At 34.9% G+C, this 50997-nt stretch overlaps 4 protein-coding genes across 5 annotated transcripts; 2 read left to right on the plus strand and 2 right to left on the minus strand.

Moving 5' to 3' along the window:
- The first annotated feature begins 2633 nt into the window (after positions 1-2633).
- On the plus strand, positions 2634-4988 carry LOC142613424 (uncharacterized protein At2g23090-like). The gene is made up of 3 exons (XM_075785786.1): positions 2634-2883; positions 3129-3169; positions 4572-4988. The coding sequence occupies exons 1-3, from the start codon at positions 2811-2813 to the stop codon at positions 4689-4691; spliced, it is 234 nt and encodes a 77-aa protein (XP_075641901.1). The 5' UTR covers positions 2634-2810; the 3' UTR covers positions 4692-4988.
- Positions 4989-6127: 1139 nt separating this feature from the next.
- On the minus strand, positions 6128-16601 carry LOC142613262 (casein kinase II subunit alpha-2-like). Its single transcript, XM_075785516.1, has 10 exons — positions 16239-16601; positions 15161-15290; positions 14037-14231; positions 13167-13324; positions 10163-10253; positions 9966-10031; positions 8927-9009; positions 8392-8455; positions 8205-8273; positions 6128-6415 (listed from the first exon to the last, which is right to left on the minus strand). Exons 1-10 carry the CDS (start codon positions 16322-16324, stop codon positions 6356-6358), a joined length of 1002 nt encoding a protein of 333 aa, XP_075641631.1. The 5' UTR covers positions 16325-16601; the 3' UTR covers positions 6128-6355.
- Positions 16602-18368: 1767 nt separating this feature from the next.
- Positions 18369-29857, minus strand: LOC142613329 (transcription initiation factor TFIID subunit 4b). Its single transcript, XM_075785635.1, has 14 exons — positions 29612-29857; positions 29372-29483; positions 24016-24617; positions 23836-23931; positions 21952-22893; positions 20722-20849; positions 20503-20590; positions 20249-20384; positions 20060-20115; positions 19919-19975; positions 19702-19842; positions 19454-19519; positions 19118-19373; positions 18369-18865 (listed from the first exon to the last, which is right to left on the minus strand). Exons 1-14 carry the CDS (start codon positions 29648-29650, stop codon positions 18690-18692), a joined length of 2895 nt encoding a protein of 964 aa, XP_075641750.1. The 5' UTR covers positions 29651-29857; the 3' UTR covers positions 18369-18689.
- Positions 29858-35467: 5610 nt separating this feature from the next.
- On the plus strand, positions 35468-40750 carry LOC142612711 (uncharacterized). 2 transcript variants are annotated; one of them, XM_075784850.1, is made up of 4 exons: positions 35476-36088; positions 39025-39253; positions 39951-40075; positions 40255-40750. In XM_075784850.1, exons 1-4 carry the CDS (start codon positions 35762-35764, stop codon positions 40336-40338), a joined length of 765 nt encoding a protein of 254 aa, XP_075640965.1. In that variant the 5' UTR covers positions 35476-35761; the 3' UTR covers positions 40339-40750. The 2 variants fall into 2 exon arrangements, with proteins under 2 accessions (XP_075640966.1, XP_075640965.1); XM_075784851.1 differs by lacking the exon at positions 39951-40075 and having other exon boundaries at positions 35468-36088.
- Positions 40751-50997: the final 10247 nt, after the last annotated feature.

Raw genomic sequence — 50997 nt, forward strand, 5'->3', positions numbered from 1 at the left:
AGTGCTGTAGTTTCTAAACTACCACCCAACAACAACGACTCATCATAAAAATGGGAAGCTTATTTGTCTTTTTTCTTGAGCCCCTAATTTCTTAATGAGTTGTATAGACCCATCAATTACGAAGACTAAATGGTCACCACAAAATTATAGTGAGCTCCAGCTATTTCTGTTCCTGCTCATGCACTCAGCACTATGAATAGTATACAGGATTTGATTATAATAATGCATATGGCACGGCCATGTGCATTTGCAGATAACCAAGGCATGGTTATGACTTAGTATGAACACAAACCCAACAAAACAAAATGGGTAGAAATTAGAATGCCATTGTCGAGATGTTTCATTATACTGTAATATTACATTAATGTAATTTTAATACAAAAATATAACATTACATTATTTAGGGCGATAAAAAGATTAAAATAATATGATATATTTTGAAATTTTAAATTATAACAATGTTAAAAATAAATAAAAAAACCAAAATTTTAACGTCATATCATCGTAACATGCATGAACAAATCATAGCAAACTAAACAGCCCCTCAAGGGAAAAGATTACAATATTGTTTAAGTTGTTGCCAACAATAAAATATGGATAATAATTGCAAGTATGTACCTAACAATTATTAAATGCTCGTCCATTTTTTCTCATTCTTATTAAATTAATTTAGTAATTAAAGAAATAAGTTGTCTTTAGCTAGGTATGGATAGGATAAGGATTGCTCCACTATATTGTCAAATCCTTTACCGAAAAAACATTTCATTCTTGAGCCAATCGAGACTTAAGTTCAAGAGCAAATTTTTTTTTTTTTTTATAACGATTTTATTACCACAAATGTTTTTAGAGCGCCGGTTAACTTTTTCCCTTCTTTTTAATCTAAAAATTTATCTAATTGATATCATAAATAAATACTACTAGGAGACGAGAGTAAAATTCATAATTCTTTAACTATAGTGGATTAAAAAAATTATGTTCATGTTGGGATGTTGATGTTTGAATTTTGATGTCAAGCATTTGAAGTTCTATTATTAACAGATGTCTTTGACTCTTTGTTGTTAGTGCAATGCTGTGGTATTGCTGTTTTGATTGATGGTCTTTTTGCAACTGCGTGCCATTGTGTGTGTGTGTGTGTTTTTGCCATTGTGTTGTATTGTGTAATGTGTATGTATATTTTAATTCTTAATTGTTATAGTATTTCTGTCGGCTTGCTGAACTTTAATGTTTCGTTCTTATTAAGGAGTATAATATTTTCCACTCATTAAAAAAAATTATGACTTTACCCAAAAAAGAAAAGAAAATAAATAATATGACTAAATCTAATTAGCATTCTTTAGAGTTTTAATAGATTTTGCACATGATGAATAATTTAAACAAATATTAAAATGATAATAGTATTCAATTAATGTTGATAATAATAATTCAATTCACTCATTTTTAAATAAGTGAATACACTTCTACTAAGAACATTTTAGTTTTTCTACTTTCAAAAAATAGAGATACCACCCATCTATTTGGCGGAGATGGTAACTCTCTCTCCCCAAGCCTTAGAGGTTGGAGTTTGAGTGGGGGGAGGAGGGGTTTCAAATATTAACTCAAGGGGAGCACTTTTAGGTATAGTTTTTTAAGTTCTTCAATTAAATTCAAACACACAATTGTATTAAATTTAATTACAAAGATAACATTAGCTGTGACACAATCATATTTTTAAATTTAATTGACAAACTTAAAGTATATAAGTACCTAATTTTTACCCTAAAATTTATAAAAAATAAAATATTATTGGTTAAATTATAGTAATTCAAAATTTCAAACCCTTTAATTTTGACCCTTAAATTTAGTCTTTTAAGTTTTTTTTTTTTTTTCATTTCAATCTTTAACTTTAATCTATTTTTAGTTTAGTCCTTCCATTTATAATTTGCCCAAGCTCATAATAATCAGTTTTAGTATCTTTTTTTACTTTTCAAAACAATGTCATTTGATGGACTTAACTGTGTGAATTGGACGAAAAGGTCATATTGAAATTTAAGGGTTTGTTTGATTGATGTGAAATGAGGAGAGAAAATATAGAAGAGAGAAAAATGAGAAGATAAGTGTTTGGTTAGGAGTGGGGAGAAAATAGGGTGAGAAAGTTTTCTCCTAAACCCATCATATAAGAGGAAAAAGTTATCTGAATCGAAATTATATCAAAGTTTAGAAGGCTAATTTTCAGCCACCCATTATAATGTCCTTTAGACAAAATGATATTGTCCTTTTGAAGCAAAAAAGTGAAGCTTAATTCTCAGCCACCCCATTATAATGTCACTAGCCTCTGAGCACATACGTACTATTCTATTTTTTTATATAAAAATTAATAATTTACATCTATTATAATTTAAAATTTTTTTTAGTTTGTCAAAAAAATTATAAATAAACAGTAATTGTAATTTCTTTTTTAATGTGAAAAAAAAAATCTTAAATTAAAATTTTTTTTAATTCAAAATAAAATTTGTTATTTAAGATTTATAACTTTATTTTTTTTAAATTCTCATTTATACAGTGGGTAAAGCAAAAACGCCAGTGATTTTACACGTGTCTCGTTCCAAGACCATTATCTTTTTTTCATTTTGCTCTCTTTTTCTGGCTCCCACTGTGGCTATGGGGTTCATAATTCATATATAAAGGTCATCACCCTTGGGAAATTTCCTCGTTATTTCTAACACAGCCGGTGTTTCTTCTTTCTTTCCCATTTGGGTACCATTATTTAGCTTCTGCTTTGTGAAACTCTTTTCTCATATCACAAAGAAGAAGAAGAAGAAGAAGTAGCAACTATGGGTGGAGGCAATGGTCAGAAGTCCAAGATGGCTCGTGAGAGAAACTCGGAGAAGCAAAAGGGCAACAAAGGTTTTTTTTTTTTTTTTTTCGAGGACAACAACAAAAGCATAACTGGTTCTTTTTGTTTTAGTACCATGTTTGTATGAGTCCATAGTTGTAGTAAGATCAGTTTAACTGAAGAAGGTTTTAGAATAAAATTTTCAGGTCCCAAGTAACTGAAAGCCTGACACTTTTGTATTCTGTTATAATTTCTTAGCAATCATAAGTTGTCTTACTTGGTTTTTTATTTGATAATTGGTCTGATCTCTGCGCAGGAAGTCAGCTTGAGTCGAACAAGAAGGCTATGTCTATCCAGGTAAATTCTATGGGCTTGATTTTATAGCCTTAAACAATATTTATTTTGATTTAATACTAAAATTGGGCTTCTGATTATGATTTTTGTAACCCTGTTCCGATTGTTTCTTGGTTTTTCTAATACGGGATTTACTCATATGAACTTTAAGCTTTGTTTTTTAAAAATAAGGAATGAAAAATTTAGATGAGGGGGAGTGCTTGAGATCGTTTAGTCATGTGTAAAATGCACTAGTGAGGGAGGATGAGTTGATTCAAGTCAAGGAAATTAAAATTTGTAGAGGAAAAGAATAATGTGGGCGATCTGTTGAAAATCCATAATCGATACTAAAATTTTGGGACTATAACTTGGATGCTTGGTTTTTGTTGTTGTATTTGTGAAAAACTAAATATTCCCAAAGAATTGGTCCTCTTAATGTCAAAGCAAATGGGTGGGGATCTAAATCCATGTGGGAAAAGGATTGTGGTCTAAGAGTTTGTGAAAGTACTTGCAGCTGGATCAAGATTCTCTTCATTTTCTTTCTAATTCATGAATCTATCTGTTTACTGTTTACATGGTACCAAGTTATTTGAAAACTTATCACATCAAATAATTTATTTTAAATGATGTAGCACTAAGTATACTGTATACCTTAAGATTTGTGGGGGAAAAAAATATTGACTGTGTTGAAGCATATAACCTCTCTAGGAGAAAGAAATGATTCATGGCACAATAGAAGGTATTCTTCTATAAGCATTAGAATTCAGTTGTCTATGGATGACTGAGAAATAGTTGGATGAATTATGATCTAAGGTTCAGCCAGAGCTTTCTAATAATTTGGATTCCAACTGTGAGGTGCAAGTAGAATAGGGGCATAAAGTGCCTAGGACATGTCTCTGCCCCTTGGTCTTGCTTGCCATAATACAATTGATTTGTACAAAACGTTTTATTCTTTGGAATAAATTCCCAATAACTTTAGGTTGTCTCAGAATGTCAGTTCAACTTTTTCTCCATAACAAGATTTCAGCTTGAACCATTTATCAGTTCAAGTTTTGTAATGGTGTTCTTGGTATCCTCTGGAATAAATTCCCAATAACTTTAGGTTGTCTCAAAATGTCAGTTCAACTTTTGCTCCATAACAAAACTTAGCTTTGTGCCAAGGATCCTTTTAACATTTAATTACTTGTATTGTGATGGTTATAAGTTCTGAATTTAATATATTCTGTTCAAACAAATCAGCGGATACACCCACCCCTTTAACAACATGAAGATTATGATACAACAGTATTGAATTCATTGATGTTGCATTGATGACCAAGAAGCTTTTAAAGGTGATTACAATTAGAGAGTGCACATTTTGCAGCTTTTCCATCTGGAATATTTTTTTTTTTTGGGGTTTCTGATTCATGGTTGGTGTTGATTGCAGTGCAAAGTTTGCATGCAGACATTCATTTGCACCACATCAGAGGTGAAGTGCAGGGAACATGCTGAGGCAAAACACCCCAAATCTGATGTTTATGCATGTTTCCCTCATCTTAAGAAATGAAGTTATATCGAGGAGTGCTTGTGGAAATGAGTGCCACAAAGCTACACATCTCTAATGTCTTTTTGTTGTTAAGTTTACAGCTTATGCAAAACAATCACTCCAGACGTTGGGGGAAGCTCTGAAAGGATTGCTTTTCATAACCTTTAAATCAAGTAACAATTAGATATGAGAGATGAAGCTTTGTACTCATATTTAGTTCTGTATTAATTAGCTTGAAAGTATTTTGTGGAACTTACCCAAAAAAGGAACAGTGTGTGGAGTATTTTGTACTAATTATTGATGATGCCTTTGCCGTAATTTCTTATTAGAATCTTTTATGATTTTCTGTGATTCTGTCAGTGGTCCTTGAATTGAAACTTGTCTAATCAATACTACTGCCATCTCCTAACAAAGCCATTGGTATAATCAATAATGCACGCCTTGAACTAGCATGTGCACGGGCTCTTAATTACTGAGTTTGTTCCCTGGATTACTTCATTGAATTTTTTATTTTCTTTCCTTTATTTATTTAAGAGGTTAATACTTAATACACTAGATTATAAACCCAAAACCTCATCCTTCACACATTCTTATATGAGAAAGAAGAGACTTCAAATTTCTAAGTAAGATTTCTTTTCTCAAGTTTTTATTTTATTTTATTTTAACATTCATTGGCAAGATTACTGCATTGTATTATGCCCACTGTTTGCATGTGTACTCATTTAGGCACGATGGCCCATTAATGGTTGCTTATTGTGGATGAGAAAATCAAGAAGTCACTGATTTCAATCTGTTTTGGGACAATTTTCTCTCTCTTTCGGGATATTAGGCCCAACAAATAAAAATGAAACAAAATTGCTCTGCAACGTTACAGCGATGAGTATGCGTTAGACAAGAAACAAAATTGCTCCGCAAGTTTATTTGGCTGAAAAAAGGTTATACAAGACGTCCGTGGACTGATCAATAGGGAACAGTGTTCGACCCAAGAAAATGTCTTGTCTATAATTGCAAACCACTTTAAATTCTTTCACTAAATCCAAAGCAGAGTTGGTTTTCTAAAACCTACAAAAATATAGGGCTCTCAACCGTTCAACAACTATGGTATCCCAACTCTTTTTTCCAGTCAGATACACTAAAACATAGTTAAGGAACTAAATTGTTGGTTGGGGCAGTATAACAGCCAAGTGGATTTCGGAGAGAAAAATGCAGAGGACGAAGGCAATGAACCCTCAACTTGGGTCAACTATAACGCCAAGCACAAACTGTTGAGCCTAGCAATGGATGGTATCAACTGAGGAATCATCCATGGCAATCCAGGATATTCCAGAAAAGTTTTTTTTTTTTTGGGTAAGTATTCCAGATAAGTTGATATCTAGGATGTCATGGTAGAAACTCAGCTGGAAATAAGGGAAAGAAAAACAAACAGTGACAGTACCAATTTTACTAAAAACAGCAAATATCCAAAGTCGTGGAAACTTCATATAAAAATTATGAGCTAAGAATACAATATACAGTCAAAAGTTCAAGTTGAAGAATACCAGCAAACAAGATAATCTGTGCCTGACCAATCACCTAATCTAGTGAGGTATCTGTCATGTAGTAAACCATACACGAGCTAAAACACATACAAATGGCCAGAATGGAATACGAGTCTGCTTAAAAAGGGACTCAATATGAGGCTATGATTACTGTGTCCGCATCCTGCTGTTTTCTGCACTTCTCACCTGGAGGAAATATGGATGAGCCTGAAATACAAATAAATTAATTTAGAATACTGGTAATAATGCTAGACAGCACCCGGAATAAAACTGAAATCAAGAAAAGTGAAGGTTGAACTTAAGAAGAGTATTTTGTTTCAATTGGGGATTTCTGTTGGGACACAAAAAAAAACATTCAACAAAACAAGCCTGTCTATTTTAATACACTGGCCTACACTATCTAAACTCCCCCCCCCCCCCCAAAAAAAAAAAAAAACCCTCCTATCTGCAACCTATTTCCAAGAGAATAGTATTTATAAAACAAATGGAAACCATTTTCCTTTGGACCAGATTTTAGGACAACTGGAACCAAAGGACCCACCAACCTTCCTCCAAGGGTTTAGATTCTGTAAATTTTAATTTAACAAAATAATATAAAGCATATACTTGAACTTCAGGAGGATCGTAAGAGGTAGATGGGGGCAGAGGAAAGAGAAGGTAAAGCTTAAAAATCCTTGATCTCAAGCATAAGGGGTAATCCAGAGAGTCCACAATTGTAATAGTAGAAGTCTAGAAGACATGTTCCAATTGAGGGCACAAAGGAATACAATAGACAGTGAACCAGGCAACGATGGGGAAGTATGGCCTGGTAACAGAATACATCTAGGCTGGGTACTTGAAACTGATCAAACAAATTTGCTAGATTCAGAGCCCAGACATAAAAGACTAGACAGCATATTCAAGTCATTAAAAAGCAATGATAGACAGCAATAAGATTTCATATCCTAAATGCTGGAGAACTCATGAAAATAAATAAAATCACAAACTTGTACTGGTTAGAAATCATTGAGAAGCAATGACCAACAACAATAAGCAATGACCACCAACCTTCCTCCAAGGGTTTAGATTCTGTAAATTTTAATTTAACAAAATAATATAAAGCATATACTTGAACTTCAGGAGGATCGTAAGAGGTAGATGGGGGCAGAGGAAAGAGAAGGTAAAGCTTAAAAATCCTTGATCTCAAGCATAAGGGGTAATCCAGAGAGTCCACAATTGTAATAGTAGAAGTCTAGAAGACATGTTCCAATTGAGGGCACAAAGGAATACAATAGACAGTGAACCAGGCAACGATGGGGAAGTATGGCCTTGTAACAGAATACATCTAGGCTGGGTACTTGAAACTGATCAAACAAATTTGCTAGATTCAGAGCCCAGACATAAAAGACTAGACAGCATATTCAAGTCATTAAAAAGCAATGATAGACAACAATAAGATTTCATATCCTAAATGCTGGAGAACTCATGAAAATAAATAAAATCACAAACTTGTACTGGTTAGAAATCATTGAGAAGCAATGACCAACAACAATAAGCTTTCTTATCCTATATGCAGAATTGATTCCTTTTCTTACTAGGATAGTATAAATTGGAACTATATTATTTATTTATATTTTTGATAACGTAGGGAACCTTTATAAAGAAGAGCCCTTTGGACTCACTTTTAGTCAATAAAACCTACAGACAACTAATTTCACCCTCCAGAACCAATTGCTGTGTAATCCAGGACCATTCACTGCCCAGGAGCAAGTTTGGAACTCTATTAATAGAACATCGGGTTCAGTATAACTCTACAATTTGCTTGAGAGATAAAACTTATTGTTTGAGGTTCTTCCTTCAATTTTTTTGTGCTGATTCCAAGCAAACCCAAGTGCTGATTCCTATGTTTTGTTTTCTCTTACTTGGTGCTGATTCCAAATATGCCTAGGTTTATTTTATTTTCTGTTCTTCACTGACACGTGAGAGAGAGAGAGAGCGCAAAAATAGAAAAGTATACCATTGCTTCTTTCGCTGTAAGCCTATCTTGGTGATCATACCGAAGGAGCTTATCTAAGAAATCAATGGCCTGCAATGCATGTCACACAAATAAACAAAAAAGAAACAAGACTGATGTTAAAAAGATAACTCATAACAAACTAAGCCAAGGTCAATCTAATGGTTTTCCGAATTTTAATGTAAATGACCTCTGGGGAAACTAGATGCTGATTATCTGTATTAATAAACCTGGACCATGGCTTCCTGCTGTGCCTGCAGTAGAATAAAATAAATAGAGCATACCATATATGAGTATCATGCCAAAGAAATATAATTTTATTCATTCAAGAAGAAAGAAAATTATTTATTTACATTTACTGTGCATGTACACTTTACATTGTAGACAATATTGTACACTGTTCATGTTCATGTTCATGCAAATGTGTACAATAGTGTACACTTTACATGAACAATACAATGTAAACCTATAATTGTCCCAAGAAGAATTGTTTAGAAAAGGGATAAGAAGCTGGAAAATTGCATCCTTATGATATGGAGAAAGGCTGAAGCCTTTGGTTTTTTCAACAATAAGATTTAAACCCCCAAACCCATCCCAAGCCTATAGATTGCTTTTCCACCATTGTACAATTGCAAATGGTCACTCCTAAATCACAATCTTTGTTTAAGTTTTATAATGATTTGCATGTTTGAGAGTCAAAGAATTCGCAAGTGGATTAGGCATACCTCCCAACAAGAGCATCAAGCTGCGCATCAAGCACTAGCTGATATTTGCCAAGATACGCATTCAACTCATCTGTCCCAAGAACCTGAAGAAGAAGATTATAAATCATTTAAGCATTTACAATTGATTTCTCATTAATTTATTGTTCTTTGCAGTTCATGAAACCTTAACATCAGTGCTTATAAAAAATTATTATTCTTCTTTTCAAATTGTTCCTGCTTCTATTCAACCAGCTTAAAATCTTCATATTTGGACAAATATCATATTCTAAACCACTGAGCTCTAACTCATCTAGCACCTCCTCCCCTTATAAATTCTAGTTGGAGGGTGAGCTCGTGGGTTCAGACCCATTGGGTAACTTACCAATAATAAAGAAGTAAAACCATGTTCTACCCACTAACCTGTTGGTATAATATTGCAGCTCAGCATTACATATTTTGCATGTCAAAAATGATTCAATGCAAGTCCAACCATGTAACATTGATACTTGATATTGACAACAGTCAGGGTTTTCAAATTAGAAGAATTGCATACAAAGAGCATACCAGATTCCAAGTTTCTATTTCTTGCATGAACTAACAAGCAATTATTGTGGAAATTCATTTGATTGCTATCAAGAAAACCCTTGTGGTTTGTTTGGATAAATGAATTTAAAGAGAATAATTTGGATTTCAATATCATATTTAAATGACTTGAACGGGTTTTGAATAACAATTTTCTTCTTCTATTGACGAAATTTGTGAAGGGATTTGAACTTTATTAACATGTGGATTTCAAATAACAAGTGTCATTTCATTAGCAGCAACTTTAAGAATAACCTAGAGCCCTGTAATAGCAAGGCGCAACTCATTCAAAACCTCAGTTTCCATCAAATGTTTAAGCCAAGGCATATGGTCAACCCACAGTGTTTCTTACACTACAAGTGAAAATAAAAAGTATCTAAGGCACTTCTTGAGGTACAATGATGGACAAACCATATTTACATGGTAATGTAAATGGTTGCTCGTAAATTCAAAATTCCAGGGAAAGTACCAAAATTACCTTGGCAATTTTGACAAGCTGGTCATGATTGTCATGACCATAAAAGAATGGCTCCTTCCGAAAAATCTGCAGAAGAAAAAAACAACCCACGAGGTATATCATCACGGATGACAATGAATATATCATGTAACCTTAAACCAACTATAACAAGCTGAATGGAATACACAGTTCCAGCACAGTTCCAGCATAACTATTACCATTCCTGCAAACATACAGCCCAGGCTCCACATGTCCAATGAATAGTCATAGTCTTGTAAGTCAACAAGTAGTTCAGGCCCCTTAAAATACCTGAAAACACAATGGCTAAATTTGTGAACTTTCTGCTCAAGTGATACTGAATGTGCATGATTCACATATCAAGAGATCAAGACTATTTAAATATAAAACCACGAACCATCCTAGGACACTCATCTCATAGAATAACACTAACGCTCTAGTTAACTTTAATAGTTGAGGGAACAAAATTTTAACAATAAACTGATCAATGGCTAAATTTGTTAACTTTCTGCACAAATGATACTGAATGTGCATGATTCACATACCAAGAGATCAAGACTACTTAAATATAAAACCATGAATCATCCTAGGACACCCATCTCATAGAACAATACTAACGCTCTAGTTAACTTTGATAGTTGAGGGCACAAAATTTTAACGATAAACTGATCAACATCTCCAATTGGTGAGCCAATGAGCTCTAGCTAAATGGCACCTGCTTCCCTTGTAAAAGCAAGGTGAAGAGTGAGGCTGCAGGTTAAAGATTCACCAGGAGTGTGTGTAACTAACCAATAAAAAATTCTCCATTAAGTGATCAGAATTAAGATGCTAAGAACATCCATGTATTATATCAACTTGAAGGGGACCCCAAATCACCTTCTAACAAGATAATGATGCCTAACATTTTTCTTACAAGTTTGATTCAAGCAAAAATCAAAATTTGGCTGAAGATCAAGATGGGTATAAAGGGAAACAAAATTGTAGCAAGTTAAAAAAATTGGTGCTACATAATCAACATAAAAATCAAACAATGATTGGCATAACATGCATGACATGATGAAAATGGCTAGGGTTGAGCAACGTTCCCTACTTTATCTTCTATATGCCAATGCTGCAAATGGGGCATGAGGTTCAATCTATCAAGCATGGGTGCGTTTTCGGATTCGGGTGCGGGTGCGGGACTCAGCAATTTTTGAAAAAGTAGGGTGCGGATGCGGTGGGGTATGGCAATTAAAAAAATTATTAAAAAAATTTTTATTTTCTATATACTAAGCATACTTTTTCACATTATATAAACATATAACAAATTTAGGAGCAATAATAGATAATAACTAAAACATGATGTTCATAAATTAAATACAATCCACAAGTTTGAAACTAAAACATTGAAATTAGAATACAGGGAGGGAGGCAGAGAGCAGAGAGGCAAGGACGCAGTGATGGTTTTAGGGTTTTTTTTTTTGTTTGTTTAAAGATGTTTTTGCACTTTTTTTTTTAATAATTTTTACTTGAATTTCGGCTTGATTCAAAGCCGGTATCAGACTGAATCGGCCGGTATCGGCCTGAATTGGTCAGTTTCAGCCAGCGAATACGATCCAATTCGACCCGAGTCAGCGCGTATCCAGAAACGAAAAAAATAAATAAATAAATAAATCCAACACGGCACCGACGCACGGGCAGCGGCGTCGCCCACCGCACCCTGCGTCAGACGCCAGTGCGGCACCCCTGTAGCCACGCCAGTGCTTTCTAGGGTTCAATTGGAGAATGACTGACACATCTTATTTTGCTTTGAGGTGGTATTAGGATTACAAATGTTAAAATCAAAATCTTACTAACAAATAATAATCCTACTTTAAATTGGTGAAAGAATCATGAACTAAATCATAGGATTATAATTTGTAAGATTCTATTTCAATTATAAAATAAGGTGAAAATTCACAAGGATGATCTATGTTAAATAATCATTAAAATAATTAAATTTGACATAATGCAACTTCCATGCCCTACATCTCTACTAACTAAAGAAATATTTTATATTTCTCAGCACAAATTGCTCACGAGCTAATAACTACTAAATACCATATCATCAATACACGAGTACAGAACAAAGTTTTAGAACTTCAAAAGTCCAACAATGCTCATGTTTCCAATCCAACCCCTTTCACTATGGTAACAAGAAGTTCACAAGCATACATAATGTTCCAAATTACAAATACACAAGCAAATAACAAATTTTTTTTTCAAAGTTCCAATACCATTACGTTCACAAATGAGAGTTTTTTCTGGTCTGTTATTACAATTTTAATCACTCCTTTATAATTTACTCATTCCACTCCAACTCATTCCTTTATGAACTACCAAATGAAGTGTAAAGGTCAAGCCTGTTAATTCAAAAGGCTCAAATGACAAAAAAAAAAAAAAGGCCAGAAACATTCCTAGCAGAACAATCATCCAAATCTCACTTTCACTCTACTGTGCTTATGACTAAACAATCCTGATCATTCGATCCTATGATCTAGATCACAATTTTGATAACCATGAACCATGATTAGGGTTGAAGATCAATTCAGGGAAGAATGAATATGGCATAATAAAAATAAAACAAAACAAACAAAAAAATAATAATAAAACACACATTTTTACCAAACAGAGGCCTCTAGGTCTGGAAGAATGGTAACTTTCTGGAATTGCACAAAGTTCTAATTCTGAACAATTTAGATGTATTACCCAAAGTTAAGCTTAGTCTAAAGCTCCCCTGAAGTTTGTAATGGTCTAGGCAGGTTTTCTATGCTTTCTAAGTAGTCTCTTAAGTATTCATTCACCAATTTACTTTAAAAAACAGTCCAATAGAAATATATAATCCATATCCTTCAATGGTTCTTGTGCTGACCAAACTAGAGAAGACATAAATTTTGGAACTAATGAAACCACCAAAGACAGTGTAGCCAAGGTAAAAAAAAAAAAGATGCAATCCAGCATTCTTGCTCCGTGCCTCTTCTTCAGCCCCTAACCACAACATACATAAATTCATACTTGATATCATATATATATATAGCTTTTATGGGCCATATTATACAAGGATGAGAATCTTGTCAAACTCAGTTAATCCAAACACATAAATATGTGTTTAAGAGCTGCATAAATAAAAATAAGTAACAATTACATTGGTTGGTTTAAGAGTTTGTCAAATCCAGGTAGGCTCACCTTGAAGCTACTCGAACATTGTATTCTTTACTAGGATGGTAGAATTCAGCAAGACCCCAATCAATCAAGCGAAGTTTTCGCAACTCATGGTCAATCATTACATTGTGAGGCTTGACATCTCGATGCATAATGCCTTGCGAATGGCAATAATCCAATGCCTGCACTTATAGATAACTTGAGTGAGTTAAGCATGCAATGCTACATCAACTACGCCTTCGAAACTTGGCCTCTTCAACATAATAATCAAAAAATTATTACCAAAAACGAAAAGGACAAAGTTTTCCTCCAACCTACTATGTGGTGATTCATAAGACCATCCACATGTATTGTTTTAAACAAGTCACATGACTCATTAAAAAAGTCATGTGATTGCAAGTATACATGGAAGGTCCTTTAACTGCCACATAGTGGGTTGGAGAAACTTTACTCCAAACCGGTTTGGAGGTAAACTTTTTCTTATATAGGAAATGAGAGGCACAAGCCATATAATTATCAAGAGAGAGAGAGAGAAAGGGGGGGGGGGGGGCTTCCGACCACAATGCTTGACATGGCCATCTAGCATAACATTCAGGTGAAATATACTTATAAAAATTTTAAAAATAAATAAATAATAAAAACATTCAGGTGAAAAATGTTTGATGAACAAAAACTCGCATGTACCAATTCCAGTAAAGAGAAGCTTTCTACTTCACTTAACAGTAGCAATTAATAAACTTTTCATATTGGACAATTTATTTATTTGTTATGCATTTTACCTAATTAATCAACAATTAATAGTTATTCTACAGGATATCAAAGTCAAGCACAATTCTCTGGAGATTAAAAAAGAGTCTTGGAAGCCAGTAATTTGCAACATGATCAGATGAAAACCTTGAGAAGCTCGTATATATAGTAGCGTATGTCATAATCAGTCAGCGTGGGGTACAGAACTTTGAAATCTGTACTGTTCACACATTCAAAGATCAAGCTAGGAGTCTTTGAATGCTGATCTCTAACAATATCAAGCAGCTTCACAATATTTGGTCCTCCACAAAGATTCTGTAGGATTTTAATCTCCCTCTTTATCTGCAGGGTAGCAAGAGACATTACATTAATGTGCATAAAAAATCACACAATTAACGAGCTGATAACAAACAAATTCTCACCTATATAACATTTGCAGTGCAACTGTACATCCTAAGCAAGCAGATATGGAAGGGAAGATTTTGAAGTAAAACATCAACTTATGGAAAAAGCTACATAACCCGTAGAAAGAACTTCCAAACCCCTAAATTCACCTATAGTCTCTATTATTTCCTTATTGACCAAAATCATTCTGTCTTTTCCTCCATTCTATTCTATCTTAAACTTACACTAATGAAGATAATAAATTTAGATTTCTAAATTGTGAGTTGTGACAAAACAGGAATGATTAAAATTTCATATGCTTCAACTAGAATTAACAAAATCAAAGTTCAAAGCCTCAGAAAAACTCAAATATAAATTAGTAAATTTGATTTCTATCTCATGTACTTACAAATGTAATTCCTCTTCCATAGTGACCAAAGTGTAGCATAATACAAGCATAACGTAGCACAATCACCAAAAGATGAGAAATCATACAACATGGCTTTTTTATGATGCATTAACCTTGAATTTGTCAATACAATTCTTCAGAAAAAATGTAGAACACCCTTTTTTTCAAAATTAATATTGAAAAAAATACAATATTTTTATCCAGAGCTTTGTAACAGACAGTAGCATTAAACGTGAAACATCAGTTTCACCAAGGTGTAAAGAAAAATGCAAGAATTAATATATTGACCAATAATCATGCTACTTTATGGTTCAACACTCAAAAGTTATCAGATGACAACAATCGGGGTTTGAGTTCGAAACGACATGAAATCGTGACCAACACCGCACCCTCCGGCTTAATATTCTCATCATAAATCATACAATGCAAGTTTCTGGATGCATCCTGTTGTATAAGGACAATGCAGAAGACCACTCACCTTCTTTTTCTTGACAGGTTTAAGGATCTTGATAACGCATTTCTCATTGTTGGTAACATTTATACCCTCAAACACTTCACTGTATTTTCCCCTTCCAATTTTCCGAACAACCTCATAGTCATCTTGTTCACTGAGTACAAACAATATGAAATGAAAAATTTAGGAAATGTACGTTTGAAAAAGAAATGTAAATCCCATAAACTCAACATTAATTATACAGGAGAAAAGACCCATGGTTTAAGGGAGAACAATTCCGCATTAATTCCATCAATCCTGCTTCAATCTAAGGGTATCTTATATAAAACAGTAGACACGGTGGTGGCTCCGACAATAATCTATAAGGATAACATCACAAAAAATGGTTTATTTCTTACTCTCTCTTTTTTGTCACTATTTATGCAGATTCAGACATACCCAGATATCTATCCTATAAATAAATTCTACTCCCAAGGCTAATTTCAACATTTCAATTAATCAGCCGAATGAGAGAACAAGAGCCACTTCCTGATCAAAACTGAGTACCATTGTAACTTCCACAGTTAAAAGATTTAACCTATGACAAAAAAGGAGACCTCAAATTTCTGTCCACTTCCCTGAGTATACCAGCACAAATAATTAATCTATGTAATCAGCATTTCGATCACAAAAGCGAAAATTCCCAGCTAGATTCATCACATCTGACCCAACAATCCAAAAAAAAACATAGGAAGTTCCCAATCCACATAACCTTCATCTATATCCTATGACTAAAAGAAACCTAATGGCCATTTAAACCATAATATCAACATGTCGAAAAAAAAAAAAAAAAAACCCTACCAAAAAAACCAAGGTTCCTTCTCTCTCTTCTACACATGGAAATTTTGTTACAACTTCAATACCATAAAACCAAACCTTAAAAACATAAAACCAAAAGAGTTCCTAGTTCCAAAAAAGAAAAAGAAAAAAAGCTAATCCTAGACATAGTGGTATAAATAAGACATCTAAAAAAAAACCCCTAGATCCCATTCAAGGAGAACTAATTTGAAACAAAAAAGATAAGATAAGGTATTATCAATTATGATAAAAATAGAAATACTACCCCCATTGAACGCTGAGAGACTCGTAGTCCCAGTAATCTCTAGGGCGGTGAACATTGATGTCTGCGTAAACTCGAGCCCTGGACATGGCTATAGCTATGGCTTTTGGCTTTTGGCTTTTGGCTTTTGGCTTTTGGCTTTAGGCTTTGGTTTTGGTTTTGGTTTTGGTTTTGGCCCCCCCAACAGTTTCAAAGAGAGCACCCACCACCACCACCACCACCACCTTGTGTTTTATATATATGGTTTATTTTCACACTATTCAGTAGAATATATTTTCTTGTTGACGATAACCGAAAAAAGAGCACAAACAGAAACACACAGTTGGCCCCCGACCCAACCTAAATAAGGAACAATACACAAACCCCAAACTGCGCGTCTGTCTGTCCCACTTCTATTGGTGTTTTTTTTTTTTTTTTTTTTGACTGTTCACTACTGACTAAATTCTAGCAAGTGGTGGGTTCCAGTTAGCTTAATTGGTAAAGTTTTTTATGGTTGTATAATAGACTTGGGGTTCAATCCCCGCCTACACCAAAAACTGATTGGTGTCTTAGTCTGATGATAAAGAGCTATTATCAAGGGCGGACGCCATAAGTTGAAAACTCTAAAAAATAAAAAAAATTCTAGCAAGTGATTATTATTAATTATAATAGTAATAAGACAATCAAATATTGCGGCAATGAAAATGGATTCCTTCATTTATCTAACTATATATATATACACACTTTTCTTTTTTTAGAATTCTTCTTTTAGAATTGCTGCTTGAAACGTGGGTAATCCCACATCATCTAAGAGTGAGTTCAAAATCAGGTATAAAGCCTTCATATACCTTACAAGAGTTACCGACTTTTGTAAAGGGTAAGTTGTGTGATATTATGCCTTTGTCCCCATTCCCTGTATGTATGTTGTTATGTTTACTTTCCTTCTTAAAAAAAGAATTGCTGCTTGAAATTCTTGATCGGAGCAAACTACTAAACAAAATTAGGCCAACAATAAATAAATAGTATAATGGGCCAACAATAAGAAGAGCATGACTCCTTTGTTAGCAAGGTAAATTTTTTATTTTTCACAACTAAAACCTTGTTTAGAAAGTTTGGTGACTTAGCTTGTTTCACAACTTTGTTTATATTATGACTGGTACAAAAGTAAAAGAGGTTTTAGTTGTAGATCTAATTGAAAGTGATTGTCAACTATACATAGTTTGTCATATCAAGAGATTGTGATATCTGAATACCTTAGCAACGTGGTGAATTTGCTTCACCCAAACTGACTTGCGAGATTCAGATGGTTTTAACAGCAGGAAGTAGTTCTAGTTGTTCAAAACCTTTTTTTTTTTTTTTTTGAGAAGAAGTTGTTCAAAACCTACCTAATAGAGATATCTATCACATGACCTCTAATATGTGGAGACAAAGGTATGTTTATTATACCGATTGGAATTAATGCAATTACACTAAGAACCATTTAGTTATTGTTTCTGATTTGAAGCCTTGGCTGCGTGATACCACATTACACGTATATATGCTTATCGTGCAATTTATCATGATAATATTACCATAAAACATCCTCCTCTAACAGATTGAAAATGATAATGTTTTTGGAAGATTGGAGGAAGAAATTAATAGAGGTAATAATAGGGAAGTATAAGAGAGGAGACGGGAGGGGAGGGGAACAATTATATGTTCCCCTAATTGGAATGTTCTATTTATTGTAATGTTTTAAAAATTAAGGGGAGGGGACCAAGTATATTTCCCCACTATTTTGATATTTTAAAAATTAAGGATAGAATAAGGGAAAGAAGTGATCATATAATTCATAATTATTACAATCTTTTGCTAATTAAAAAAAGAAAAAGAGAAGATAGAAATTGACAAAATTTTTTGTTTTAACAAAAGATTGGTGAAGATCATCAAATTTTTTTTTTTTTTTTTGGTTGCTAGAGGTGAAGATCACCCATTTTCCATTTACAAAACCATCAATGTGGTTTTTAGATAATCAGGTGGTCCGAATCAGCTAAAATTTCAAGGTGGTTACAATTTGTTGGTTGATGGTCACATTCTATCTTAAATACAAGTCATATGCTTGGAAGTTGGAACAATAATAATATTGACTGCTGCTTTGTAGGGTTAGCCATTCTGTTTGCTACGAGATATATATGATATGCTATTTTTGGTACTGTAAAATGACCATAAAAGAGACATTACAATACTTCCAAGTCTTCAGGTCGAGCTGAGTTTGTATTCTAAAGAGAAACACGATTATACAATACAAGCCAGAAGAACTAATGAACTTCCAGGCAAACTTCTTAACTAAATTACAAAGAATTAACAAGGAGATAAACAAAAGTGAGGAATTTTATATATATTTCAGAGTACACTTTCTGGTTCAGCTAGAATAGTTGAGGATCATTCTAAGCCAGTGATGCACTTGGAAGCTAAAGTGCTTGCACCATGTTTCCCTTATTCAGTGATGGCATCGGAGTGAACTCTCTCATACAAGCGATATATCAGAGAAGACCTAGACATCTGGGGTTCCCTTTCCAGGACTGCAATCACATCTTTAATGGAGATGCTACGAGCAACCCTAGTTTGAGCCAGAGTAATTTGATTCCTTCCAGATTTTCTACCTGTCCCAGCTGAAAGAAAAAGAATTTTGGGGAGGGGCGCCCACAGCGGGGATGCAAATTCAATAAAACACATTGCAGAGAGAAGGTATATAGGACATTTATTCAACAAATAATCAACTAAACTAATAATAAATCAAATGAGTAAAATCTCGCTTGCCAGATCTGTTGGACGAGGCTGGTGGTAATAAAATCTAATATTAACTTTAGCATATTGCCAGCTACTTAACTTTCAAAATTGAAATCAAATTAAAGCACACTTACCAGAAGCAGCAACAGGAGCGGCATTGCCCCTTTTCTCAGATTCTTGATTGTCCTTTCTTCCAGATGTTGATGAAGGCTTGCGACTCACATCTTTACTTGGTTGAGAACCAGTTGTATCCACCCCTCCTTCACGTTTCTGCCGGGCTTGCTCAGCCATTAGTTGCCATTTTGAAAGCATGTCATCTCCTCCAACAGCAGCACGGGCAGCGACATTTGCCGCTGTTGTCCTCATTTTGTCATCTTCCTCTTTGTTTGCCTGTACCAAAGCAGATAGCAAAGTCAAGAATTTTGATATTTGGTTGAGTGGCGAAGATATAAATGAATTATCCTGTATACCTTAACTGATTTACCACGACCATCATCTTTCTCCTTGTCACCATCAACTCCATTATTACCCTCAGGCTGCATTTGGAGAGATATATCATACAAAATCAAATATATAGAACTTTAATCAGACCCAAAGTAAACATTTTGTGTGTGTGTGTATTTTACAACATTCAAGAAGTATATTGCTATATGCTCATTTAAAGAAGGGATACTTTAAGAATTCAGTTCGTCATCTCATAAAGTGCAGGGGCACTCACATCATTAAGTCTCCGCAGCTTCTCTGCTTCAGCCTGTTTTTTTTCCCATTCCTCCCTAGCTTTCCTATTCATTGTCATGATTTGTTGTTGAACATCTGAGGTGACAACAGTTTGGTGTCTTGGTTTCTCAATATCAACCCGCTACAATGATCCACTAAAATTCAGAACTATTTAATCACCGATAATTCAAGTGATAAAAAAGAGGGAAAAACCTGACCTGTTTTGACAGTCTGATTAGATTACTTATTAGTCCACGCATTCTTTCTTCCACGCACTGAAGGTTTAGTTCAATTGCATGAGAACAAATGTAACTTGTAAGCTTTAATAAAGAAAAAGGACCAAGTAGCTAGCATCTCACCAGTGACAAGCATCGCTCCACATCGTTGCTTATACACTTCAAACCACTTTTGGCCACTGCCAGACAGACAAACACAAACATGCACCATATATCAAGCTCTATTATTATTGTTGACATGCAGTTAAGCACAAAGTGAATAGAAGTACAATTAGAACACTTTTATAAAGAGGGATCAACTAATGTATTAACTGATCTCAGCCAGCTTTTTTTGGAGAGGAGCTTTCTGCAAAATCAGTCTTTCTTCTTCTTCTTGCACGATTCTTCGAGATGCTTCTGAAGCTCGACTGTCCTCCTTGGGCCCAGAAAATAGCTGTTCTTCCTCTTCCTATTTAAGAGTAGAATGACAGAAGAGTTTTGAACTTGTCTACTTTAAGTGTGAATTGTTTAACTTAATTAGCTTATACTTTGCAATAGGCAGAACTGAAAATGGGAGAATAACATACCCTAAGATTAACTCCACTGACAGCAGTGACATCATTTAGTTGTTCAATGCTTTGATCTGAAAAGGCCCCAGATACTTTTTGCTTTTTACTGTAGGATATCGGATAAATTTTACATAAAGAAAAAGTTTGACACAATGTTAGTGTGGCAGATGGACAAAATCACATTGAAAGCATTGATAATCATCCTCAAGTAGTAGTACAACAGAAAAGGTTATACACCTTGGCAGAGGTGGTGATGAACCATGTGCTTCGAGTGGTTTCTTCTGGCCAATAGAAGGCTTTTTGGGAGGTGTCCTGGCATTAATACCAGCAGAAGAGGCTGTAGATGGGATTTGAGTGCCTATCGGCTACATTGCAGAGGCAAGAAGCAAGTTAGCCATCATCAATTATGAACAAATGATTACATGACACATACATTTACTTTGCATAATTATATTTTTGCAGCACAAAGTAAACCAGAGAGAAAGTAAGTCCACTGTAAAATTATTCTTCTACGCAAGGTTTTTACAGTAGAAGTTAAAAGGAAAAATATAGCATTTAATTAGAGGTATATAAAGCATATACTTTAACATAATATGGCATGACCAGCAATAGCTATAAAATGTAAACATTCCTATCAATACATGTATGCATAAAATGTGTGCATACAAAAGGAAGAAAATAATATACGTCCAGTCTTAACACTACAATTATGAAGAAGCATATGATAGAGAAGTGACAAGACAGAACACGTCAGAATAATTTGAGTTTTCATGAGTCTTGAGTCCAACTTCAATGACATATTCTTGGCAAAATAATCTGACACAACTCAAAGTGTTTCAAGTATATCATATCACGTTCAATCAATACTGCCTTAGGGTGTTATGGAAAAATATTAAACAACGAATGAATTTGATGGCCAGTAAACAGATTTTAAGTGTCCTTTATGAGCACGATCGTTTTTTACTGGTCTTACACAGGAATCCAATGGTCTTGATCCCACGACATCACCCCTTCATTGTTCTTACATGGAGAGGAGATACCATTTGAGCTAGAGCTCATTGGCCTTTCACAAGCTCCATATTTGAAAATGCAAAGTGATCATTGAATTGCTTTGCAAATTTTAACTCTATCTTTGCTCCTAAATCTCCACCACACACATAGCAGCAGGTCCCTACTTTCTTGCATATCACTTAAAAAACATAATTTTCCCGATATGATTAATTAAAAGCAACCCCCCTTCCCCCCCAACAAAAAAAAAAAAAAAACAGAGATTTTCACTTTAGTATACTTGATCGGGGAGATTTTCTTAATTAATATCAGGGAGATATTAATTAAGATTACTTCTTGAATTGAAGTCCACTCTTCATTTAAAATTGAAATACAATTGTAAAAACATAGGAAATCTATTGATCAAAACCTCAAAAAATATATGCAATAGAGAAATATTGATGATGAAGATAAGATTACCGGGACAGTAGATTCCAATTGTGCTGTTATGGAACGAGAAACTGAATTTGAAGGCATCATGCTCGTAGAAGTTGTAAGACCCATCCTAGTAGACTGCTTCTCTGAAGATTCTTCCTTTATAGTTCCAGGAGTTGGATTTCCCTGTTCTATCTGTGCAGCAGAACCAGAAGACAATCCATGTGGATGGGGAAAATGGGGTTTGTGCTGCTGCTGAGTAGGCTGATCAATCACTTCCTGTTTTACACCAACCACTAATGATGAAGGGGCAGAAATTTGTTCTTTATTTGTTGTTGATTGCCAAGGAACCGGATTCTGTTGTGATGTTGAGTTGTTTGCCAAGTGAGAAAGAGATCCACCCTGAACTCTCTTTGGATCATTGACAGAATTCGGTCTCTCAAACTTAGGCATGCTCATGGCTTGTGTTGTCCCACCTAATTGAGTTGAGCTCATGTTCTGATGTTGTGAAATTTGCCTCCTTTGCGCATCATGAGGTTGTGGTTTGACAGAAGATGTGGAAGTATTGACATTTGACACGGAATATGGGTGATAATTACCACCACTACCTCCATAAATGGGTGGAAAGTGCAAATGTTGTTGCTGCTTGTTAAGTCCTTGTGCAGGAATTGAGGATCGCTCCCTTTCTTGATTGACAGTGTTCACATTCGAAGAAGTCATTTGGCTTACGGGCACTCCATGAGAATCTGACTGGCGATTCACCTCTCGAGATTTCTGAGCATTGTTTTCTATGGCTGGATAGCTTGAATCAACAACTGAAGAGGGAATTTGCGAAGAGTCTGCAGAAGAGATCGTGCCCTTCTGATGAAGTTGTGCAAATGAATGGGGATCACTGAATTGTGTGGAACTGGCATTAACAGATGGCATTCGCTGAGGGTGTTGCCGTGCTGAAACTTGAGATTGTAACTGCAATTGGTTGGCACTTGGCTGCAGGCATAAAACAGGTTGGTTTTATCTTGATTACAAACCACTACATAACTGACTAACACTTCGTTAGGGAGTTCATAAATAAATGGAATAAAATAGAATGAGTAAATTATAAAGGAATTGAATGAAATAGAACGTATTTAAGTAATGGAAATGAAAAGAAAAGAATGGAATGGAATGGAATTATGTAATCTTGTGGGAATAAGATTAGAAGAAATTGAATGAAATTATTTTATAACAACTTTACTATAATACCCTTATTTTTAAATAAATGACTAAATGCATAGGGTATTTTGGGAGTTTTAGTAAAATATTATTAAACTTAATTTCATTCCCTCCCAATTTTAGGAGGAGTGAAATTTTGAGGTTTTCAGGGAATAGGAAGGAATGAGTGTTTCATTCTACCTATTCCCTTCCCTTCCACTTAAACTCCCAAACAGAGGAATATCTTTCAATTCCCTCCACTAAAATCCCAAACAAGGGAGTGGAATAAATATTCTAAAATAATTTTTTTTTTCATTCCATTCCTTTCCCTCCTCCCAAACGAAGTGTAAAAGTATACCAAGATCACCGTGGTGAAAGGAATGGAATGAGTAAATCATAAAGGAATGTAATAGAGCGTATTTAAGTAATGGAAAAGAAAGGAGTGGTATAAAATTAAGTAAAAATATTTGGATATTTTAAAATAAATGAATGAAAAGTAAGTAACTTTGTTTGGGAGTAATATAGAGGGAAATAAATATAATCATTTTATGATAATATTACTATTAGACCACTATTTTAAAACAAAAGGCTAAGTATATAAGGGTATTTTGAGAATTTTAATGAAAATTTCATTAAACTTAATTCCATTCACTCCGATTCCTCCCAATGTTGGGGAAATAAAAATTTGAGGTTTTAAGAGAATAGAGATGAATAAGCGTAAAAATATTCTATACTTGCCTGTGATTGTATTTTCTGAATTGCCATTTTGAGCATTTGGTCTCCCACAATACCTCTCATGAGCCTACAAAACCCTTCTTTGGGGATCTCATTTTTCTAGAAAAGCATTGATAGTTAAGAAATTAGTTTCATCAGTAAAATTAATGAACACCCAGTTCATTCACACAAACAGACACGCACCTTCAGTTTAGCAAATATTGTTTGAAGTTGCATGGCCCTGTCTTTATCAAGTTGGGCTTGCAAGACAGGCAACAACAAGCCAAATGGTACTTGCCCTGCTCTATTATTAGGATTTATTGGGTTGCTTGCCCGCTCTGTGGTTGTTGCCTGTTGATTACTTATCTTCTGTAATTTTGAGTATTGAGATTCACCTTCAATACTAGAGCTTCTATCTGGCTCATGTACTAGGATAGGAGTTTTTTCAGAAATCTGCATAACAGTTGTTTGAGGATTTTGGACAGGAATTTTTTGAGGATTCTGGATGTGAATTTGTTGAGGATTCTGGATGGAAATTTGTTGTGCCGGCCCCTGTTGACAATCATCTTGGGTTCTTTTCTGTGACATTTGGAGGCGATTGAGTTCCTTCGAGGCATCACTCTGTTGCTGCTGATTTTCAATAACAGATCCATGTTGCTTTAGCTCCATTCCAGATATAGTCTGTTCTTGCTTCTGTGCATTTCTTTGGTCTTGTTGAATTTGACATTCAGTACCTTGATCTTGGCTAGCAGTTTGCCACAGTGGTAATGACTGACTGGGAGCATGATTGTTTCCTTGAGATAAAACTGTCACATTTTGCAATGCACACATAAAATAATTAAAAATTTGTTACGCAGGACATATCCATTGGTTTAATATAAGAGAACACCCAAGACATTTAATTGAAATGCTTGGAATCAATATCTTCCACGACAAAAATTTCCTGCAGGAACGTGCTTTCTATTACCAACAAGACTGTAGAAATAAGATAATAAAATTTAAATTTCAAAAGCACTATCATAGAAAAAAAATCATGATTGCATGAAATACAGGGTTGAGATGTCTGGATGTAAACCCATGTAGGCAGAGTTCTCCTCCAAAACATGAAATCTTCACAAGTTTTGAAACCATATATTGTGATATTAAAGAGGGTTAAAAAGAAACAAAGGATAGAGGTAATTAGAATACAGGAATGAAAATACACCAATGAATTATTGCAAATTTTTATTCAACATTATTAATTTATAATGAATATCAGACAGGCGCTAGCTAACCCAGAACAATCTATCACCTAGTTATTTCAAAAACTATAAAAATCTTCTTCTTTGTTCAATAAGTACATAATAATATTTCATTAAGCAAGTGATCCCTATCTTCCAAATGATTATTTTTATCCAGTTCCAAAAGTTCACTGTAACTGTAATTATTTCCAAAACTTGGGGAAGAAAAATGCAATAACAGTGATTTAACACCATATCTGACTCCCTAGTCTATATATACTATAAAGAGTAAGTCTACTACCACAACAATTTCCACAACTTTTGCCACAACTTGCTTATGTGGCGAGTTATAAATGGTGAAAATAAAATGGTGGGTCCATGATTCCACCACTCACGAGTTGCCACGAGGTAAAGTTGTGGTAAAGTTATGAAACTAGTTGTGGTACTAGACTTACTCTACTATAAAACCAAAGCCTGACTTATTTTTGACTTTCTGAGAGCTTGCCACGTAGGATTTGAAGCTCTCACAATTTTCCACATAAACAATATTTTAATAATTAAAAAACCTCCCTTTGTCCACTAAAAAAACCCGATAAAATTCTGAACAGTCGAACTCTAAAATTAAAAAATAAAAAAACCCGACTTTTCACCTTCTCTCTCTCTCTCTCTCTCTCTCTCTCTCTCTCCTGGTCAGTTCCCTCAAAACCAAATTGTAAACACCACCCCTAAATTCTCAACTCTCACCTAATGGTTTTCCAAACCCTATGCAATTTAACCTCTCAATCACTTTCACTATTGCAAGCAGTGAAGCCATGCAAGCATCTAGATTTACAAATACTACCCGGTTCCCTTGTGGGTCTGCAACAATAAATGTGTGAGCTTGGAGCCTGAAGTGAACCCCAAATGCAATCTATTCTATATTAGCGTATCCCATCATATTGACATCAGCAGCTGGTCCTGTGATGTCATAACTTCCAAGTCCAATCAAATATTTGGAATCTGAGACTACTCCTCTACCATTCTGTAGTAGGAGTACCAAAGCAATCCATAACCAAATAGCTGCACATGGCCTCCAACACTCGGTTTAAACATAAACCCCATTGCACTCAACCACGTAGATAAATCAAAGCTTAATGTAACTTCTCTTTCTGTAAACCAAATAGCACCGTTCGAAATCTCAACCAAAGTAGCAGTAACTTGCACCCACTTGTCCTCCTGAGTGTTCAATTTCTAATTGGTTTCTTTTTGGTGCTGCATTCAAACCCTTACCTTCCTCACCAGGTGCGTTTTTATTGCTGAATTACAATAATTATATATATATATATATATATTATCATCAATGTTTGTAATGCCGCTTTTTGTCTCTATAATATTCACCCTCTCCTTCTCATTTTTTTTAGTTCGACAAAACGTTTGAATGAGGTCAGAATCAACTGAAGATGTGGCTTGGTAAATTTTTGGTTTCTGTTTCTCAATATTGTGAAACTTTACCTTTGATAGAAGTTATTAATTAGTTTACTAGAAGTGGAATTTTGTTACGATTCCTACCCGAAGGTGAGTCATGAGTGTTTGATGATACGTCTCAGGGAATTTCAGTATATACAGATGATCGCAAATTTACCTTTGATGTGCTTGAATTGTTATAGGAGTGGAAAACCAAAAAAAAAAAAATCTAAAGATTGATGGTGTTATCAATTTAGTATTGGTAGACACATATTAATATGTTAGTGTAATTAATTTAAAATTGTGGATAAACACTTGAATTGAAAATTAGTTGAAACAGAAGTCATAGATCCAGTATGTATTCTGTGAATGCCTATTTGTGTTTAATCTGTGTGACATATTGGATACTAGGTAGTCTTGCTGAGTGAACTAGCTTCATGATGTGTCTAGATATATGTATGTATGTAGATATGCACATATTTCCTTACTAATTTGATTGTGTTTCGGTATTAATCTCAGAGGGCTTTCTGCACTTATGCTCACCGTGTAAGGTTAGCAACATGAACATCTGTAGCCACGTTGTATGTTTGCCCCTTTAGATAGGAGATAAGAGTATTGGGAAGGGACAGGCACCCTATTATTTCTTTTGTCCTGAAGATTTAAATGAATCAGAAATTTGATAGGAAGAACGCTTAAAAAAACCCTTGATTGTATTTTTCAACCTCCTCCTCCCCCTCCCTTTCTATGATTTTTTTTTAAGTATAGGAGCTCTCCTATCATTAATTTGTATGGATTAGATAATGAACAAAGAAAATCACAAAAGATTGAGAAACAATAGACTGCAGGTCTTCTCCAATGTGCTTGATGATAAAATAGTAAAGCAACAGAGAAGGGGAAAAGGAGGGGGGGGGGGGGGGGGCCTGGTACATGGGCGAAGAGGAATGTTTGATTGTAAAAGGAGAGAAGTATTTAAAACTATGGTACAAGGATGCAAATTGCAAAATCATTGGCATTACATATGATTAACAATTGATCTCTACTAAAAAGAATAGAGGACAGTTTTATATTCTTTAATAAGAAAGTAGAAAACCTTAGGCTCTGTCAAAGCATGGGAAAACCTGCCTTTTAGATTGGTGAAGAAACATAAGCCACATATCTTTTCTTTTTCTTTTTCTTTTTTTTTGGGGGGGGGGGGTTCTCTTTTAGGTTCAAGCTTTAAAGAAATGTCTGAACTGAAGTTCCTATTTGCATATGAACAATTTTGGCAGTTCCATTGGCTACCAAAATCACTGTCTTTTGTTTGGATAGACATGCAAATGTTTGATAAATCCCAAAGTTCAAATACTTTGAGAAAATTGAAAATATCAATGTAACCTAGCCCTTCAGTTGCCCAATAAATGTCTATTTGATAACATGGCGTGATGGGATAATATGGTCATTTTAACAATGCCTTCAATATTGTAGTTGACTTCTCTTTATATGCTAATTAAATAATATTAAGAACTGAAATGATGATTTTCTTTCTCTGATTCTTTACTGTTAGCAACAGCATCACTAGGTTGCATTTCTATTCTAGGTTTTCTGGATGAAGCACTATAGGAACCGGAGGTTGGATGACCTGGAGTTTGTGCTTGATGATTTTAAGGAGATTTATGTTATTGATTCCAAAACAAAATCAATTACCAGAGCTAAAGTTTTGGTGAGAATATTTGTTTGGGAATATTAGTTTTAAAATTGCAATGATTATTCTTCTTATGCTTCTTGTGGATGTGGAATGGCTATCTGCTTCTTTACCTGGAGTTTTGATTTTTTTTTTTTTCTCCTTTCTTTTTGTTTTGGCTACCTTTTGCTTTTTGATGAATCACTTTGCTTAAGCAGTTTAGTTGTAGGACCAAGTTTCCAAAAAGAAAAATGGCGATGCTTTAGTTTATTGGTGAAAATTTTTAGGTTCTTCCCCCCCCCCCCCCCTTCCCCCTTCGCCCTCTCCAAAAAAAAAGGATCCCTGAAAAGGAAGTGAAGATTTCTAATGATGGAGATTTGTGTAATAGCCATCAATCGAGGCTACCACACAAGATTTCTTTTGATAAGTAATAAAGATTTATTGATATCAAAAAGAGAAAGACACCCAAGTACACAGGGAGTATACAAGGTGTACATATCAAATACAAAAATTACATAAATCAAGTAAATCCAAACATGAATAAAACTTCATTATTTAAAAAAAAAAAAAAAAAAATTGGGATAACATATTGAACTTTTCTAAAGAAGAGTAGTTTGAACTCGCCTCTAGCCAGTAGAATCTACAAGCAACTAACCCCATTTGCCATAACCAGTTACCAGGTATAATCCAAGGACATTCACCCACAGTTAGCTTAAACTCAATTCTAAAATATCCATCTTTAATTTTCTTTTCTCAGCTATTATATTGATAGTGTGCGCGTGTGTGCAAAAAAATGCCCATACTCAGTTTCTTAGATATCACCCCCTCATGTATATAGCCCCTCTTTACCTAAAATTCAGCAAACCCCAAACCAAACCAAAATAAATAAAAACACAAAATTTATGTAGCCCCATGTAGTGTGAATTAAGAAGCTGTAAAATTGAATAGATTGATGTAAAGAAGAGTCCTTTGAACTGACCTACAAGCAATAAACCCCATTAGCCAGAACCAGTTGCCGGGTTTAATCCAAAAACATTAACCCACAATTAGCTTAAACTTAATTCTAAAATCTCCATCTTCAAATTTTCTTTTCTCAGCTATTATATGTGCAAAAAAAAAAACTATGCTCTTTACCTAAAAATTCTGCTAATTAAAGACCCACATGTAAAACCCCAAACCAAACAAAAAGTACAAAATTCATGTAGCCCAATGGGAAATTGGGAAAGAGAGACAGTACCGTTATCAGAATCAGAGGGCTGAGAGTGAGAGGTGGACGCATCTCCTCCAATGTCTCTGTTTAGGGCAGCCTGAAATGCCTCCACGTCAGCTCCCGAGTGCATACTCTCGTCCTGTGGCGCCGTTGCATTAACCAAAATTCGTTAACTTTTTAACACCGATTTTTGCAAAATTTCAGAGAGATAGTGTGTGTGTGTGTGTGTGTGTGTGTGTGTGTGAGAGAGAGAGAGAGAGAGCGAACCTCGTCTTCTTCGAGGAGCTTCATTATATTAGGATCCATGGTGTTCTTCTTCTCTATGCGAATCTGCGTTCTCCGGTTTGAAAATTTTGATATGATTTTATATAAATATACAAAATATTGCACAGATTGAAGGAGATGATAAATTTTTTATTTTTTTATAAGCAACTTTGTTATTAACTTTTGTTTATAATTTATAAGACTTTTGCTGTAAGAAGAGGAAGAAGAAGCAGAAGAAGTGAAGAAAGAGCAAAAACCGTTTACCCGATCCCTATTTATAGCCCTCTCTCGCGATAGTGGTTTTTAGTCGGGTCGGGTCTCCTTCTGGGCTCACGGGTCTATTACTAAATGCACCGGCATGGCTCTATTTGATATTTTTCTGAACTGGAAATACTTTTAAATAAAATTTTAAATTAAAGAATAAAATAAAATAAATTTCGGGTTTACCGGTTTAAATTAGTTTTTTTTTACTTATTTATTTTTTCCCTCAAAAAGAAGAGGGAGATTAGGATCTGTTTGGCTTCTGCAACATACTTTGTTTTATGATTTCATATTCAGCAAATCTATGCAAAATAATAATAATAATAAAATTAATAAAAATCATCATTGAGCTATTTGATTTGAATAGTTTCTATTGAGGAAATTAACCTCATCACATACGTTTTGTGCAAGCAATGAGACTCTTTTTACTTTTTATTTTTTATTTTTTATTTTTTATTTTTTAAATTTAATATCATAATATTTAAAAGTGAGATAGAGATAGTGTCATAATTTTTTAGGATTTTTCTTTATATGAGAGTTGATAAAAGTTTAAAATTTTGAATTTAGAATAAAAAAAATGATAATTCAAACAAGAGAAGAGAAATGAAAATCTAAAACTTGGAAATTTAAAAAAAAAAAAATAGCTTTCAACCAGTTTGTGATTTTAAATTTAAAATTATTTAAATAAAAAATAGGGGTATTTTAAAGAATTTAAGAATTTATGTGAGGATATTTTAATACACAAAATGATAAAACTCAAATAGAAAAGTTATTAGTAGTATAGATACATAATAGTCAAATAGGTTTCATTAGCTGCCTGGCTAGGTAGTTTAAATTAAAAGTAACTCAAAGAAAAAAAAAAAGAGTTGAAAATATGTGAAGGCTATAAAACTTAGAGCATCCACAGTTGGAATTGCAAATGCCATATCTAAGCTTCATTTAACATTTTTCCCACAAAAACCTCCCACAGTTGGAATTGTAAACACCAACTATTGCAAAAAAATTTGCAATAGTGATTCTAAATGTAGAATTGCACTGTAGCACAATTCTTTAAAAAAAACTAATATTTTATTCCTGCTTTTTTCTCTCATGACACGGTCTCCCATCTCTCTTTGTCTTTCTGTCTCTCACTCACTTTCCTCTCTTTCTCCCTCTTCTCTACAATCAACGGAGCTCCCCCGTGATCATCAACCTATGGGTAAGCACCAACGGAGCTCCACGGATCATCCACCATGATCATCTTTTTTTCCTCTCTATCTTCCCTTGAATCAAGCCTCCATGGTGGAGATGTGGCGTGGGACTCATGGATCGGTGGCTGGGTTTCATCTTCCGTGGTGTGGGTTTCATTTTCGGTGGCTGGGTTTCATTTTTGGTGGTATGGGTTTTATGGATCAAATGGATGGGTTTTATTTTTGGTGGTGTGAGTGGCTGGGTTTCATCATTCCTTGGTTCGGTGGTTGTGGTTTTTGTGGGTTGGTGGCGATTGAGGTGGATCGGCGATCGCCGTGGGTTTTGGCCGTGGGTATGGGTTTTGGCTGGTGCTAGAGGTTGAGGGAGAAAGAGAGGTTGGTGGCTCTCTCAGTGATGGGTTTTGGCCGTGGGTATGGGTATGGCGTTGGTTTTTTTTTTTTTTTTTTCCTGGTGGTGGTGGATTTGTGACTGATGTGGTGGTGGTGGTGGTGAGGGTTGCCATGGTGGTGGTGATTTTTGGTGGCCGTGGGTGATGTTCATGGGGGATAGTGTGGTGTATTGTAAATGATGGTAATTGGGGGATATATTATTTTATTGTGTAGAAATATTATTTTAATGAGTAGAATAGAAAAATAAAAGTTGAGATGCTGAAAGTATTGTAAAATGGTATGGTATAATGATAAAGTGACTTTTTGGAATGGTAAAATAGAGTAAAATTGGAATTTGCAGCTGTGAATGCTCTTAGAGTATCATCAGAGATTGTTAAAAAAAAAAAAAACTATTTTTTGAATAGGCAAATTTTGATACTTTCTTTTTCTCTCCTTTTCACTACTCTCTCTCTCTCTCTCACCACCACCAAATTATAAATAAATAAAAAATTGATCATCATTAGAGCACTTGCAGCAGTGGTTGTAAAAAGCTATTTTTATAGCTACAAACTGAAAAATTAGAGCTACAGCAGTGGAGGCATATCTAAAAATTTTAGCTTTTGAGCTACAATGCACATCTAAAGATAAATGTGCATTGTAGCTTAAAGCTATACCAAAATAATAATATTTTATTTATCTTTTCAATTAAATAAAATTTACCCCGTACACACTTCAGCTCTTCTCCCTTTTCTTTTTCTTTTTTTCCCTCTCTCCCTCCATGGAGAGATCAGAGATGGACAGTATTGATGATTTCAATGAGGATCTCGGTGCCGAAACAGTGAGACTAATTAAGCTCGGCAATGGTTGGGTTCGTGGTTGGGTTCGGTGCCGAAACGGTTCGTGGGTGGTCTTAGTGCCGAAACGGTTGGTGCTCTTCTTTCCTCACCTCCACTCCGCCGCTGGGTTATGGATTGTGCTTCGGCCTCGTGGATCGAAGTGGCTTTCCGTGGATCGGAGTGCTTGCTTGTGGATCGGAGTGGTTATCGCTCGTGGTTGTGTTTGCTCGTGGATAGGAGTGGGTTTCGGCGTACCGGCACCGAGGTGGGTTTCGGCGTACCGACGTGGTGGGTTTAAGTTTTGGGTTGCTGGATTTTCGGGTTCCTATAGGTTTGGTTTGTGGTGGCTGTGGATTTGTATTATTTTATTGTAGGAGATGTATTATTTTATTGTGATGTTTATATTATTTTATTGTGTTGAAAGCTAAAATAGATCTACTGCTGCAGCATGTTTTGTAAAATGAGTAGCTAAAATAGATAAAGTAACTTTTTGTGAAGCTAAAAAGCTAAATTTTTAGCTCCACTGCTGTGGATGCTCTTACCACCTCAAACCCACTTCCCACTACCACCAACAGCCAATCACAAATCACAGTATGTATAGAACATAACGATGATCGCCATGGGGAGAAAAACTTAGAACACGTCTAAAACTCACCACCATTAGAGGAAAAAAATTTAGCTGATCTCTTCCTTGCCAGTCTCCACCAATTGATCTCGTCCTACGACGAGGGTCGATCTCTATAAGAGAAGAAAGAGGCAATGGATTTGGCTTTGTGGGTTTTGCTGCTAATTTTGTTTAATGTAATTGGTGGGTTTTTCCAATGATTAGGTTTGTTGTGGTCAATGGGTTTAGCTACTGATTGGCCATGTTGTGATCGGTGGCTTTAGTCTGTGACTGGGTCTAATGGATTTGGTGGTTAAAGGTGGTGTTTGGTGGGTTTCGTCGGTGATCAATGGTGATTGGCAGAGGTGGCTCTTTGATTGTTGTTGTTAGGGACGTGGGTTGAGAGAGAGATAAAGAGAGCACAGAGGCGAGAGAGATAAGAGAAGACATAGGGCTGTAAATAAACCAAGATGTTCATGAACAACTTAAGCTCAGTTTGATAAAAAGTTCTTTCATGTTTGTTTGTTTATAAATAAGCCAAACTTTAGTCATAGTATTAAGCCTGTTTAATAAACAAGCCGAGCCCTAGCAAAAAAATTTGTTCATAAACAAGCTCGTGAGCTATAAGACTCGATGCAAAACAATTCAAGCATATACTCATTTATAAGTTTATATGTGTTTGCCAAATAAATTCATTACACGTAGTTTAATAATGACATGGCTTACTGGGACCACTACCCATTACCTTAATTTTTTTTCCTTCCTTCTAAATTAGGCTTGTTCAACCCACCCATCCAAACTGACTAAACTTACTCGAAAATTTTCGGATTCGAGGCTTATGACTGTCAATGGTGGGTTTAGACCTCTATAAACCGATTCTAGCGAGTCGGTTGGCAGGTTATTGCTTCAAAATTTGACTCCAACTGACTCGACCAATCTCCACCAACATAGAGCTATTGTTCGCAATCGTTTGAAGCATTTTTCGATTGGATCTCACTAGATTCAAAGAGATCTCGACAACTTCTAGAGGATTTTAGCCATATTTCGCCTAAATTTGGCAAGATTTCAACAGGATGTTGGCCAAATCCGGTGAGTGCTGTCCAAATCGACTCTTCCCTAACCCAACCGAGACTGATTGCAGCCTTACAAGAACTCGACCAGTCTAACCTGAGTCCTTCACCGGTCAGAGGCGGGTCTGGAAACTACACACCCTATTTTGGTAGGGTTGGGCACAAACCCTGACCTATGGACACCCTTACTCTAAATTGACCAAGCACCACTTTATAGATTTTAGTTACATTTAAAAAAAATAAAAAATAAAAAATTTAAGTGGACCACGTATAATCCTTCTCCATCAACTATCTAATGTAAAGTTATGAAATATGCTAATTTTTTTTACCATTCATAATAGTTATAAACAAATATTTTTTTAGTTCTTCACCATCTAATGTGAATGTAAAAATTGTATTTTGAACAATTGTTGAAATTGCAGACAAGGATGAATGAACGTACAGATTTATTTATATGTAAAGTTTATATTTGAATAATGAATAATCATAGGCCAAATTTGCCAAATATCACAATTTTAACTAAATTCTAGAAAAAAGTGTCATGACAAAGTTGTTTAGTTATGTTATGTAGCACTTTTTTGGAACTCAAGTTTGACAAACTCAAGTTTTAACTCAAAATCGAGTTTGACAAACTTAAGTTCCAAGTAATGTGGACTCCAACGGGCACCAAATGCAATTATCTAAAATTATAAGATTTAAATACAATTATAAGGTATCCTACAAAACAACCATGAGGAATTTCCCCTTCTTATATTAATGGTAGATGTCACCATGCATTTAACTAGTGGGGTGTACATTTAACAAGAGAAAACAGTACACCAATATTGTACTTTCATTTAATTTTGTTTCAAACATGAATAAAGCCTCACTAATTGATATTACATGTTCAAGTTTAGTTTATTTGATTGTCTAGTAAGCTTGACTTATTCATGAATTATTTGATTAACTTGTTATGTTTCCATCTATAGTAAAACAATAACTGAATTTTTTACCTTCACAAATCTTTGAATTTTCACTATGAATTGATGGTTTATATTATCAATAAACTACAAATAATAACTTGGTATCATATAAATCATTTTTTTAAAAAGTGTATTTTTTGACAAGTACACATATAATATATATATATATATATATATATATATATATATATATATATATATGAGTCATGTTAATGGGTATTCTTAGAACATCTAATAATAGACTATTTTAGAAAAATTTTAATACCACTTTTATGGGTAATATAAAAAGGGCCTTAAATAATTTTTTTTATATAATATTATATATAGTTAAATAAATTCTCAATAAATAGTTAAATAAATTCTCATCTTTGCAAGTACAAACATTTTATTATGCTTGAGCTTGAGCTTGAGCTTGAGCTTGACCTTTTTTTTTTTTTTTTTTTTAGCCTAAATTTGGGTTTGTGCTTGGATTTTTTTTAGCTTAAATTTGGGTTTGTGCTCGATTAACCCCATGTTGTGTTAATCGAGCTAAAAAAAAGCTCTTGACCGTAAGCTATATAAATTTATAAAAAATTAAATTCGTCAAGGTATTCTAGACTTCTAGTGCATTCATCCCAAAAAAAAAAAAAAAAAAAGGTCAATGTATTGGAGTGCATTCGACTACACAGCTACACGTGTTCCCGAAGTTTTTGGCTCATAGAGAGAGTTGGTATACTGACCATTAAATTGGAGTATGGGATTTGGAACTTGGAACTTGGCCACAGAATCAAATGGCAAGAAGATTGAAGAAATAGAAAATACAAGCACAAGCTAAAGGCTACAGCTTGATTCTTGAGTTCCCACTTCCTAGGCAGCCCATAAATGGGGAGCAATTTCTTAAGGAAGTACTACTACTGCCACCTCCAAACATACGAGACAAGGTTGTTGGTCACCCATGTTGGAAATTTCACTGCCCAAGCGAAATCCCTTGCAACCCATCAACAGTGGCGTGCTTATGCTCGATTTCCTAGTCAGCTTAGCAAAACCAGAGTTCCCAACACCTTGTCTCCTTCACGTTCATTTTCATCTTCTTCCTCTTCAAAGTCTGGATTTCTGGGATGGTATTTGGGCAACCTTCAATCTCGCCCACTTATCACAAAATGCATCACATCTTCGCTTATTTATATAGCTTCAGACTTGACTTCTCAGGTATTTTTGATTTTGTTTTTGTTTTTTTTGTAAAAAAAAAAAACCCCTAAGCTTGCCGTGTAGTTGAAAATTACTTTTAATTAATTAGCAAAATGTGTGTGTGTGTTGGTAATTATTGAAGTTCTATTATTGTCGTACCTATCTAATGGAATGACAAACTGATATTACAACAGGGAATAGAGAAACTGCCTGAAACTATAGAACTGTTAAGTGAAATGGAATGTATTTTAGCCAAGCCAAATCGTTGTTTAATTTATGTGACAACCAGCTTAGTTAATTATAGAATCTATGTTTCAATTTACCCTTCAGATAAGGAAAATATATTTAGAATTGTGAGGGACTTTACCAATATGGCACAATTTATGGAATTTATGGAAAATGATGCTATCCTTTTTTTATTTTTGGTTGAGAGAAAATATATTAGAATGATTGAGCAAGGAAAGTCTTGTTGTGCGAGAAGGGATATGTCAAGTACTCAAGTGGCATGGTTTCAAGCCATACATGCCAACCATTCATACCCTTAGCTTTCCTAGCCAAAGCGTGGGCAATCGAATTGCCTTGTCTTCGAACATGAGAGAATCTATGCCATCACATTTTCCTAGCCATCTCTTTGGTATTCTTGATAGGGAGCTAGGCACATTTCTTTAATATCTAAAGCTGTTGTACAGGTCTTGGAATCACCTTCAAAGAGCACTTTATCTAGTTGTATCTCCTTGACTAAATGAGCAGCTTTCCTTCCTGCCAATGCTTCCACTTCTTTAACTGTGTGAGGTAGAGGGCGTTTTTGGGCCAGAGCTGTAATTGGTTTGCCTTCATGGTCTCTAACTATCATCCCTATATTGACCTCCTTTGAGTCTTGGAAGATAGTGCCATCAAAGTTTACTTTGAGCTCATTACCAACTGGTGGAATCCAGCTTGCCCTGTGCTCTTGCCTATTGCTAGGACCTTGCAAGATCTGTTGTTTTTTTTTAACTCCTCAAGCAGTTCAGTAGCTCGAGTTCGTACCAGGGTGAGAGTTTCCTTCTTCTCCTACGTCTGCTCCTTGTTTCTATAATAGCATAAGGACTAAGCCATCATGATGAGTAGCTTTGATTGATCATCTTTTGATAGCCCTGATGCTTTCTCCATTACATCAGTAAAACTAGTGATGGTCATACTTTGCATGTTCTGGACCACGCCAAAATGGTGCTCTTTTATTACTTCTTTCCTAACATTTGGAGTTGGCCTCATTTTCCATTCCTCTGAATGGTGTAGGGAGAAGAATATTGATTGGGTCAACTTCCTTCGGCCATTTATCTTGATTTAGTTCTTTAGAGGTTTCCTACCATTTGGATTTAAGGTTGGTGCTCTTGGGCCTTCAAAGCCTACTCATATAGCTTCATTCTTGGGGATGGCTCCTACCTTTCCATTGAACACTTATTCAGCATGTTCTGGCTGTATGAGGAATGTTGGAGCATGGAGCTACGTAGTCTACGCAGTTATCATCAATTTTAGTGGTAAGTAGTAACTAGTTGTTAGTCTATGCGGACCATGTTTTTACCAATGTGTATAACTTTTGCTTGTGATTCTTTGTGGAGGGTATCTATCCTCTTGTTTCTCAATGCTGCTTTGATGAGAAATAGTTCATTGGCAATATATTTTGGGTGCTAGAAGTTTCTTGATACATTATGTGAGCAGTTTTTCTTGTCTTGATGATGTTACAAAAGGGATTTGTAAAATGCTGGAATAGTTTCAATGCTTGAATAGGAGTTGGAGAGTGCGGGTATAATGTTCACAGAGTTTCTTAGTTTTGTTTAGAATTTCTGGTGTATATCGGTGATATGGACTTTTCATATGTTTTAAGTTTTTTCCATTTTAAACTATTCGGCTTATAGGTCAGAAGAAATACTGAAACTACTCCTTTAGTTTAGTTAGGTTCAAATTTGTGCTGTTGAGAATTTTTCTCATTTTGTATTAAGAAAAAAAAAAAAGAGTCAAAAGTCAAAACCTTTTTTTGTTGTGGATGTTTCTAACTTTGCTTTAATACTAGATCCATGAACTTTCTTTCCTTTACCTAGGATTTAAAGGATTAACATAGGAACAGCTCCAAGTTCTAACTTAAAATTTATTCACGGTAAACTTGTCTTTGGAGGAGTATAATGATACACTTACATAAACTACTAGGACTAAATTGTAACTCTAATTGACCTGGGTCAAAGCTCAATTATTATTTATTAATATACAAAAATAACTTGGACTCTAGAAAATTAAATAAAACATAAAACAAAACATTTATAACCTAATTAACTAATAAAATCCAATGGACCAACTGAAAAAGGATGTTTGATTTCTAAAATTAAACAAGGCTATATTAAAGTAAAATTGTCTTTACACTCCCTACATCAGTTTGCCATCATTTCCCATCTTTTATTGTCATCTATGTCTTTTATATCCTTTTTCTTGCCCCCCAAAAAAATCCTTACGATCTCGTTAAAAAGTCAACCTTATGTAGTAAATGTTTGTACCAGAGACTTGGATAAAATATCACTTCAAGTACCTCCAATGGGCCAAAAATGAAACATGACAAGTCATTGACTTGATCAACATTCTCTCAGAGTATGTGTTTGCCTTCAGTTACTGTTATTGTTGTGGCACTATTGGTAGCGTATGGGATCGTAGTGGGCAGCTTACTCGATTATTTTGTTCAAGCAACACTTTCAAAACCTTTTCTTTTATATCCCTTTTTGAAATAATTTAATTAGTTTATTTACTTCCTGTTCTATGTTGAATTACAAACCTTTCTTGTTGTCTTTCTTCTGATATATTTGGTTTTGATTCTGATTCCAAACTACTCCACTTTCTGCTATATGTGTTTCTATGGCCTATATTTTGTTTTTTTGTTTCCTGTTTTTCCTAGCTTGTTATGGTCAACTGATTTTAAGAGACATTTTTTTTAGATGATTACGCTACCACCTTCTGGTTCTTTTGACACAACAAGGACATTCCGCATGGCTGCTTACGGGTTGGTAATCTTAGGGCCAAGTCAGAATTTTTGGTTTAATTCTCTCTCAAAGATTTTACCAAAACGGGATGTACTTACAACCTTGAAGAAAACTTTTATGGGGCAGACTGTTTATGGACCGATTATTACTACCATTTTCTTCTCCTATAATGCAGGTTTGCAAGGTAAACAAAAAATTTCCTTTAATTACTATATTTGGACCTTATGCCAATACTAGTTATGACTGCCTCCAGGTAGGAGCAGTCCAGTTGGATTCCTCCCTATTTATGGTTTTGGGCTACCCCTGATTCTGGAATCTCCTATGTTTGGATGGACGGAGATAGGGGGAAAGGAGCGGGGAAGGTGACTGGAATGTAAATTTTAGTAGATTGTAGCCACCTTCCCTTCAACTCTACTCTCCTCCCCATCCATTCCAAACATACACTGAGTGGTTGGGCTATCAGCTGGTGGGCTCTGTTTTGCCAACACAAGCAGACCACCTTCTTCTTCTTTTTAAGTGGTCTGATAGCAGGCCTCTTCCTGAGATCAACGTTGGTTGATTAAGCCTCATAGGTTCTGTTCAGGCTGGACCAGCTGGCCAATCACTAGCATTGGCGTGCTTTCCTATTTTTTAGCTTATTTAGTTGGTAAGTTTAGCATGTGGTCATCTTATTCATTTGGTGAGTCACATTGAGCCTCAGCTGTTTAGACTTTAAAGTTCAGCTCCCAACAATTGGACACACAGGTTTTAGTTGTGCCACATAGCACCAGCCACCAGCAAATGGCTTGTTCTTAGTACCTAGTTTTCTGATTTGGTTGTGCTGGCCATTCTGGTGGTACGTTGATACTCTTAATGAGTTACCATCATGATGCCAAATGTAGGTGAAAATGGCCATGAAATTGTGGCAAGATTGAAGCGTGACCTGCTCCCAACATTCAAAAGTGGTGTTATGTTCTGGCCAATCTGCGATTTTGTTACATTCAAATTTATACCTGTTCATCTACAGGTATGTTTAGATCATCTCTCTCTCCCCTTTTTTTGGACAGAGGGATGATAGGGCCCCATTTCAAGAGTCCTTAATATTATTTCAGTTATTCTGAGTTTAATTTATTTTAGTTAACAAACTTACTTCAGTGCTTATCATGAAACCTATTTTACTAACATTTTTGTTATGTACGTTTGCAGCCATTGGTGAACAGTTCATGTTCATATGTATGGACCATTTATTTGACATACATGGCAAGCTTGAAGAAAGCGAGCACCACTTAATTTTGGGGTTTTGACTTAATACTCTAATTATGTAGATTTGTACTCGTTAACTGGAAATCATTTTTAAAATGTTGCTAACCATTGCTGTTATTGTTTAAATGCTTTTAGCCGTAGGGAATTGTGTTTGGGTTATTGTTCTAACTTTTATATGCATGATTCTTTATAAGGAGCCTTTTAGATGAACTAAATTGTGCCATCTGTTATGAAATCTTCTATGATTACAGTTCATGTTCATATGTATCGACCATTTATATGACATACATGGTGAGCTTGAAGAAAGTGAGCACCGCTTAGTGTTGGGGTTTTGACTTATATATTCTAATTATGTAGATTTGTACTTGTTAACTGGAAATAATTTTTAAATGTTGATAAGCATTGCTGTCATTGTTCAAATGCTTTTAGCAGTTGGGAATTGCGTTTGGGTTATAGCTTGTTCAAACTTTTATATGCATAGTTCTTTTTATTGAGCCTTTTAGGTGAACTAAATTGCACCGTATGTTATGAAATCTTCTATGTTATAATCATTCCTTATTTTGATAAGAAGGTAATGTGGATAAGGAATCTTGATTCTGTGAGCTGTGAATTCTGCCTTGTGCATGCTCTTTTCTTTACATCTGGATTGTATCCAAATCGGCAATTTGTAACTTTTTGCTGTGAAATGTGAATGAATTTTAGTTGAAGAATTTGAAATAGAGAATGAGGAATTGAGTGACCTATAAGTAGGGATGGCAAAAATGCTCAGGGGAGTCCTTTTCTTCCCTCTCGTCTATATTTTGTCTGCGTGGAAGTCGTCTTATTGGTGATTAGGTATGGTAAAAATAAAATACTTCCAACCTACTGCATATAGCCATCTAATTCTTGACCCGTGTGGGCTTTCTCTGCCTTCAAAGAAGATATGACACCTTCAAGCGTTCACATCAAAAGTGCTAAAATTTTAACTTTTTGTACCTCAAAATTTTTTTTTTATCTATTTAAACACTTCATTTAACAATACACTCCCACATAAAATCTTCTATTTTTACATACAACCCATTAATCCGAAATGCCACCTACGCATTAGTTGTGCTAAAAAAAAATTTATTTTGACACATTAAAAAGTTACTTTATCTATTTTAATATACTATTTTACAATTTATCTACGTCACATTTCTTACTTTTAACACATCATCATTAAAATAACCTAAAATAAAATCAATTTTTTATTAAAAAAAAAAAAAAAAAAACTCAGCTGCACAAAGTAGAACACACGGTAAAAAAGAAAAAAAAAAAAAAAAAAAAAGATAAATTTCAACCACAAAATGAGAGCCACAAGATATGAGAGGAGAGAGAAGGAAAAAAGAGAAAAAAAAAAAATTATAGAACAGGGTATCATGCCAAATGCTAATTTTTTTTTTATATTTGGAAGATATGATTAGAGCATCCACAACCTGAAATGCTATCCTATCATATTTTACTATCTCAAAAAGCTATTTTATTAATTATATCATACCATTTTACAATACACCCAAATGACCCAACATTCCAAAACTCTATTTTTTTCCCATTTTATTTAAATATTCTTTTTTAATCCTTTTTTTTTTTTTACTGTTTCTCTTTTTCTCTTCATTTTCCTCTCTTTCTCCCTCAACCTCTAGCAAACCCATACCCACCACCATGGCAACCCTCTACCACGGCAACCCTCTACCACCACCGTGAACCTAACCACCCATACCCACGGCCAAAACTCATCACCAAAACTACTAGACCATCAACCCCACGCCGATCTCACAAGCAAACCACCAAACACACGGCCAAAACAACCCATACCCACGGCCAAAACCCATCCCCAAAACTACTAGACCATCAACCCCACGTCGATCTCATAAGCTGCCATCACAACCATCAACAACACCATTGCTGCCTGCACCACCTGCCACCCTAGCAAAATCATAACAAAAATTTCATACCAAAATCACCCAAATCAAACAAGCAAATCACAACAATTCTAAAACCCAAACCCAAACTCCACACCACCGCCATAGAAACCACCACCAGAAATGAGTCTTTGTGCACGGACTGACCCAAAACCCACTCCCACCATGCCACCTCCACCCACTAACCCAAAACCCACTCTCACATAAATCAAAATCCCACTACCCACTACCACCAAATACCCACATCCACTGCCACCGCCGTGCCACATCACAGATCAACCCACAACCCAAATCAACCCACACCACAAACCCACTCCACCACCACAGACCACCGACCCAGACCCACTTCCCCACCACTGCCACACAACCTAGGCTGTCGCTACAGGGAAGACGATGTTGTGTTGGAGGATCCATGCCAACCTCTACCGCTACCACCACCCATAGGGTTTTAGGTTTGAGAAAAATGGAGTTTTGGGTTTGAGGAAAGGAGAGAGCAGCTATAGAACAAAAGCAAGAAAGAGAAGAGAAGATTAAGCGGCCAAAATGGGAAAGTAGCAATAATTTTCAAACAATATAATTAGTAGTTACTGTTTATAAACTATATTTTTTACTAGCATCTCGAATTCAAAAAATTCGATTTTGGGCCTATAAATCGAGTATTTGAGGATCGATTTTTATGGTCTGATTTGTCTGATGTGGCATTTTTTTCATGTGGCATCCACCTGGAAATCGAGTCTCTAAGACTCGATTTATAAGCCAAAAAAAAAATATAATCACAAACCACTATATTAAACCAATTTTCAGACAAACTCTTTCCTCTTCTCGCACGCTCTCTCCTCTTCTCCAACAAAAACACTCTCTCCTCTTCTCTCACGCTCTGTCTCATCCCTCTCTGGCTCCAATTTCCTCTCCATGGGCTCCGATTCAGAAATCCTCTCCATGGCACTCCAGATTAAGTTTTCCTCTCCATAAAAATTTTCAACCTCACGCTTACCTTGTCGTCTCAAACAATGCTTGATCTTCCACAAACAACATGATTGTTTTATGGGTTTCATTTTTTTGGATTTTAATTTTCTGGTTTTTGGGTTTCATTTTTCTGCGTTTTCTGGGTTTTATTTTCCTGGTTTTCTAGGTTTTAATTTTCTGGTTTCTGGGTTTTATTTTTCTTAGTTTTCTGGATTTCATTTTTCTGCGTTTTCTGGGTTTCATTTTTTTGATTTTCTGAATTTTCTGGGTTTCATTTTTCTGGGTTTTAATTTTCTAGTTTCTGGGTTTCATTTTTCTGGTTTTCTGAGTTTTATTTTTCTGGGTTTTATTTTATTGGTTGATTGGGTGGGATTGAATGTGATTGTGGTTGGGTTGTGGTAGTCCGGTGGTGGCTGGGTTTTATTTTTTCTCTCTTTCTTCTCTGATGAGAAGATGTAGATGGTGGGCTTAAAACGTTATAGATGATCTGTAAAGGGTTGTAAATCGAGTCTTAGAGACTTAATTTTCAGGTGGACGCTACGTGGAAAAAATGCCACATCAGACAGATCAGACCATAAAAATCGATCCTCAAATACTCGATTTATAGGCTCAAAATCGAGTCTTTTAGACTCGAGATGCTAGTAAAAAATATAGTTTGTAAACAGTAACTACTAATTATATTTTTTGGAAATTATTGCTAATTTCTCATTTTCGCCCAAAGAAATGAAAGAGAGAGTGTAGAGCTTTAGTGGGAGAATAAAATAACGTTTTTTTGTTTTACAATTGAGCTATAGTGTGATTCTACATTTAGAATCGCACTGTAGCACAATTGCAAATTTTTTTGCAATAGTCAACATTTGCAAGGCGGGCTTGCTGGGGGAAATTGGGCTATGAATGCTAAAATATTGTTACATATGTCATTTGCAAGTTGGGCTGTGGTTGCTCTAAGAGCATTCTCATTAGGTGTGTTAAATGCCAAATATTTGGCATTTGACACACCAAACACTAAAAGACCCCTCTCATTAGATATTCCAATTCTCATAATTTTTAACACATATGAACAGTACCGTTCCAAAGATGGAACGGTACAGACAACTATGCTAAAATTAAAAATAATTTTTTATTCCATTTCTCTGTCTTCATTTATGACTCTTTCTTCTCCCTCTTTCTTTTTCTTCTTTCTTTCTCCGCCTCACTTCATCTTCTCAGTTTCACCTTTCTTCCTTTTTTCTTCTTCTTCTTTCTTTCTCCAGACACCCACCCCTCCCTTTTTCTTTCTTTTTCCCCCCCTTTTTTATTTTCTGTCACTTTCTCTCCGCGCCTTCTCTATCTCTTTTTTTTTTCCTTGTCACTCTCCCTTTCTGTCTTTTTTTTTTTTTTCGGCCTCCCTGTCACTCTCACAGCCTGTCGCCGTGGAGTTCAGCCTCACTGTTGAGGCCATCGCTGTGGAGTGATCTATTCTGATCTCCCTCTTTTTTTTTTTTTTTTTCTCTCGCTCTCTCTATCTCTTTTGTTGTGGTTTTTGGATTTGGAATTTGTTGGAGGATCCGGTGATTGTAGTTATAGTTTATGGCGGTGGTTGTAACGGTGTTTGTTGTTGTGGCGGTGGTTGTAGTGGTGGTTGTTGGTTGGTGGTGACTGCCACTGGACCGTGTGATTGTATATTGCTGGGTTTTAAGTAAATATATTATTTTAATGTGTAGTAAATATTATTTTAATGTATAGAATTGAAGGATAAAACATCTGATGAATGAGATATTGTAAAATGATGTGGTAAAATAATAAAGTAGGGGCTTTTAGTGTGTGAAAATGACATTTTTTATGAAACAGCTGATGAGAATGCTTTAAGGGTGTTTTTATGTTTTGTGTGCTAAATGCTTTTAGCCTTGAGCTCTTGATGCTAATGCTTTTAAATTCGTCATAATAATGGCCTGTTTCCAATTACCATCCTTAACTACTAGTGTCACTTCAAAATGGTCCCTTTCTCATGGTCATAATCTTAACTCTAAGGCATCTTAACTCTTAAGCAGCTGAGGGTGAAAAAGAGTGGGCAAGAAATGCCGCCTTTATTTGAACTTTGAAGTGATAATCATAGCAATTATGGTTTTCCCCGATCATATCAAAAAGAGTACAAAGTGTAAAAATTTATGCCGTTACAAATTTAAACATTATATAACCGTTTTTTTCGATGCCTGTATGATTTTCTGCCGTTGATAGAGGAAGAAATGTTGGCCTTTTTGTGTGGTTGTGAATGGCACAGGTAACGTAACCTTTTTTTTTTTTTTTTGATATTTAGTGGATCTTTTTTTTTTTTTTTTGAAGAATGTGATATATAGTGGATCTGTTGCTAATAAAGGGGTGTTTGGTAGAGTAGTTTGAGATGAGATTTTTGAAATATGTGTGGGTGAAAATGTGTGTAATGTTGTTTAAAATTTAAAAATGTAAGTTTGAACTTAGAGACTAAATAGACCCTAAATGTCGTAGTTTCAAAGTGTTCAGTGGTGTAGATCCTACTATTCAGGGATGATAGGCCCAGTCAAATTCCATAACAATTTCACAGAAGTAATCAATTCTGAGTGGTGAAGATATTTTTTTACATGGAACCACCATTTGTGTAAAATTGGGTATATTTACAAGATTTAGGAAATGAAAAAAAAAAAAAAAAGCATAAATAACTTTTGGATCATAACTTTGGCCAAAATTTCCAAATTTCATATGGCCAAAATTTTCAGCAAAATAATTGTTCATAAACTATATAGGAGAATACAACCTTTTTGGAACTTAATTTTATAAAAATCGACTTTTGTGTAAAGCTTGACTTCACAATATCAAATTATATGTAAAACTTGATTTTGTAAATGATATTCTACAACATAATTTACGAATAGTCCTATTTTATAACTATCCAAAAAAAAAAAAAATAGTGCTATATTATTAAAAATTTTGAAAATAAAGGAATGGTAACTTTTACCACAATTTTAATGATAGTAAATGAATGAGGAGAAATCATCGGTATGCGTGAAATTGATGCATTGCTACTCACTGTAGAAATTCTGAAATTGTGACAAAAATAGTGACAAATCATGTGATTCTAGAAGTTTTTTTCTCTCTCTTTTTATTTTGTGGAATAATGGTCCTGTAAAAGAATCGAATTTGAAATGCTTAGGTTCTTTGGGCCCCACAATGTCATCTAAATGGGCTAATCGAGGGGCCCATAACGTAGTCTTACGTAGACTTCCCATTCACCAGTTATGTGAGTGTAGGACCACGCATGCTATATGCCTCTATCTATCTAACAGGGCGGTGACATATTTTTACTCTCACCAACCCGTCCCCATAAATTACCGACACGTGGCTCGCAATTTTGGCACAAACAATCAGTGACGTGGTCCAGTCCGCATTCTTTAATCTCACCCTACTTTTTCTCTCTTAACGCTCCTGAAGAGCGCGTCCACACCACGCGACATCATACGAGGCCAGTGTAGGCGACAAGTCACCCACGAGCCCCACAACGTTGTAATTCGGCGCGTCTCTCTAGTTCTAACTTCTAACCATGATGTCCCCCCGCACCAACACTTGGCAAAAGACACGTACGTGAGACCCACGAACCATAATATCTTCACGTGGCCGTACGGTTTCATAGTATCACAAACCAATCAGTAGCCCCCACGTGAGAATCGACGCTTCGCTTTCAACACGACATTGGATCCGAGACACAGGTAAAACTCGACACGTGGCGAGCGTGTCCCCGATATGATCGCGTCATCAAGGGACGCGAGCCAACGATTAAAACAGCAACAGTGTTCCCACTAGGGTTGAGACTTGAGAGAGAGAGAGAGAGAGAGAGACAGTGATAGAGAGAGAGAGTGAAAAGTCTCTCCAAGCCTCCAAAGGCAGAGAGAGAGAGAGAGAGAGAGAGAGAGAGAGAGAGCACCCAAGTGTGTGTGTCAAAGTTAGTTGCTCTACCACTTTAATATTTTAATGTTTTTTTAACATTTCATTTGCTGTTCTGGTTTTAACATATATATGTGTGTGTGTTTTTAAATTGTTCAATCTGTTCAGATATTTTGTTTGCTGAGTTTCTGAGGCTGAGATCTCTCTCTCTCCTGGGCTCGCAAAACTCGAAGAGAAAGCAGTGGAAAATATAGAGCTTGGTTAAATGGAGTGGTGGTATAAGGTGAAGATTCCCATTCGACGTGTTTGGATCGGCGTTGCCACGCGTCTTGGGATTCGCAAAAGCGGTATGTAACTGTCTCTCTATGCTAATTTCACACGCTCACTCTTCTAGAATTTGGTGGTTTTTTTTTTTCGGTTATTGCCGTTACAGTTTGGAGAGAAATATGTGAAATCAGATCGAGTGTTTTTTGTTTTAATAAAAATAATGGGTTTTTTTTTTTCATATTAACAAGGTATTCTTGATGCGTTTGTACATAATTATTCCTGAATATTTACGATTCTTCTGTGCTGAGATTGTTTGTTTTTGTCATCTGTGATTAGTTATTATTATATTTTGGTGGAATGTGACTGATTCTACATCCTTAATCACAAAATTTGTCGGTGCATTATTTGTGTTAGAGTATTGGTCCTAGTCATTATCAATCATCACCTAATTCGCCGTTATAAAGTGTGATGATGAGCTTCACTTGTAAAAAAATATTATGAGAATTGAAGGTGTCGGTGCAACGTAAGAGCACTATTCTTCTTCTTTAAAAAAAAAAAATCATTATTATTATATTTATATTTTAAATTTTAAAGTAAAATTTAACTTAATATGCTTCTTATATACAAGGAATTAAGATTGCAGTATTATGGAATTGATCGTCATGGATCTTCTCTCATTTCAGAATGGTTACAATTTTGTGGATCATATTACGTTTTTTTGTTTAGTAAGTAATATTGCGCTTGGATTCTACAAGAGATTGGTTGTTTTTTTGTATTTATCCTTTAAAATATATAGTTTAAACAAAATCTTAGAATTAATGTTTGTCCTTAGAAGCTTTGGCTCTGTTTTTGTTTGGTATTGGGGTGAAAAGGGAAGAACGTGAATTGGGAACAATGGCCTAAGTAGAGTTTCTTTGATATGTAAAAAGAAGAATATGATGAATTCTTTTAGATGGGATTGAGTTCATTCATTTTTGAAACATGTTTATTGTTCAACACCGTATTAACAAAATAAAATTGGTTTGGTGGATGCTAGTTTTATAGAAAATGTAACTCTTGCTTAAGACTTATTATGTGGTTTTTTACTCCTATACTAAGTGTCTGTTGCTTATTTTGTTGAAGTTGAAAACTTTTTTGTTGAAAGTTAAATGAAAAAATTAGTTGAAGTAGTGCAGTGGGACCCATGAATTGACTTTTCCATTAGGAGCCAAACGCACACTAAGTATCTGTTTGGCAAAAAAAAAATTTTGCCAACTTATTTTATTATTCAGTTTATCTTTGCTATTATTTATGGGTTTCACTGCACTTTTTGATACTATTCATGAGTTCCACTGTACTATTTTAAATAATTTTTACCTTTATCTACAATACTTTTAGCAAAAAATATTCATTATTAGCAAAATAAGCGGATTCCAAACATAAATTGTTGCACTTTGTTATGCAGCTGTTAATTTGACCTACCCCAATGCTTAATCCATTCTAAATCAATATATTATTTCACTATGTTAATTTTCATAAAACCAGTTTTAAACTTTTAAACTTTTTTCTACTTCATTTTTGGTAACACATTTAGGAAACTAATTGACTGCAAATGTTGAGTAAAGGCCGATTTAGAATGGTGTAGTTCTGTTGGCTTGGCTAAGATGTATTAAAAACCAGATCAGTCAGCAACAATATATGGAACAAGTCATTCTTTTACTACTATTAATTGTTTTGATGTTAAGTTGAAATCATTGTTCTGAAGCTTTATATTACCCTTATGTAATTTAAAAGTGTAGACTGATTGTGAGTGATCATGTTTGGAAAATAAGCAGGACTACTGAAGCTGAGACATGATGTGAGCACTTGTGAATATGAGGATGTGCGTGTGATGTGGGAGATGCTGAAAAGAAGCGAAACAGAGCAAGTCATCCCTGAAAAGAGCAAGAAGAGATGCTTTTGGAATATCTTTGAATGGGCTAGTTGCACTCCATATCTCTGCCGTGGTCTTTGATCATTCATATATGAAATCTTCTCAGCTCACAAACTCTACTTGCTAGGTCTGCAAAGTATGGAAATGGATTTTGTCCCATCAAAAAATAAGAAGATGACAGAGCGCTTCGTATATGATATGGTTTCTTCTTTCTTCTCCTCTTAATAGGTCATCTATCTGTGGATATTTACTTCTTACCATTTCGACATGATCTGTCTTTTCTCTCCATGTTTTATTCCCTGTGAAATAAACTATTATGTGTTATATGTGTTTATAACACATAATATGTGTTCTATGTTTCATACATCAGTATGCACTGTTATATATTATGCCTGCATACTTATGAATAGCGCGGTCTTCTTTTTCTGCTTTGAACATCTTTTTTTGTTTCTTGGTTGTGGATGATAGTGCACATTCAGAAGAATTTTAGAGTGAAGATTTGACTATGCTTCAGTTATGCAGAATTTCACAACTTAATTGTTAATTTGTTATTAAATTATCACTATCTTAATTTTTAGGATCTTCTACTATCTTTCCATTACAAAGAAAATTGGAATTTCAGAACTTCATAAGCTAATATGCTAATAATATGCTTCATAGTTGTTAGGTCATTTATAACTTTTTACTACTTTGCCTTAAAGGGCTTTTTGTCCATTTGATATCCGTAGTTTTTCAATAGCTTATTTGTTAAATACTAGAAAAAATATATAAATTTTTTTTCTTTTTAAGCTGAGGCCAATAGCAAAAAGTTTTTGCAAAATAGACACTAGCCTTTCGACTCAAATTTGAAATGGGACTTGAGCCCATTACACACATCCATACTTGCTAGTGGTGATGACTAGTAATGTGCTTTAAAGGCACGCACAAATATAATTATTCACAATAACAGATTAACATTAAACTTGCTTGATAATTATGATTCCTTCATACGAAAGATGGGCAAACATAGAAAAAGATGGTTTAAGGAGAGAGAGAGCATCTTGTTTAAGGAGAGAGAGAGCATCCTCGTGCTGCCCACACACAAAGCAAACCTTCTCTTATACCTGTTATATATAATGAACTGATTTTGGGTTGAGGGAATAAATGTGCCAATTTGATTGTTTTTAGAATCTTGTTTAATGTGTTCACGTGATCATGCCTTTATAGAGGCTTAAGAGGACTTCTAAAATCTGTTTCTAGGTAGTAAGCATGGCTTTTGATTGCCGAATTTTTTAGAGGATGACAACCTTGAGCAATGTTGGGATGTTGCAATAATATGGTTTTAAGGTTGATTTGGGTAAGCCAATTAAAAACTATAAAAACTACCATTTGTAAAGTCCATTTGAGATTCACTTATTTTACTGAAACTGAAAACTTTTTGCTGAAAGTAGTGTAGATAAAGATAAAAGTTAGGTGACATAGTACAGTGAAACTCATGAATAGTATCAAAAGTGCTGTGAGACCCATAAATAGTGAAAAAAATAAATTAAATAGTAAAATAAGTTGGCAAAAATAATTTATACCAAACGCACATGTCTAGTTTGTTTTTCTAAAAAGATTGGTCCCTCCTAAAACTCATAATTTTAAGGAATCAACTTAATAATCATGGAATGGGGACAAACAAGCTATCAATGGCTAAAGCCAATTTGAATGAGAATTATGATAATA

The sequence above is a fragment of the Castanea sativa genome, chromosome 10 (assembly GCF_040712315.1).
Source record: "Castanea sativa cultivar Marrone di Chiusa Pesio chromosome 10, ASM4071231v1".
NCBI lineage: Eukaryota > Viridiplantae > Streptophyta > Magnoliopsida > Fagales > Fagaceae > Castanea > Castanea sativa.

Bases quoted from the DNA above. Each gene is read 5' to 3' on its own strand.
- LOC142613424 (XM_075785786.1), top strand. From the start codon at position 2,811: ATGGGTGGAGGCAATGGTCAGAAGTCCAAGATGGCTCGTGAGAGAAAC. The intron at 2,884-3,128 runs GTTTTTTTTTTT...ATCTCTGCGCAG, and splicing joins GAAGCAAAAGGGCAACAAAG to GAAGTCAGCTTGAGTCGAAC. The intron at 3,170-4,571 runs GTAAATTCTATG...TGTTGATTGCAG, and splicing joins AGAAGGCTATGTCTATCCAG to TGCAAAGTTTGCATGCAGAC.
- LOC142613262 (XM_075785516.1), bottom strand. From the start codon at position 16,324: ATGTCCAGGGCTCGAGTTTACGCAGACATCAATGTTCACCGCCCTAGA. The intron at 15,291-16,238 runs GTAGTATTTCTA...GTTTGTACTCAG, and splicing joins TCTCTCAGCGTTCAATGGGG to TGAACAAGATGACTATGAGG. The intron at 8,274-8,391 runs GTCATTTACATT...CATGCATTGCAG, and splicing joins AGCATCTAGTTTCCCCAGAG to GCCATTGATTTCTTAGATAA.
- LOC142613329 (XM_075785635.1), bottom strand. From the start codon at position 29,650: ATGGATCCTAATATAATGAAGCTCCTCGAAGAAGACGAG. The intron at 20,591-20,721 runs GTGTATAACCTT...GATATCCTACAG, and splicing joins TCATCACCACCTCTGCCAAG to TAAAAAGCAAAAAGTATCTG. The intron at 19,843-19,918 runs GTCAGGTTTTTC...GGATCATTGTAG, and splicing joins TAATCAGACTGTCAAAACAG to CGGGTTGATATTGAGAAACC.
- LOC142612711 (XM_075784850.1), top strand. From the start codon at position 35,762: ATGGGGAGCAATTTCTTAAGGAAGTACTACTACTGCCACCTCCAAACA. The intron at 36,089-39,024 runs GTATTTTTGATT...CATTTTTTTTAG, and splicing joins CTTCAGACTTGACTTCTCAG to ATGATTACGCTACCACCTTC. The intron at 40,076-40,254 runs GTATGTTTAGAT...GTACGTTTGCAG, and splicing joins TTATACCTGTTCATCTACAG to CCATTGGTGAACAGTTCATG.